Source organism: Oenanthe melanoleuca, chromosome 3, assembly GCF_029582105.1.
Source record: "Oenanthe melanoleuca isolate GR-GAL-2019-014 chromosome 3, OMel1.0, whole genome shotgun sequence".
Taxonomy (NCBI): Eukaryota; Metazoa; Chordata; class Aves; order Passeriformes; family Muscicapidae; genus Oenanthe; species Oenanthe melanoleuca.
In genome coordinates this window covers 16107950-16180038 of record NC_079336.1, presented here as the reverse complement: position 1 = coordinate 16180038, position 72089 = coordinate 16107950, and positions in this window count along the sequence as shown.

Below are 72089 nucleotides of genomic sequence, written 5' to 3'. Positions count from 1 at the left end.
TTGTAGGTGAGTGAATCTCTTTAGGAAAAACAAAGCTAGAACAATTTTTTAATTGGATGTTTTCTCCCCCCCATTAATCAATTTCTTCAGATTTGAAAAAGAGGACAGTGTTCAACTGCAATACCTCCTTATATTTATTTCATTCTTCACTTTGAAGAAAAAAAATCTGTCATTAAATCAGAAAAAAAGACAGCAAAAGCAAATTAAACAGATTAAAGGGGGTATGACACATGGATGACATAGTGACCAAAACACCAGGTCTGAGAGCTGATTAAATGTTTGTCCACCCCACGTTGAGAGGCCACACACTTGAGCTGCAAGAGCCAGGGAACAGGCTACTCCCAGTTTTCACGCTGCAAATCCAAGGAAATTTCATTAGACTCCATAGAATAATTACAGAAAAGATCAGAATTTTCCATCTGGTTCTATCAGTCACATTAACTTGATTTCATTAGGCATTAAGATTTCTAGTACCATATCTTCCAGAAAAACAGAAACATTCTCAGAAAAACATCACCTGTGAAAAGAAGTGTTTAAAATAGCAAGACAAATGACAAGTTTTCTGTAAAACTTTAAGCAGTTCTTTCTTCCAGTGCCAATTTCTGATAATACACACATAAATTAGTCTTTCACCACACTGCAGAAGCTAAAAAAATGATTAAAATATTAGAGAAGTAAATATGGAAATACACAAAATAGTAAACTAGCATTCCCTTGAATTCAAAACAAAAGCCTGAAGAAAATATGTTTTTTTACTAATCAGCTGCAGTCAGAATTCACAAAAAAAAAAAAAAAAAAAAAAAAAAAAAACCACAAAAAAAACCAAAAACAAGCACAGAAAACAAAAACTCAATAGGAAAATGTTGTGGCACGTTTACAAATTATGTGGCCTCTTGGACTGCTTATAAGAAAACAGACTTTAGATGTGATGGTGCTTTTGCTGTTGGCTTACCTCAGACCTGACTGTTGGGGTATTGTCTTTCTGGAACTATGTTGATGTTTCACAATGCTCTCTAATGAAGAAGAAACTGCTGAGTGAGAAAACTACCTGACAAGGATGAAATTCTCAGACCTGTGGTGTGCAGAAGGTCATGTTGGTGGGTCATAATCTATCAAAACAGTAAATGCAATATACATTCTTTAGGCGTTTCAAGGATCAGTGGCAATGTGATTTCCAAAAATTTACAGTGGTACCTTGTGTGCTGAGAAATGACCACAACCCCTCATAATATTGAACTTGTCTTGAGGTGACTGAAATGGGTCAGTAAGTTAAATACTACATCTACAGAAGCTCTGGGAAAAAGAAAAAAAAAAAAAAGAGAATATTTTTTTCTGTTCTTAAAGGCAGCACTGGTAACCTATCTTTGCTCTTTGAATGGTCAGGAAGAGACAAAAGTACCTTCTTGTTTTGGTTAAACCTTCTCAAAGTGTGTTCTAAGTTTAAAACTAGTGAGGTATTCACCAGGATAGCTAATGGTATTGAAATACTCCTGTGTCTGATCCCCTCTATGGCCCTTTGCTGCTGCTAGTGGTGGCATTCAGAGAAAGAAAGCTGAGCCTAAAATAGATGTCCTATCAAAACTGCTTCCCTATCAGTTCAACTGCTTCAGTTAAGAATGTGATTTATTTTTAAACATTATGCACAGACCATTTGAACCTTTGGTGTAGGTAGAAGCATAGCATTTTATATTTGTTGATACCAGTGTAGCATATTCATTTCCCTTCCTGCACTGGAATCAACTACCCTGGTATAATCACTTTATATCAGTATAGCTGGGCTTCAAAAGGGGAAGATGGGATGTGACTTGCAGTTTTACTACTTTAAATGAACCTGAATACTTAAAGCAATACAAACTCTGTTTAGAAAGGGCTTCAGGCCTTGGAGAATTATGAATATGAGTCATTGACTGTCTTTTGCACAAATTGTTCCAAGAACAAACCCCAGTCCTTGCCCAAACCGTTAATTAATGAAAACCAGCTAACCCTGATTATCATGTAGGGCACAGTAAGTGTGTTGAAGGGATTCTACTCAGATTTTAGCTGATGTGGTTGAGCACCTATAACCTTGTTTTCCCCTTGCTGAGCTCAAGCAAAGGTGTTTCATCACAATGGGAATTATTCCCAAGTCAATTTTCACAGGTTTTTGCTCTGTCTCCTTTCAATCCATATGATCACAGTTAGCTTTAACAATGAGGAAGAAAAGAGACTTGGGTTTACTATAAGTACATTTTTTTATCTTCTGATTCAGAAGTGACTGAAAATGTTTTACCCTGCCTTTACAAAAATCAAGTGCTGTACTACACAGAACATGCAGGGAGATGTTAGATTGGAGAGACAGACAGTTCAAAAGTTCTGCACATAACAGAATGCAATTAAAATGAAATAAAAATAATAACAACTCAGCATTTAAATAACAATACATATCCCAAAGCACTTCACAAGTAGGTCAATATCATGATAAGTATTTGATTACTGCTCACTCTAGTGGGAATGGTTTAAGAATGAAAAATATTTAGCCCGCTCTCCCTCTCTTTGTGGCAGTGCCACAAAAGCAACAGTTTCTATAGAATATCCTGCTGCTGAACACCCAGGCAGGAAAAGCCTGGCCAATGCTGAATTGCATCTCCAATTGCACAGAAATATGTGTCATTTTCAGTTTAGTCTTTGTTAGCTTTTAGGGTAATTTTTAGTGATGCAAGCATTGGAAACCAAAAGAAAATTCAGATTAGTTATCAGCATGCAGCTTATTTTTATCATTAAGTGATTTCAAGATCTAGATGCAGCATTCATGTGTCCTTGAAGCTGTGAGATGTGGGGATGGGAGGGGTGGGTATGTGCACTCTGCAGGACTGAAGCATGAATCTAAGAAATCATATAGGGAAAAGAAAACAAATTTTTCATATCACCATCAGTATTCCATTCTACCAAGAGCTTTCATTAGATTATATTTAACTCAGATAATTACCTTTCTAGCTGACACTATTCATAGGAAATCACAATTTCACTATGCCAAAAAGAAGCTAAATGGCTAACTCTATGGCACTTCATACCTTTGAAGTGATTTTTCAACTGATAGTTTAAGGCAAAAAAAGTGTGTATTTCTGCATGGATGAAATTCTTCTTTTGTTTTCATTTGAGTCTCCTGGAAATGGATAAAATTATATCCTTGAACAAGCTGTTTAACAGCAAGTCTTTTGCTTTTATGCGTTCCCCAGGTCTCAAATGGATTAAATTCATAGAACTCATCTTTACCTTGAAGTTACATACTATGAAGTATTTATTTCACTCATATCCCTCTGAAAAGAAAAATACCTATCTGGGACCAACTCTTCCTGCTCTGCTGAAGGACCAGAACACTTTTGGGGGTACAGGTGTTTACTCTGACATGCAGATATTGTAACTTATGACAATGTAGGGACCACAGTCCTTCTCCTCTGCCAATCCCTTCCTGAGAATTTGGGCTCCACAACCTGTTATGTCTATATCTCCAGGTTTTTTCCAGTCCAGTCCTGTATGTCCTCCCATTCAGCACTGCAGCTTCAAGGTTCTAAAGCATGGAATATAATTCCTAGGTGTTCTGAGAACATAAATGAAAACAAGCTTAGTCTTTAGGAAGGTGCGTAGCTGCTCTGTCCCTTGCAAACTCTTTGGGGCAGGAATCAGAACTATTGCATTGCAGTTACACAATGTGGAGCTCTTGTCCATTGCAGAATATCAAAATTCTATAAAAAAGTAAGAACATTGTTTATTCTTCTGTGCTCCTGTGACTAAGCTTAGAGCACTTAGATGTTGGATACGCAAATATTGTTTCTTTCCTGCTCAAACACTGTTATCCCAGAAATACGATCCCATAACCTTCATAACAATAACCAGGCTGATCCCATGTATAGACCAGATTAAGTGTGTGTCTCTTCTTTCCTGGTTGTTACTATGCTGCTTGGGTCTAGGGCATGTTTTAGTGCCACCAGCAAAGAACATTAGATTTTCTTCAGGTTTGAGCAGGTCTCCAAGGGAACTGCTGGTTTGATATGCAGTGGTATGTTTGATATGTGAGTTAGTTTGGTGTACATTCGATGTGCTTGCTACTAAAGCGGTGCTTATGCTAGCAACAACTGGAATAATCCAGGGTTAAGAGCCTAAGGTGTAAACTTTCCTCCATTTGTCCTTTTCCCTTTACATTATCCATTGCCTATCTCAGTTTTAAAAGCATCCTGTTCAAAAAACTCAGTATAAAGAAGAAAATCTGACTTATATCTGATTTTATCCATAAAAAAATGCACACGGAATTTTTTAAACCATAAAAGCCATGAAGATATGTCCCAAGAAACTTAAAATTGGATAAGCACATATATTCAATGAAAGGACAGTATAATAGGTACTTACCAGATTAAAACCTGTATACCGTTTACTTTCAATTGCATGTCTTGATGTGAAAAGAGTATTATTGAACCAGCTGACATTTAGAGTTCCCTTCCTGTTTAGATTTTTCTGTGATTCTGTAATTGGGCTAAAAATCATGAGGAGACAGGGCTTATTTTGAGAAGAATTCCAAGAAGAACAAAAATTATTGTTTTAATCTCCAGGGGCATGTTTTGCTTCATTCAATTTAATATGCTTAAAAGTAGTTTACTTTTCCAAGCTGGTGGTCATTAGAGAGGAAGAAGTGTCTCCAGAACTACTTTTTGTTACCTTAGATACCTAATATGACCTGAAGCAGGCACCTGTTTCTCTCCACTAGCAATATGAGAACTGCATGCAAGCAATTTTCTTATGCTTGAGCCAAGAAAAAGGAAACTTACCTTATCAGAATTACCCATTTTGCATAAAAATACATCCCCTCAATGAGTTATATTTTCCTGGTGATATATTCTTACCTTCAAACTGACTGCATCTTCATCCAAAACTTGAAAGGAACAAGTCAAACATTTGAATTGAGTTATAGTGCAGACATTCTAGCAAGACATAAAGCCAAGTATCACAAACGACAAACCATATTCTTCTGTGTTAACTTTTTTCACTGACAAAACTGGAGGGGAGAAAAAAAAAGGTAAAAAACTTGTGAGTAACAAGCCCCAAAGCCTGTTTATAAAAATGGAAATGTTATTTTATATTTCAAGTCAATAACACTGCATTGTTGACAGATATCTCCCTGCCAAGCCCCTACTTGAATTTATTATGTTTTACAAATGCTGAACAAACCATGCAAGATCATATTAGGACTTAGTGCAGAAGGTTACCATTAATAGCAGGGAATTAACAATGTGATAAGACATTACAAAACTGCTGAAATCAACTTGTGACCTGAGTGCACTCTGGGTTCAATTAGAACATTAAATTCTTCATGCACTTAATAGCCACATGCTATTAATAACAACAAGAAATCATGTCTGAAGAAACTGTTTGATAAAGAGGTTTATTTGGCAATAGCATGTAGGGAAATCATCATTGAAATATTCTACATACACTTGCAGGGCACACGATAGTTCTGAGCCAGAAAATAGCTCTCTAGTCTATATTTGTAATATCAAATATTACGAAGTCTGGCCCAGCAACTACTTTCTCACTCAGTAACTGTCATAGCAAAAATGCACTCAGGGTCTTTAGTTTTAGTATTTTAAATAACTGCCATTGATTTTTTCTCTCTTCTTAAGCATAGAACCACAGAACCACTAAGGTTGGAAAATACCTTCTAGGTCATCAAGTCCAGCCTTTGACCTAATACTACCTTGCAACTAAACCAGTTGTAAGCAGTGCACTCACTGAATCATGGAATAGTTCAGGCTGGAAGGGACCCATGGAGGTTGTCTAGCAGGGTCTGTGGGGCAGCTGGGTTAAGACCATGCCTAGTCTCATTTTCAGTGATTCCAGGAATGGAAACACCACATCTCTGGGCAACTTGGTTTTGTGTTCAGAAGGACTACAATCAAATAAAAAGAAAAAAATGCTAATCTCTGCTTCAAATAGAAATTCAGCCATCACAACTTGAGTTTTATTTTGAATCATGAAGTGTAAAAGACACCTAAAATGTCCTCCCTGAAGCTGAAACTCACTTTGCAACTCATTTATTCAGGGTAATCAGTCAACAGATTTGCAGAAACTATGTGTTGATTACCCCTTTTTTTTAATTTAGTCATTTCTGTTAGCTGCCAAAATTAATTAAATAAGGCACAGCTCTGAGAGCCTTACATACTTCTCAGAAATAGCAGGTGATTTCTCTCAAAAAGCTGTCAGGAGCCCAGTTTCTGGGTCCCCCAAGGTCTGGGAAAGTGACTGTACATCTCTCAGAGGAGACGTGTTGCTTGGGAAATATCTGTGTTTTCTGGGAGACCAGAGAGCACCAGCAGAAGGGAGGGGAGAAAGCCCTCCCCATATCTTGGGAGTTGCATCAGGCCCTGATGGGCACCTGGGATGTCAAGGGGACCTTGAACCAGTGAACCAGCATACATCATGGAGCAGCACCAGCTGCAAACATCTCCCTTCAGCTCACCCTGCAAGGCTGTGTCTCTCCTCCCAGGCCACCACGAGCTCTGCAGATCCCCAAGCTTCTTGACAACTGGGAACAGATTCACAAGGTTTGTTGATTGTGATCCCCTATTTGTTTGGTTGGAGGCTTTTTCCAGTTGAAGCTATTTAAGTGAATTCATGCCAAATAAAAATTGAGATAAGTAATTTCCAGCTGAATTTTCAAATAATTCACTGTTTCCTAAAAAAAGCCAAACCAAAATAAAAACAGTCAAACAAACAAAACCCAAAAACAAACAAACAAAAAAAATCCAAAGAAGAAAGAGACCAACCAAAGACACACCAATAAAAGTCTGGCTCTAGTTAAAGTTTATAGCAACAAGTAGAGCTGACTGAGATTATTTTAATCTTTTCTCTTTTCTTCCAAACACTTTGCAGAAACTCTCTAAATTTTAAAAATATAAAAATAAGTTTATTCAGAACGCTGAAATATGCAACTAACGTTAAAATTACCTGCATTAGCAACAATGTTTGGCCTCCACAATATCCATATAATCTGAAAACTTATTGGTTTTCCATTTTGTCAGAATCTACAGATCTATCTGTGAAGTATGTAATTTAATAATAATCAGCAATGATGAACTGGATCTGTAATTTAAGGATTGGCATGTGAGTATCAAACTGGCAAGTTGTTTATTCTCATTGAATTATCCCAACCTAATGAGGAAAGTGAATTTAGCTTGTACAATACTTAGGAGTCTTTACATGTATTTTTTAAGGTGAACATCTCTCTTCCTGAAGTGAATCCTCTAAAAATAAAAGTAAGAGACTGAAAAACAGTAGTAGTTAAAACAGTTCAAAGGAAAGAATTTTCAAGGCCATCAGTACTGGATATTTAAAAATTACATGAGGCATCAAGGTAATACACACAGCATTCTTCATCCCCTAATAATTTTTTTAAAACATGTTTTCTGTACAAATACCAGTTGTACTAGATTACTTCCATGGAATTTGTCTCCATTAATAACCTTGCCTCACAAAAAAATGTGTCTGGGAGGGAAAACACAAAGGTTGGCATTTCAGAAGTTTCTCTTCACAGCACAAACCTGGGAGCTGATGACTCCCTTAAGCTCTTCACCTGCCTCACACAACAGAACACCAATTGCTGTCCAAATTCTCTTCCTGTCCTCAATCACCAAGGCAACAAAGGGCGTCAGTTTTAGGCCCACAAACTCAATGGCAGACTTCCCACTGGTATCAGTGAAAACAAAATTTTCACTGAAATCTACCCCTTACAAACAAGTGCTCCATTTGTGTATCTGAAAGTGTTTCATACTGATGACTGCATTTCAAAGTGCTTTTGAGATGCAGGTAAATATTATTTAGGATTTTCAGAGCTTGTTAAAACTGTCCTGGGCCATGAGTCCACAGCAGAACCAGCAACAGATTTTCAAACAATGTAATTCCATATTCTCTCATTAAAAGGAAATACGAACTCTTACATGTCAGAAATATTGCCTATTAAGCCTAGCTGTTCTTTTTTTTTCCTCCATTTTTTATTCTTTTAATTTTTTAACAAGGATATTTTTCCAATCAGTTTCACAGAACTTTTCCTTACTAGGTACCACACTGACGTAGGCTGGAATTGGTGAGATTAACAGTGGTTTCTAATTTAGGTTGCTCCTGAGAAGCCCCAGTAATTTTGGGGACAAATATACAGGTGTACATCACCACCAGAATTTAAAGGCATATGTGCATATACTCAGAAATTTGACCTATTTGGAAAGACAGCTTCCCTGAGTATGATGGAATGGGTGTGCCTATGTGTTAGAGTGAGAAGCACAGCAAAGGTATGAGAAAGAAAGATTCAGGCAAAACTTGGACCAGGCTAGGCTATGATTGAAGCAGAGAAAGGGAGAGGGATTCTTCTTCAGATGGCAGAAAGGACATCCTGCACTGCACTGAAGCCTCACGTCCTACCAGGGAGACAAGATTCTGTACTCCTTGTGAGCACAGCTTGTGAGAAAATACTAGGCAGCAAAAAGGACCTGGGATCTTTGCTAGGAGCACAATATGAGAGATTTAAAGCATATAACTATCCTCAGAACCCAGACTGATGTTCTTCCCTCACAAAATAATTTTCAAAATGACATTTAACATCAACCTTTTCAATAAAAGTGCTTGAAACAGTCAAATATCCTATTTTTACAATCATGCTCCATTGAAAAGCTTGCTAGAAGTCAATTAGGTTTTGTTTAGTTTTTCAAAATGTCATCACTACTGCAATCAAAAGATCTTTAAAAGTATTAATTTTAACCACTATACCACCTGATAAATGCCCTAATAACAAGGCCCTTACTAAATATTAAGTAAATCTACATAAGGCTTAACAGATATTTCTGAATTTCAAAAATTGCATTTTTTCACATTTACCCACTGGAGTCAGATCCTGCTTTACAGCAGAAATAATTGTCACCGCTTTTGCTGTAGCTGGGGAAAACAAGAGGATTTTTTGTATATCTTTTTATTACATTGTCAATATATTAATACAAGTTATATGAACAAACCTAAAGAGACAAAGAGCTATTTGTTATGTTATTATCCAGAGGTGAAAGCACAAATCTTAGGAAAATTCCAGTAGGGATCGCAGCTGAACAAAAGGTCTAAGCAAGGCAGGCTTCGACACCTGATTATATGCAAGCCCAGCAGCGCAGCCGTGCAGGGATTCCCTTCTTCTGTTTGCAGACACGGATTGAATGAGAAGTGCTGAGATAACAAGGAAGCGTGCAAGCTTAATGATATGCCTATTTTTTTCTATCAGTTGCTAATCTGTAGCACTGGTGATGATTACTATTTCATCTCCAGAGAGATGCTATTCAGAAGCATCAAAATGACATACAATCGAATGCCTTGTGTTTCTGTAAGTATAGGGGCAGATTGTCAGGGCTGTCAGCCCCAGAAGGGAGAAAGTCTTCCCATCCCACGGCGCTCTTTTCCCCGCCTCGAGTGATGCCTTCCAGCGAATGGCAGGAGGAGGCTGAGCCCAGCCCCTCACCTGATGTGCGGCAGGAGGAGCGGCACAGCCGCGCTCAAGGCGAGCCCTGCGCAGGGCAGGGGCGTGCGGGAAGGCACTGCTGGCTGCTGATGCAGAGGAGCAGAAGGAAAAGTGAAAACCTTGCCTTATTGAGCCTTGCCTTATTTTCTGCTTTGCTCTTGCATTGAAACAGCGCGGGGATGCCTCCCACACGCATCGATTTACAGGGATGTCAGGGCGTTTTTCGCTCTCACTCACCAGGAGCCGGGCTGCTGTCTTTGCGGACCCGCTGGAGTGAATTCCCAATTCCCTGCTGTGCACAAGAGCTGCTCTCTGTACAAGCTGCAGCATCCATTGGTAATCACACCCTTACTGGCACGGCTGCAGCTTCAAGAACGAGTCTCAGTGCAGCCTTCTCTCCAGTCTAGTAAACATTCTGGCTGTCCTAGATGAGTAGGATGCTTTTTCAACTACCACTGGTGCTGGATCTAGTTTGCCTCCAGATTCTGAATGTTTCCATGAGCAGCAATTGCTGCTCAGTCTGCTGAAGTCTGGACTTCAGAGCATACAGCCCAGTGTATCCTTTAGTTGTCACATCAGGTTCTCCATGTGCAGAAGCTCAGATCTCCGACTTGGGTACCAGTCACTGGAATTGCTAAAACTTCCAGCAAACATCTGATTTAGAGAAAATTTATAATAATCATTTTGATGTGGAACAGTTTATATAGATGACCCAATAAGGTCTGCAAATTTAAAATACCTTCTTCCAAGAAGAAGATAGAAATTAACACAGATCTATAGATTTTGTGTGGGTTCCTGGTAGAGCCATGAATCCTTCCTGCTGATACATAAATGTTTGTGCCAAAGACACTTTTGAAATCAAGTCTGATGTCAGCTCCTTCTTTGTGAAAGTACTCATAACTCGGGCATGTTAATTTTTTATTTTTTTTCCCCCTAGATGTCACTTTGGGGCTAGAACTCTTCCCTGTTCTGAAGAGCAACACATCCCATATTCAAGTGACATCCCTACACATGAACATTTTGCACAATTGCTGCACATGAAGGCAGAGACTTTAGCGGTGAGGATGAAACAGGCAATGCCTTAATAACATATACAGGAAAATTATTTATTCTCTGTACTAATTAAAAGGTAAGTTATCAATGGTACAGGAATCACCACTAATTTTCCTGGGCTAAATTTTGGTAAACTGCATGAAGACCTCATGTCTTCCTCTGAGACTATTTCCTGGGGGTGCAGAGGTCTGTGTCCCTGCAGCTGAGCAAACCAAAACTCCTTTAAAGCTCAGTGTTACATTAATGCTGTGTTGGGTGCCTGCTAGTATAAAATCAGAATGATGTGTCACTTTGGTGTGAATGGCACATGAAGCATGGATGCTATTTGTATGTTAATAACTGTGTGGCCTTTTGCTTTCCGTGTTCATGCCCTGTGCTTTGTCCAGATGTGAGCAGGTAAAGTGACCCACATTCTCCTCTGACACATCACCCATGGCATTGCCCAAGCTCAAAGTGTGCAATCAATTTTTCTCTGCTGCATAGCAAACACAAACACACAGACAGCCCTAATCACAGCGGCTGGTGCAGGAGCAGCCTCCTCCCTCCTCCCTCCTCCCCCTGGCAGATGGCACAGCAGCAGCACAGCTCCACTGCTCCAGGACCAAAGGAACAGATGTTGGATTACCACACACTTTCTAGAGCTTTCATCTTCGAAGAAATTCGGGATCTTACCTGGCTTCTCCTTTCCTCCTGTCATTCACAGAGGCAGCAGAAGCCTCTGAAAACAAGATTATGCAGGCCCTTAGCACAGCCTGAAGCCACAATGTCAGCAGGGATAACGACAGTGTGGTTAATAATGGCTGAAATATGTGTAAGGGTGCAATCCTTCAGAATGAGGATTTTTGAAGATAATTACAGGGGATGGGAAATTGGGTTGAGAAAGATTTTAATAGCAAAAATATTTTTTTTTTTGTTAAAATGCTACCTTGAAAAATGTTACAGGGCGAGTTGGCCATATCTTATGTGGAAACTTAAAATGCAGAGAGCTATTTGAAAGATAATGAGATAACTATATAGAAAGAAGCATGTTAAAACTTAAGGATCATTTCATCTCTTTCTTCTTCCCTATAGGTGACTGCCACCTTTGAAATAGATTTGCCTTTAGATTGATGGGTTCTGGACAAAAACAATTTTTTGTTTAACAAACCCCAGATCTAGAATATAATTTCAGTGGACAGACATGGTAGAGCAGCACCTACAATCAAATCCACAGCTGAGACTTGCTTCATTTTTTTTTGTAAGTCAAATTTTAATGTTGAGGCCGAACTCTCATGAGTGGTATATTCACAGCATTATATTATAAATTGAATTTACATTATCAATGGATTTTATGATTAGAGATCTTGATCTCATTTTATCTGAAATAAATTCACAGTAGCTTAAAAGAGTTTAAGAAAAATATTCCAACACTGCATTTTAGCAGATTTACTCACGGTCATGACTCAACTTTAAACTAAAGTGTTTTAACCAAGGACAGATTAAATAAATATAATCCAAAAGAAATAATTAGTTTGGCAGCTGGTAATATTTTGTTCTGTAAGACCTAAAAAAGACCTAGTTGCTTAAATATTTCTAATTTTATAATTTATTATCCAAGTCCTAAAAAAAGGGGGAAGCACTCCACTTTATTTGATTCACATTTTACTTTTCTCTTACACACTTCTTAATTGAAAGGGAAATGTTGAGCTTTCTTTTTGGTTACAAATTACTTCAAATGATTATTGAGTTGTAGTTTAAATGAATTATTCAAAGTTTAATATAAAAGGTCTCATCCTAATATTCAGAGACTGATCGTTTTTTTCTGAAGTGTACAAGTGTACTCCAAAAACATGCTGCTTTCAATCACTTGGTCTTACAGATTATTTTTGTAGGGCTGAACTTCAGCAAATGCATCCTTTCTTGTCCTGTCTTTTTAAAGCTAGTGATAGATACCTGAAAACCAAGAAACTTTTAAAGCAGTCAAAAAGAATGTGTTAAAGGTCCAGCCACACATTCTGAATCATGGTTTCACCCATGGACTAAAAATCACATTTAACAAGTCTCTCTAAGAAAGTATTTTAACATATGAGAAGCCCTGAGAGTACTGCAGGCAGATGTGATGCCTGCCCCTGTTTCCCCAAATTGGAGGAGGCTGCTAACAGAATTGAATTTCCTTTTCATTAGGCAGCTGCCGGCTGGCTGAGCTGGCTGATGCAGAGAGGATACGGGCAGAGATGTCTCTGTGGGCTCTGGGGAGAGTGCTAACAGGATTTATACATTATCAGAAGTCCACTGAAGTTCAAGAATAAGGGAGGGACACTTGTGCACTTGCTAATACAGGTGTTGTCACTGGTATCAAAGACAATTGGCCATATCTGTAGTTGGATCTTGTGTCATTTCCCTAGTTTTCTTATTTGAAAATAGAGACATTAACTATTGCTAGACATAGATGAAGACTGGACAAATGTTTGTGAAAAGAGTACTCCCATTTGAAATAATAAACTCCTTGAACTTGCAGGATGTTTTAATTTTGATGTGCATTTTCTCTCTTCATGAAAGTTCCACGGCTTGTTGGCATCTACAGTTGTGATATTCTGTGATGCAGCTTTGTATTCATTCAGGAGAAAGTGTCTGCCCACTTTATTTAAAGACTCTGCTCTCTGCTGCATTTGGCAATTGTTGGAAAGATAATTGGAGATGCTTTCCTTTAGTTTGCCATGCTTCCCCAACAAGAGTCTTCTGCAACCTCTGGGACACTCAAGTCACAGATTTCCTCATGGTGTTGTCCATGGCTCCTTCCCTGTGTCAGAAGAATTTCCATTGCACAATAGCTTTTTAGTTTTCTTAACACGTTTTTCAACAGAAAACTTCCCCCATTTGAAACCATGGTTCAGATATCTTCTCTGAAAGAAAAGAAGAAAGCAGTTGATAGAAACATTGATCTGGAATAGCTTAAATCATTGATCTAGAGGCTTGTAAACATAGAAGGTATGAAATAAATGTTTAATACCAAAAGCACAGTTCTCACACATGGTATCCACATAACATTTCCCAACACTCCAGGAACAAAATAAAGGTTGTATAAAGCTCCAAAGTTAGAAGCAATGTTCAAATACACAACTTCTAGACCCAGCTTTACCCCATTTTCAACCCTGTAAAGCAAATGTTAGATAAGTAGCCTCTATTTCAGCTTTCAATGACAAGGTTGTTCCCAAAGTTAAATCCCTGCCTTTTCTTTGCATTGTTTGTCAAGGATATCTGAGAAAGGAGTAATACAAAATCATCTTAGTTTGGCACACACAGAGAGGTCACTGGGAACTATGGACATATTATTGTTGGCCTGATGCCAACTCTGCTGAAATAATGCTTGTCACATTTCTTTTCCTTGTGGAAGCTGAGATCTTGCAGCATCCACGGGATGGTCACTTTTTTTAAAGGAAATGTCTAATTTATCTCCATGGGAAGAAAAAGAGCTCAGAATTTTTATCTTCCAGGAACTTCCCCAGAGAAAAGGAGGGAAATATAAAGATGAGGGAAGACAAGATTTAGACAGTTGTCAGACAACATTTAGACAGTTGCCAGAAAAAGACCAAAATGTTATACCTCAGTTATACCTCATAGCTGTTGGAGTAAGAAGAGTGCAATTAATATAATGCAATTGTCTGTATGTGACCACCAACCCTGGACTGCATCTAGAAGACCAAAGGAGCAGGAGGCCATAAAATCTCTGACCTCCTGCTTTCAGTGATGCAGAAATACTTTGCAGGCTGCAAAGCTGAGAGGCAAGAATATTGTAATCAGGGAAGAACAATGCAGTGACCATGGAAGCCTCACACAACAGCTGGCATCATTTGGTGTGACACAAAGTCAGGGCTTTATAGAGAAGCTTACCAGCCTTCCAGCTACCCTTACCCCTGGGCTACACTCAGGTCTTTACCTTCAGTGTATTGTAAAATAGCACTGTGAGTATTCCTCCAAATCCAAGCAGCTTCTCAAAATGAGTTGTAGCCTCAGAAGTAACTTTCACCTTGACAAGGAAGTCCAACGGCTTGGATTTAATTGAGTCTGCAGCTTCAATGCTTCCTTTTCCTGAAAAATTGGCATTGTTATCTAGGAAGAGGAGACCCCATGAGAGTTGATTTTTTTTTTTTGGTGGGGGGGAGGGGTTTGTTGTTGTTTGTTGTTTTTTGGGGGAGTTTGTTTTGGGGGGGGTTGGTTTTGTTTGTGGTTTTTTTGTTTTCCTTTGAACATGCTGAGAATTGCAATGCTGAGACCTCAGCAATTAAAGTTACCGATTTGTAGTTATTTAATAGTGGATGGATTATGAGGGTATGTGTATCAAGACAAATTAGCACTCAGTAGTGTAGAGAGGGATCTGCCTTAAGTGTTGGATAAACATTCCTCCCCTGCAGGAGGAGGAAAGCAGTGTGCTCACTGCAAATGCATGGCTTTCAAAGTGGAACAGATCATTTTTCCTTTGCTTCACAGTACCAGCTCACCTAGGAGTTGGTATTCAGTTCCTGAGATACTATAAACCCATACAGTCTTTTAGCCTGCTCCTTTGGGACACAGTGGCTTCAAGCCACTCCAGCCACTGGAGCCATTTATTCTTGACTCCTAACTGCATTTTGCCACAATCCCCCTCTCAATGTAAGTAATAAAATGCTTTTCATTTGTAAACCAAACAAGTAAAGTGATTCTACTCAAAAATTAATCTTCAAATAAAAAGTAGTACTTTTTTTTTTAAGTGGGGTCTGCTGAAAAGCAGGTTTTCTGTGGTTTTTTTTTCCCCTGGGATCAAGGCAAGCCCTGGACAGGTGTGATTCAGCATCAGACAAGGGTAACACCATGGCCTTAATGTACCATACTAGCTAATAACTTAATCAATTTAAAATAAAATGAAAATTAGGTCTAATCCTAAGTAAATAAAACACCTGTCTACTTAAATGTCCCCAGTATATTTTGACCTTTTTACTCTGTGCTTTTCTTTTAATTGCCTAGAACCTTCTACAATATCCTAGAAACCATGGGTGCATCCAGGATACTAGCCAGGTATCCAGAGCAAAGATCAGATTAGTCCAACATCTCTCAAGAATAGTTTAAAAATAATTGATTTTCCTTTGGGACCAGGGAATGGAAAAGAAGCTCTCTCAAGCTCTCTTTGATCTTGTTACCTTGTTCATTGTATTATCTTGTAGTCAGTTCAGATGTAGCACAAAAGAAAGCAGACTCTGTCACATATTACTTCTTTTGCTGCTTCTCTCAACTTGCACTCAGATAAAAGCAGCTAAGACTACAATTCTTTGATTTCACTCTAGAAGAGAGATTCTTTAGGGGCAAACTAAGAATCAGAGATTCTTGTTGTTAAGTATTAGTTTCATAGGCCATATTTCACAATCATAGACCTCTGGTGACCAAAATGACTGGGTGACTCAATGTGACAGCTTATACTCTCCTCTTTACAGCTGGGCTCAATATGGGAATTTTCCCTTTTCTTCATCCAGTGTTTTTCTCCAGGTCAACTCAACCCATAAGGGGAAGAGAGTCCTGAATTATGCTGTGTTCAAAAAGGAGTCTGAAAAAGAGGTCTGCAGGGTGAGAGAAATTGCTTAGTTATGCAAATGGATAGAGAGATAAATGGATGTTCTTGCCCTGAAAACAAGAACTTCATGAGGAAGGGATGCAGCAAAACCTGTGCAGAGACTACTCTGTTCCTGACTAAATATGGAGAACTGAAATGGTAGGGTCAGATTAAGTGTTCTGGAAGGAAAGATAAAAATATTGTCATTCTGGTTTTAGGGAGGTTTCACAGTACTTTTGTCATTGTTGTTCTCATTGCTAACACATTGCTCATGGAAGGAAACATGAGTGAGTTTTCAGCCTGTGCTCCTGGGGACAGATGTGGCAACAGAAGAAAAGAGAAGTCCAAAAAAATGTCTGTATGTCTGTAGAGGAACTCAAACCCCCCAAACTCCTTGTTGCTGCCATGGTAACTACATTTAGAGTAAAATAAAATACGAGGTAACATTTCCTCTGCTTTTGACCTATTTGATTTTCCTATGGCATGTCTCATCTCAGCAAGGTCAGATTTGCCTGTGAGCACCTTCAGCCCAGATGCTTTGCTTTCTCTGCATCTTCTCAAGTGCCTGCCCTCCAGCCCAGAAATCTCCTCAAGGGAGTTTCCCAGCTGTCTGGAAGCATTTCCACCTAGGTACTTTAATTTTGCTGCAATGAAATCATCACACTGTGGCATGCACCTTCTTGGCATGGATATTTCATGGCAATGCTTCCACCAAGACTGTCCTTTCCTTTCAAACAGCCCAGGTTTGGAGTTTTAAAAAGCTGAAAGGAGTAAAGGAGAGGATTTTGAGGCTTTATATTTTTGCATTTGTGTTTCTGAATGTTTATGTGCAGGAAGTTAGCTGAATCCAAAGACACCAAGAGTTCACTTTTTCTTAGAGATTTAAGTTGAGGTGCATCTTTACTATCAGACCTTCAAGTGTGCTGAGTGCAGGAATGGACAGGGTCAGGTAGGTGAGAATCAGGTGGGAAGAGAGAAGGAGCATAGCTGTCCAGAGCTCAGGCTGAGTATATATCTCCACAGTCTATTTTTTTTTCCTCAGCTTAAAAACTGGAACCTTAATGGGAAATGGGTTGTCAGCGTGTGATGCAACACAGGGATGTGATCCACGGTGAGGGAAGGAAGCAACATTACTCCTTTCCACCAGGGCTGTGTGCCAGCAATGACTGCACAATATCCCAGCAGCACTGCCTGCTCCTGGCACAGCCAAAGGCCCCCAGGAGGGAAGGACACGGGGCAGGACAGACCTTCCTGTCTCTGAGCCTTGCACTGGGGAGCTCTAAGGCTGCTCTCAAACCTGCCTGCCCTTCCTGAGCCCTTCCCCAGATTTCAACATCAGCTGCAATTAATCTTTTTCTGCACACCACTTTGATCTAGCAATTGATCTTGCAGGCTACAGAAGACTAAGGCAACTGGTTTACAATTAAAATATCACTGAAAATCAGCGTAATTACTGTCTGTGGGCCGGCCTCTCATCTCGTTTGGACCTTAAAACCTCAGTTTTTACCTAGCAGGCTATTTTCTGCTAAGGTTGGGTTTGTTCAGTTTTTTTTTGTTATTTTGTTTTTTGTTTTTAGTGTTTTTTGAAATCTATATCTAAATTATTAAGTGGTGCTCACTTTCCATTTCCAAGCTGGTACAAGGGATTATGGCAGGATAGCAGGCAGGGCAGCCCTGTTTCTTTAATCTAGGTATTTTCCTAATCAGTTTAACAATTTAACCAGATCAAAGAAAGGTAGCTAGTTAATTTGCACCTTGATCAATTTTACTCCAAGTATCAGAAAAAAAAATGTCTCTCAATTTACCTAACTTACACATTTAATGTTTTCAGAAACATGTACAAAAGATACAATGAGAAAAACTATGGTGACATTCAATGAAAGAGTTGTTCAGAATTGGAGGAAAATTAATTTATTGCATAGTTTTAAATAAAAGCAAATAGAATGACTCCTGAAAATGCTGAAACTTCATTTTGATAACTTTTTAAATAATTTTTTTTTTTTTCAAAGCTGCCTGATATCTTTTATTGGGGAAGCAGGGATGATTTTTCTCCTAGCTATAAGTAAAACTTGAAGGAAAGTTCTCAGGCACAATTTTAAATTAGGCAATGTCATCAGAGAGCTCAAACGCTTGCAAGTGCAAATTCAAGCTACAAATACAGCAACAAGAAAAACAAAAACAAGCATGTGTTTGCAGTCCCATTATGAAGACATTAATGCAATGGTTTGCTGTTATTTTAGGAAAGGAATATAAACGCACGGGTGAAAATTCTGGGGGACAGAGTGACAGGCAAGAGCCGCTCGCAGAGAGCGGTAGCGCTCCTGGATGCTGGGGCGGGACGCTGCCTCCTGCGTGTTCGCAGAGATGCAGCTGTGCAACATCTGCTCCCGCACGGCTCTGCTGCCAGGTGCTGCGGGTCGTGGATCTGCAGGCACGCTGTCTGTCTTGGCTTGGAGCAAAAGGGCAGCCCCGGCTCGCAAGAGTCTGTCTGATGGCAGCGCTTTTCCGCAGACTTCCCAGCTGTGGGCTGCCCTGCCCTGCTTTGGCTGTTTTCTCACCCGGATCCGCCTTCTGCCTGGCTGGGTCCGTGGCATTTCCTGACACACACCGCAGCCTCCACCGGGCTTCCTTTTGGCTTGGGATGCGTCCCCACAACCTTCACAAAAGCCGTGCCTGTCTCTCCCAAATGCTGAATCTTTGCTGACTGCTTTCCTTGCGCAAGGGAAGTCGTTCCCAAGACATTATTGGCACTCTTAATGAGTAAACTGATGTTGTCTGGAAATTCCACTCTCAAGCCTGCGTGGCTGGTTGTGCACATCCCAAACATCTGTCCTTCAGCTACAAATCACCCATCTTCTCTGCATGGGCATTTCTACTTCTCATTGATTTTTGATACTGTTCCCAGTTTTTATCCTAGTTTTCCTAAAAAGACATTTAGCCTTTTTCTGGTCTGTGAGAATAAGCTATTTTAGTTATATCTATACAGTACAGCAGTTTTCATATGACGATTTTTTCTTCCACAAGAGGGGAGCATGCAGAAGACAGCATTAAAGAGGCTTCTCTGCCCACAGATCACACAGCAGTGAATTTCCGTGTCTCTGCTCTTAGACTGGCCAAATGTACATTAATGTAATTTAACCTCTTTCTCTGAAGTTTAGATTAAGGCTAGTTACATCACAAATAAAGCAGACCAAAACTGATAGAGACATTTATAAGCAGTTATGGTTATCATCCAACGTCTGACAACCTGTTTTACATCCTTAACTCAATTTTGTGTCCATACTCTAGAGGAGGAGGGAATGTAACATTTTACTTGTAGCACTAAGGGTAGTTTAATGCAATTTCTGTCAGCAAAGTAAGATCTTACACACTATTTCATTCACCTTATCTGGAAATGCACAAATTGTCAGGGAGTCCAGGAACCTCTGGTATAAGTCATTTGTAGCTAAACTTATACTTTTCCCACTGAAGCAATTCTCTAGCTTTGCTTCTATTTGTGTGGTTTTCTGGTTTTGGAAGATGTTTCGTTCATTTTGTTGACTTTGGCAAACGTTTACCTAATTGCTTGCCCATGTTCTGAGACATTTCCATTAAACAGTTCTTCTCTTTAAAAATTTAAGCTGATGCTCTCACTCAGAGACTTAAAACCACTAGTTGAATATTGATTATTAATACCACTCTGTTCAGTTTTGTTGTTGGAATCTTTTGTAAGATTCAGAAACAGAGAGTCTAACACACACACACAAAAATACACCAGCAGTAGAGTAATTTACTTTTTTCCTATTACTTCATTCCATGTGATTTGGGATCATATCTAAATTATCGTCAGTCCTCAATACCTACAGTTCAACCCAATTATATTAATGCAAACCTGAAAAAACTAAACATTGGCAAAGTGTTCCTTTTTCCCCTATTCTCAAATTCTGTTACAAGCTCAAGCTGCTCACTACTAAAGCTCACCACTTCAATCATTTTGCTCTCCTTCACTTCCAGAGTGCATTTCTGAAGCAAACCACCTGCATTTACTGTACACTGGCATATTTTGAGAAAAAGCACAAAACTGGTTTCTTTTCTACATAAAGTTTTTGTTCAACCTGATTAAAGCTAGTTCAAAGAAATCATCCCAAAATGTATCTGGGACAGATGCAGGGTCCTTGCACCATCTTTTGTGCTCTGCAAATAGTGATCTGCTTGGCTGCAACATTTGGTAAAGACTGAAGAAATCAATATTTGATGTGTTTTGCTGTCCAAATTTAGACACCAAAACAGGATAGTATATATGTATATATGTATATATGTATATATGTATATATGTATATATGTATATATGTATATATGTATATATGTATATATGTATATATGTATATATGTATGCACCAACCTGGCTTTGGTGATGTGGCATGAAAAAAAATAAAGTATGAAAACTATGTTTTCCAGGAAAGAAGCCCCTTATAATTTTTAATGCATAGGAAATATAACTTTATAACTTTACAATCCTTTTGGTCTTGGGGCAGTTATGAATTAATTTAAAATATCACTTCTCATTATATTGTTAATGCATGTGTGATGGAGGTGCCACAGGTGGACCAAAAGTATGGTAGGGTGAATAATAAACATTTCCAGAGAACAGTTAAAACTACTCTGATGTCATCAGAAATGTGTTATCAGGTGGTGGTACAGCTCTGACACTGTCTGGGTATTTAGGAAGCATTATGACATTACCTAATGTTATCAGTGGGGCTACTTAGGAGAAATAAAAATGCTTTGGCCAGACCTTCATTAGGGCAGAGCCCCCCAAATGCACAGTCCCTCTTCCAAAGAGCTTTCAAATTAAGAAATAGATGTGATGAGAATGGAAAGGGCCATGGTAGATATTTCAACAGCTGTCCAGAACGCTACAAATCTTTGGAGAAAAATCTTTCAGGATTTTTTTTTTTTTATTAGTCTTTACTTCAGGCCTCCTCTGTAACCTATTAATCCTTCCTTCTTAAAGGATTTGAGGAGGGATGGGATATCAAGAAGAAAATTAAAATACATTGCATTTATCTGCACACTAGTATCTCTAATTATGTAGCATTTGGTATTCATTCTTCATTGGCATCTTGCTAAAAATGGTTCTAACTATCTCAGAAGCAGGGCCATGAAACCTAGGGAACTGAGCAAGTGAAAAGATTAACCAATATGAACAAATTCTAACACACTCCTCACTAATTTGGGTAATATTCTATCCATCAAATAATTTCTTTGATCAATAAGACTCTGGGATTTTTTTGTAATGAATAATGGGCCAGTATGGAAAGTGAAAGCGTTAAAGACCCCAGACTCTTCCCTGTGAGGTTATCTACGGATCAAACAGTTTTCATCAGGGCTAACAGTGACAGAATGCATCTTGAAGTGACTACTTAAAGTAATGACTGTTACTCAGAAAATTATTCTCCAAAAAGTAGGATGGACAAAAGATTTTTTGATTTTCATTTCATATTTTAATGAAGTGTGTTTTAGCCATCTCTTCTCTGCCAGGTGAGCCTCTGTCTTCTTTCTATGAAAGTGGTGATATCATGTAGCAGCTATTACAGAATAGTTGTTACTTTTCACAATCCAAGCTGTTTCATTTTATGAATAAAAAGATATTGGATACCTGCCAATTAAGTAAATGGAATTGTCATTTTCATTTATTGCAATAGCCAGTTTTACTTGTATTCATAATGTTTTCTGTTAATGTGGGTAAAATGACAGCACTGGCAAGAGAGAGTATTTTTATGAGCAGAATATGTGTGTTAAAATATTCAGTCTTTTCAGAGGATTCACAGCTGTTTTGGTTTCAAAATGCAAGTTTTAGATGATCACTAATGTTCTGGTGTCTCCTACCTGTCCACTGACGCCAGATCCCCCTCCCCTCTGCTCATCTTCTGGTGTTTGGTGCAGAATGATCAATAAGACGGAGGGCTACATGGGCATATTTTCCCACCTACTTCCTATTCCTGCTTTCCAGTTAAAATGCTGAATAGAATTATAAACCCATTAAGCAGTGTTAAAATGCACTAATATCAGAGTGCTCTTTTTGAAAACTGGATCACTTTACAGCAGAGCCACATCTTCCTTTAGCGCACGTCAGGAAGGGTTATGGAAAGCAGATATAATCAGCTAGAGAATTTTTTTTTAAGTACTTCCTGTAGAGAATTAAATGCTTCACAGTTTCTATTACACAGGATGCCCCTCACAAAAAAAAAAAAAAAAAAAAAACAAAAAGAAAAAAAAAAAAAAATTAAAAATTATTTTTAATTTGTTGGACTTGCTATCAAAATCTGATGCTATCTCAAAAATGCCATAAATGGCCATTGCCAAGCTTGGAGACACCACATATGGAGGCCCCTTTTTGGGACAGAGGGATAGGTTTGTGACAGAAGATATATTTGGAGTGTAAGGCAACAAAGTTTGTGAAGAGGCAGATGGGTCTTGAAGGAAGAAGAAGGATTCAAGCATGGAGTTGTGCACTGCTCAGTCATGTTCTAAATGTTCAGGTTAAGGAAGGCATTTAAAGAAATGGTTATATTCACCTGAAGAAACTGCAGAGCCTTCCAAAAACAAAAGCCCTTTCAGCAGAGCAACCTTATATGTCCTGTTACCTTTGAATGCATACTCTTTTGAGAAAGATAAGTAACAACCAGGAAGGGGCAAGAGGGACAATGGGTGTCTGAACATCCTCCTTCTCAATCTGGAGCTAAGCAGTGGAAGAGTTCTCCACCCCACTGTGTCATCTGGTATTTGGGGTGCTCTGCTTGGCATATTCCAAGACATTTTCCTGAATAAGTGGCCAAGATGAGTTCAGCTAAAATAAAGTCTATCTGAACTGGCTATTTGAACTCTGAATTAGATTTTTCCCAGGAAAAAAAGTACTGTGCTTCTGAGAATAGTCAGTGCAAGCGCTAGGCTTCAAATGCTGAGCCACAATCAGAAAACTCAGCTTCTCATTAATTAGAAACATATCCCTTCAGCAAAACTACAGACAAAGGCAAGAAGCAGACACACAAAAAGGTAAAATCTAAAGCAAAGCAGAAAGTAATCAATTAATGCACTTTAGCTTTGTATTGTTCTGTTTACCTCCCTCTGAAATGTTTATACAGATTCCTTGTTCTAATATCCAAATATCCTTGAATGCACATTTCCTCAGAGCATCTCATGACAGGTAGAGAGAAAATGGTTATGCCCATTTCACAGGGGGAGAACTGAGGCAGGAAAAGCCTGTGATCAAAATGTGTTCCCTGGAGAGAAAGTCTCCAAAAAAGCAACTGGCTTTCCTATGCTTCATGGATATCAGGTAGAGATAAAATAAATTCTACTTAAATACTGAATTGCTTTAAAGTCACAGAATTTGGGCTCATTTTGCAAATGATACAGATTTTTTTATTTGTCCTCTCACTTTTATAGCCCTCAAAATGCACTACTTTTCAATTTTCAATGTTTTCTATGCAAATCTGAAAAAAGGAGAGAGATAATGCATATGCTATATATAATCTATATCATACATATTTGATGAAAGATTATATTTTTAAGCAAGATTGCAATTCAGGCAACTGGAGATTAGAATGATTTAATTATACATCTATATATAAATAGTACAAGTAGAAATTAACAAAATTTTATCTATTTCTCTATGTATTTATGTATTTATGTATTTATGCAGATGCATTTTATGACCTTGAAAAAAGAAATCTATAAAAGTTGGCAGCAGTCTTTTGGATATAGGTGAATGAAATTACATTTGAAGTAATTACAGAAATAAATGCTAACTAATCAGCAATTTATCACAAAGTAATTTCTTGTTAATGTAAAGATAATATAAAAATGAGGAAAAATAAAATTAATGTAAAAAAAATATATTAAAACTTTTAGAAGCAGTTTCTTGTCGATGAAGTCACCTTGGCTCTCTCTGTCCTTCCAGATCTCTATGCCAATGCCCCATTAGCAGGTGCCTGCTGTGCCCTTGCCCAGCCTGGGCAGGTAGGAGGTGACGATGCTCCAGCTCTGTCCCATTGCTCCAGCTCTGTCCCATTTCATTGCTCCAGCTCTGTCCCATTTCATTGCTCCAGCTCTGTTCCCATTGCTCCAGCTCTGTCCCATTTCATTGCTCCAGCTCTGTTCCCATTGCTCCAGCTCTGTCCCAGTGCTCCAGCTCTGTCCCATTGCTCCAGCTCTGTTCCCATTGCTCCAGCTCTGTCCCATTGCTCCAGCTCTGTTCCCATTGCTCCACCTCTGTCCCATTTCATTGCTCCAGCTCTGTCCCATTGCTCCAGCTCTGTCCCAGTGCTCCAGCTCTGTCCCATTGCTCCAGCTCTGTCCCATTGCTCCAGCTCTGTTCCCATTGCTCCAGCTCTGTCCCAGTGCTCCAGCTCTGTCCCATTGCTCCAGCTCTGTTCCCATTGCTCCACCTCTGTCCCATTTCATTGCTCCAGCTCTGTCCCACTGCTCCAGCTCTGTTCCCATTGCTCCACCTCTGTCCCATTTCATTGCTCCAGCTCTGTCCCACTGCTCCAGCTCTGTCCCATTGCTCCAGCTCTGTTCCCATTGCTCCAGCTCTGTCCCATTTCATTTCTCCAGCTCTGTCCCAGTGCTCCAGCTCTCTCCCATTGCTCCAGCTCTGTTCCCATTGCTCCAGCTCTGTCCCATTGCTCCAGCTCTGTCCCATTTCATTGCTCCAGCTCTGTCCCATTGCTCCACCTCTGTCCCATTTCATTGCTCCAGCTCTCTCCCATTGCTCCAGCTCTGTCCCATTGCTCCAGCTCTGTCCCATTGCTCCAGCTCTGTCCCATTTCATTGCTCCAGCTCTGTTCCCATTGCTCCAGCTCTGTCCCAGTGCTCCAGCTCTCTCCCATTGCTCCAGCTCTCTCCCATTTCATTGCTCCAGCTCTGTCCCAGTGCTCCAGCTCTGTCCCAGTGCTCCAGCTCTGTCCCAGTGCTCCAGCTCTCTCCCATTGCTCCAGCTCTGTTCCCATTGCTCCAGCTCTGTCCCATTGCTCCAGCTCTGTCCCATTTCATTGCTCCAGCTCTGTCCCATTGCTCCACCTCTGTCCCATTTCATTGCTCCAGCTCTCTCCCATTGCTCCAGCTCTGTCCCATTGCTCCAGCTCTGTCCCATTTCATTGCTCCAGCTCTGTTCCCATTGCTCCAGCTCTGTCCCAGTGCTCCAGCTCTCTCCCATTGCTCCAGCTCTCTCCCATTTCATTGCTCCAGCTCTGTCCCAGTGCTCCAGCTCTGTCCCAGTGCTCCAGCTCTCTCCCAGTGCTCCAGCTCTGTCCCAGGGCTCCAGCTCTGTCCCATTGCATTGCTCCAGCTCTGTCCCATTTCATTTCTCCAGCTCTCTCCCAGTGCTCCAGCTCTGTCCCAGTGCTCCAGCTCTGTCCCATTTCATTTCTCCAGCTCTCTCCCAGTGCTCCAGCTCTGTCCCAGTGCTCCAGCTCTGTCCCATTTCATTGCTCCAGCTCTGTCCCAGTGCTCCAGCTCTGTCCCACTGCAGCACAGCCGGTGCCTCCCCCGTGCTGCCCAGGAGCTGGAAGTTGCCTCTTGCAGGCTCAGGGAGGCATTGGAAGGGGCAGAAGGGTCTTCTCTGCTCTCCAGACCCTCTGGCCAATCCTTCTACAAGAGACCCTTACTTCAAACGGGTTTAAATCTCTGCTTTCCAGGTGTCTCCCAGCTGGCTTGTAACCCAATATCCTGAGGGTTCATGTACCTACTTTTCCTAAATTTCCCCAACTTCCCTTTCCTCTGCATCAACATCTGGCATCAACCTAACCACCAGCTTGAATATCCCTTCAAATGCATTCAGGACTATTTTTCATTAGCAGTCAGGCTCTTTTTGAAATCACAGTCACTGTATGCATATTTTCATAGCCTTCAAATTTCACAGGCCTTGCTGAAGGCAGGATTTTATTAGTCTTTCTACATGATTCTGATTTCTTATGTCATTCATGGATCACCAGAAGAAAATATCAGAACTCTGCATCTCTGTTAGTTTCAGTAGACTTAAACTGAGATAAATACAGCCCGTTATGCTGTGTCCTCAGAGAAGTGCACTCCTTTCAAGCACCGTGTATAGTGAATTGATGAGGCACAAATGTCATCCAGAAGCAGTAACCTAACTGCAGTTTCCTTTCTTGCATTTCAGCATGGCTTTGACAGCACAAACTTTTGCTAACTAATGTAATGTTTCTTGATGGCAGATGATAGCAAAATACCTTAGCAAATACTTAGCTTAATTGTTTGATTTTTTTTAAGACAACTTTGACAGTTTTCAAACTATAAACAATAGGTTTAAGCACACTATTTAAAAGCCTGGGGCAATATACAACTTTTGTGGTATGAAGATATAAAGAAGAAAAATATCCTGGTAGTTGATAACAAAAATTCTAATATAACGAGATAGGTGCAAAGGATCTCAGTTAATTCCACCACAGTTATCCTGATGTTAAAATGTGTTTGTCCTCTTTAGGGAGGTTGAGGTACTCCCCTACTGAAGGGAAACATACAGTGACTGTCTCAGAATTAAATAGAAGTATATTAACATAGACACAGCGTGACATCATTGGTGTAAATTGTTAAAACAAATGCCTTTGCCAGGAATTTAAAAAGTGATTAATGGTTCTGGATGACTTCTAAGTGCTTTGCTTTAAAACCTTTTAGAAGGACTATCTTCCTTAGGGTGAGAACTCAGTGTGAGAGTAATTCCCTTTTACATATCTGAAGCAGAGCTCTGTGCTAGAGATGAGTTTCCCTGAGTCACTACCTGTGAAAATGTAGATCCTACTCCTGAATGTTCCTGAAAAGTACTATACAAGTGCTTGGTGTTATTTAGTTACAGAGATTCAAACTTACTGTATGCAAATAAGAAGTAACTCAAGTTTTCCGATTTACTCAAAGAACTTAAAAGCAATGAAGTTATCATCAATAAAATCTAGGGATGCCTTCAAGATATATTTTAGGGCTGCTGATCTTATGTGCTAAAGCCAGACATTTATTTCTTTCCTATGAATCTGAGAGTCTGCTTCTGCTCCTCTTTGAAGTCAAGGAGAGTTTTATCACTGTCTTCAAGGACGGGCAAATTAGAGCCCAAATTAGCATCTGGAACTATGTACAGTAGGGTGTTCAAGTGGTGTACAACTTGTCACCACAATTATAGTAATTTTAATCAACCTCATTTGCTGTTTGCTTCCCTGAGATTTCCAGGGAAATTTTCTCATCTGCACTTCAGTGTTAATATCTCCCTACCCTTTCTGTTTTACAAGTCATGCTTTTATTCTGTCACTCCTGCTGCAGCTGAACCGGAGCATTTTAATAAACCTCTTGTTACCCACATCTTCTATCCATATGTCATTGACTTAAGCAGAGCCGTTTGTCAGGTTAATATTTTATACATTTTGTATTTAGACTATTACTTAGCTGATCCATAACAGGGGATTATAGTCAGGGGTAGGAATATTGAGTGGCTTCTTTTTTTCCCACGTGCTTGTCTCCAAGACAACTAGATGGCTGTATTTAAAAGAGCACAAAGACCAGAACGAGCAGCTCATCCAAGTCTTTTAGCAAGTGAATGCTCTGCGGTTTTGCATTTTCAGGCAGGCCTTTCACTCCATCCCCCTGACATTTTTCACCTCGGGCTCTGATGGGTGGTAACTCCAACTGGGAGCCCGGCTGATAATTGCAGCTATTAAGCTGCTGCTAGTGTAACTCCAGTTCCCTTTTGTTTCTGGTTTTATCTGGTTTAGCTGGAGAGTTTCACTCCTGAAAGTCATATTTAAAAGCCACAATGATATTCTTCCTTTTTCCCCTTTCAGTCAGGGCTGGTGATTATTAGGTACATCCTCTCTCCAGTTTAGCCTGCTTGCAGCGATTTTTCAAAGCACACACTTGTGCTTCCTGGATTTTACAAACAAAAAACCCCAAAAACCAAACAAACAATCCCGCAACGCGTGGCCATAACAAAAGGTCCCTGGCAATCATAAATTAGGAATAGAAATTGCCGTCAGCCCTGCTGAAAACCCTCGTGTTGTAGCCTCAGACGGACCAGCAGCCAAGCAGAGGTTGGATATTTACCAACTATTACTCACTATTTACCAACCATGATCTGCCATCAACCTGAATCTGCTTCTGAAATTCAGCTCAGCACTCCCTGAATTTCCTCTCCCTCCTTGGCTCTGTCAGGAATAACACCGTGCACTGGAAATGCAATGTTTCAGTGGTCAAGCTTCATTGCTCCCCTGTATATTTTTTGGCCTGATAATTGCATTAGGGATGTAAAATACGTAACGTAAGTTTCCTGTGAGAATTTGCTGCTGAGCTAAGTGCTATCACATGTCATGGGGGTTTCAATACAAAACCCCAAATCTGTCCAAACAACATATTTAGACGGGCACTGCAAGAAAGATTGTGCTTTTCAGCTGCAGCCGAGGCTCCTTGCTGCTCCCGTGGATAGCTGGTTGTGACGCCTGTGAGGTGCCAGTTTTTATTAGAACTTTTCATTCCTTTGAACATGAGAGGCACGAACTTTTATGATTCAGATAACCTTTCAGGGGTTTCATATTCCAGGGGGATAGTATCTTTGTATAAACTCAAAAAAATCCAGCAAGCCGTTTCCATCCTCTCCCTACGATGATTTATCTTGCTTCGTTTCAAACAACTCCTTCTGCACTTAACCCTCTTTGTGAGAACAGAGTACTCCAGTCAAAATTCAAACTAGATTTCATGTGCTGGCACTTCTGAAATTTCACATCTTCTTCCTATCAGTTAATCAAGTAGTGAAGATAAACTTCTGCTGTTGGATACACACTGCAGACACCTTACTGATATGAATACTGACTGTAAATATTCCTATAAAAGGGTTTGTTGTCCTAATGTGATTGAAATGAAGCATTGGCAATCCTCAGTCCAGAATTTTTGTGCAGTCAGTGAGAGCCTGAGTCCTTCATAAGGCTCAGCTGATGTTGAGAAGCTGTAAAAAGCAAAAATGCATTAATTAAATTGCCAGTAAAATAAAATAAATAAAACACATATAAATGTATGAAAAGTGCCCCCCAGCCATTCTCCCAATCTTTCCCTTCTCTTCACAGCTAACTGCAGTAGAAATAAATCAGCAGTATTTGAGTACACATGCAGAAATAAAACAGTTTTGGAGGGTCAGATGTAACAATGAAGTGCTCCCATCAAAATCTGGTTTTGACAGAAAATATGTTTTATAAATAGGTATCTTCCTTCCTGTTTTCCATAGAACATGTTGTTTTTTCTCACATATATCCAGTAAAATCTGCACATCAAAAAGTTTTCTTCAAACAAAATCTTTCGATCTCACTTTAAAGGGAAATAAAGATTTTAAGGAAATCTGGGGGAATAGTAAACAAGCATAAAAAAATTCTAAATCCCTCTCCTGAACGCTGACATCATTCTGTTTGGGAATAAACATGTTCTCAATGTCTAGGCTGGGTCACTAAAAAAAAAAAAAAAACTACATAAAAGCAGGCCAGTTCTCATTTCCACCAACTTCAGTTTCAGTCTTGTCCAAGGGAGCACAGTTCTCTTCTGGTTCATCACATAAATAGGAAAACTGAAACCAAACCAGGAAGTAATTTGAGGCAGGGAAAAATAAGATAAAACTGGTGAAGAAAATTAATTTAAATAAAGATTAAATAGATAGGAAAAGATGGTGCCTTCCTTTTCTCACGTATTTTCTCTGGTGATGTCCTAAGGAGCTGACTGAAATTGTCAGGTACCAAAGGATTGCCAGCATGACAGACTGCTAGGTGAGTCTTGAAGGAAACTTTCTCTGCACTGCTTATTATTTTCCAAATTCCAAGCATCTGAAGGGATGTGGTCTTCATCTTCTGCACAAGTGAGCATTTTGAAGTACTGCCCCTGTTTTATGTGGAGTTCTGAACATCTATGTCATTAAAATTTGGACCAGCTATAGTCAGTTGCCAAAAATCCCTTGGGTTTCACAATGGTTGGGATAAAAATGTATATTCATACACACACATATTTTTTTCTTCTAAATCAGCAGTAAGAAAATACTTTTTTTTTTTTAGAAAACATCGTCATTTTCATTACCCTCTTCAGATTATTCTCACATTTACAAAGAAGTAGAAGGATTGTTTTGTTTGTTGGAAGGTTTTACAGCTTGGATTGTGCTGAGTAAGGGAAAATTCAGACTGAACACTGAATAAAACTTCCTGAAAGTAGATGCTATTAGGCTTTGTGATAATATCCTAAGGGAAAGGAACAACTCCATCAGTTGTGACATTTAAAACCAGACTGGACAATATAGCAATAAATATTCTATGTAGGCTGTTCTGCATTGTCATGGGGGTGGATCAGGAGAACTATAAGGTCTTTTTAAAATCGAATTTCTCCAGTAAATATTGGAAACACAAATGCAAAGGAATGTCTGTTTTTGTAAAGATATTTAATTATCTTAACTATTGTTGGAAGAATGGAATGGGAAAAGATCCTGGTAATTCCTCTGTAAATTAGTTTCTGTCCTAAATCCCCCAGGTTTTGAATAGCCAGGTAGGCCTGTTTAAGTAATTTATTAATACAGAAAAGGGTTTTATTCTTATTCCTATTTAGGTGTAATAAATCTAAACTGTAAGGAAGAGAGATTGAGAAATTGATTGATTTTGCTATATTTATCAAAACAATCAATCTGGTACTGCAAGCACAGAGTATTAATCTTATACAGAGCTATAATCCCAACCTTGTCTGGTCTGAGCAGGCTGAAGCAGGGACATCACTATTCCCAGTCCCTCCAGTGTAACAAAGGTCACCCTGCAAAACTTGATTCTTGCTATCTCTTTGCTAGGGATGTGCTTCCCCAGTACCTTGGAACTAATCTCTCACCAGTTTTAAGAAGTATCCCAAAGAGAGGATGACTTACAAAGTATGATGGCAGAGCTTCTTTCCTTTCTAAGCCATTTTTTAGAGAGGTCTACCTGGACTTGAAATGTATTAATTTGCTGTAACAAAGGCTGCTCAGGTCAGACTTTTGGAAAGTCAAGTTCTCCACCACCAGGTCCAAATATCTATGAAGGACCTGACTCTGCTGTCATGTAATCTTCCCTCTCTGCTTTTTTAAAATGACCAACATTCTCACTATGTTTTCTCCCAAACGTATGCAAAAGCTTCTGAAGCACCTACAAAGAGCTCTATCAGAATGTAGGAAAAACAAACAAACAAACAGACAGACAAACAAACAAAGGTATTCCAGCCTTTAGGACCCTACTGAAGAATATTTCTCATTTAAACTAAGGGATGTAATTTATTGGTGAGAATACTAGTGATGGAATTATTTCATATTGTTAGGACTGAATACAACAGACTGAATACAACTGTCATCCTAAACTCTGTCCAAAAATCAACTTGATGTCAGTGCATATTATGGAGTACAGGTAAAACACATTTTTCCTGTAGAACCTGCTATTATAAGAAAGGAGCCTTATTCAACGAGAATTCCATTCACAAACTTTCTTACACTAAGCACCAAGGCAGCATATTATAGTAATCCATATCTGAGGCAATAAAAACATGCAACAAACTCCACAAATTATAGGAAAACCTCCAGTTTTCATGAAGCTTTTAAAGCTACTTTTAAAAATACCAAAAAAACCCCACATAATTTAAAAGATACAAGCTTGTCAACATTTGCTACCTGAATAGCCATGAACCTGATAAAGGAGGTGGACAGACTGTATTTTTCCTTCAAGAAAACTTAATTGTAGTTGTACTCTTACTGATTTGGGAAAAAAAGATGTCATTTCATATTCAAGTTCAGCTGTTCAGTATAACTGGTGGCAGTAGTAGTAATATAATAGGAACTGAAGAATAATAATGTATAGAAAAAATAAATTAATCTCACACAGAATTAGGGAGAGGGAGAAATACAGCTTTTTAAAATAGTATGTAATTAATTATCAAATATTTTTCTCACTATTTTACAGTACAAATAGCTGAAAAGGTTTATATAATCATACCATCAATGCTAATAAGCTTGTAAACTTGAGCACAGTAAAAGATGGATTTGAATACATTAAATTCTACTTACATGTTTGACAGGATGCTAAAATCTGACTGTACTACAGCGTGTTTTGAATTCACACATTACTGTCGGTCAGAAAACCCTGACACTAACTTCCATTGCTAATGGTAATGGGTATGGGAGATTTTAATAATAAAGTGTGCATGCTCGTTATTTTTCAGAGACAGTCTGTGGAAAGCAATTCCAAATCAAGAAATATGACAACAAATGAATACATTTGCATTAGGAAAATATAACATCCCTGAAGGCTGAAGGAAACAGTTTCACAAGCATCTGAAATGAATAGTATGTGTAACTTCCACAACTGTAAATGTGAACAGAAATACAAAAGATCAAAGATTTCAGTGCTGTGTATTATGCACAGCTACACTGAACTTCCACCTAGTAGCTGAATGACAAAAAATTTGTTTTGAAGTCAGGTGCTCTTCCCAGAGCTTTCAAACCAAAAGTTGCACTGAGTCAAAGATGCCTGATAGCTGAATTATCAAGTGAAGGTTTCAAGGCTCCTTTCCCAAAGAGGAGAGCAAAGTGGAGAATTATTTTTAGCCTAGTTTGTTTATGAGATACAGAAGCTAACAGATCAGGACTGTTGTCATGATGAGAACATCCTGGAAATTGTTACCCATGTGCTAAGGATTTTCATTCTCTAGCCCTTGTGGCTTTCATTGCCAGTGATGCTGCACAAATATTGGCACCTTTCTGTGATGGTGCTTTGGGCTGCAGCTGCTGCACTTGAGAGAGGGGTCAGTAAACTTTGGTTATGGTAGGCTTAAGGAAAAGAATCAAGGAAAGAGACAATCATATGAAGTGATTCTCAATGGAGAAGACATTTAGCCAATTCACCTGTCCCAAGGCAGGATGTCATTCTCCTGATATTTCTAGCCTTCACTTGCCTAACACAATCTTACAAACTGCTGCTGGGTGTGTATTCTTCAATCTCTCCAGACTATCACTTTTAATGCTGCAATGTTCCTAGAAAGCTTTCCTGAATCTTTGCCCTTTAACTTGTGTCCCTTTTACTGTATTTGCCAAGGACACAAATAAATTTATTTTTCTCTTTCTTTTCATAGCAACCTATTACACATTTAAAAATTCTTAACAGGTCTTTTTTTTTTTTTTTTTTTTTTTTTTTTGTTTTTTTTTTTTTTTTTTTTTGTTTTTTAGATTAAGCAATCCCATTTATATAATGCAATAGTTAAATATCATGCAACATGGATATAACTCTCATAATTTCTGCTGTTCTCACCTGTGTTGGTATTTGTATTCCTTGCAGTCTTGTGGTTAACACTGAACAGTTGCTTGATTGAAGACTTAGCTGTTCTGCAGAGTACTAAGAGGATTTCATCTGTCTTACAGACTATGCCTGCCTCTGTTAGTGCAGCCTGGTATGACACTAGTTTTGTCCACAACATTGTGCTGTTTAAATTTTCCTGACTAACTGTCCTCATCTTTCCCTGGAATATAACAGCTGAGGTATTTGTATTCCCATGTTTTAACCCAGACAAAATAGACATCTTATGTTTTACATTCCCATATGGGAAATCACTCCAAGGTGTTATGAGTTCAGAGACCAAATCACATTACTAAAATATTAGCTGACCTTGTCTGTGTTATATTTGTTTGCACTTGCTCCCACACTGCAAAGCTATGACCACTGCACCTGCCTACAGCCTGCAGTAACAATGAGTTCAGCTGTTGCAGTAACATTCTAAGGTAATATGGATGATTTCTGGCTTTTGTGAATAACTTCTGAGAGTCCTGAATCTTTTAAAAAGTATTTGCTATTCAGAAATATGAAGTGATGAGTTTAAACTAACAATCAGCAAATTATTAATTATCTTCAAATTCTTTTTTTCTTTCATTAATTCGCAGATCAGGCTCATTTACTTGTCCTAAGGCAGCACTTAAACATTTTTTGTCATATCCCATCCTTTTAATTTTTTAAATTTAATCCTTCAAAGGCATATGGTCTTCAGTTTCAGTCACATGCATTATACTTCTTAAATGGATAACAAAACATTTAAAATAGAGTGATTATAAATAAATAGTAAATAGTATAGGGCACAAATAAACAAGATTCCCCAAAAAGTAATACACAAAAGTAATTTTGCCAATATAGTTCTTAATGACTATAGGAAATAAGACACTACACAGGGATTTTGACACTGAACATTTTCTATTAATGAATGTGAACTTTTGCTCAAGATGATAGGTTAGTAGTGTAATAGAAATTTTAAAAAGACAGAAGTTTTTTTAAAGCCTTTTATCTGAACTTAGCCAGAATCTGGATCTGATTTATCTCAGTGGATAACACTGTCATTAGGAGAAGGACCATTTTTATTCATCTGACATGCAGGAAAAAATAAATGACACTATAGGTTATAAAAATCATTTTTATTTTTCAAGAGGTGGAACTCTCTGTTACACTTTATGAATTAGCTTTGAAGGACTGACAGATAACAACTGATTAAATTTGCCAAACCTGGAGATTTTATGCTCAGACTGAGTTTCAATAGTCTAAGATTTTATCTGTGTTTGTAATACTCTAAGAATTCATCCATATTTGTATGCAATTCAGCACAATGAAAGCAGACCAGTGGATCAAAGCCCTCCCTGCTGAAACCCTGTATCTGCCCCACATGTGGTCCAGGGGCTTTTATTTGCACTGAAGGCTGAATATCAGCAGGACACATATGGTTTGAAGCTGCCTTTGGGCAGTCACTACTTTGGACCCATCTCAGTGCACCTTTAACTGTGCTCCTTGTGTCCTTTTGTCCCCAAGGAATCCCATGGGATCGTCCTGGAAACAGAACTGGTGTGTACACCTTGGAGCTGATCAGGGCTTCCACACCAAAACCTCACTGCTGCTGCACAGCTTGTGACTGGGCATGCAGAGCAGCTGAATCTGCAGTTAGGCAATTTCAATGTGCTTATTTTAAGTAATCTGAAAAAAAGGAAAATTAACATCCAAATTTTGAAAGATGCTATTTGTTCTGAGGGTATGCATGCTGCTGAAACCTTTCTGCAGATTGCATTTCTAATTTTGCTGCTACTAAAGGGTAGGATCAGCTAGTCTTGGAGTCTGCCAGCCCTGTGATACCCACTGAGGGGGAATCTTCCTGCCAGATTTACCCTGGACCTGTAAACTTGGGAAGCCTGACACAGGAGTTCCAAATGTTGGAGGGAGAATGAAGATCACTGACAGAAGCTGACTTTACAAACTTCTGACTATGTAAGAGAGATTATAAACTCCTCACAGCCTGGGCTCACCCTGGGGGCTCCTGGCAGATCTAAGCTTCTTGCTAAAGGTCCAGGAGCCACAGTCAGCTCAGATCTGGGGCTCATGAATTATTGAGCTTGCAGTGCATGTTGCCTCGAGGTCCTGGGTGCAGAGAGGATTTACCAGTGACCCAGCTGCAAGTCCATGTCACAGCACTGCAGATCTTAGAGTGAAGGAGTCCTTTGTGGGAAGGAAATATGGAAAAGCCCTTTTACTACAAGTTCTAAAGCTTCAGGAAAATCACGTTGGATGTAGGAAGTGTTAGTGAAGAGTCCCAGGTTACCATGCTCTAACAAAAATCACATTTTTGATTCTTATTTTTCATTAATTTAGAAATTTTTATGTGCTTCTAGAATTATGACAATGGTGGAAAAAAAATTAAACAAAAATCCCAGCCAGGCTCTACATCTGAAACTGTTAGGCTGGAATGTTCCTAAAAGGACCCAAATTGTATATTCATACCATCCCTTTGCTACTTTAACTCCCCACCCTCATACAGTATGCCAAGCTGTTTCTGTGCAGTGATGTGTCCCTGCCTGTGCTCTGTATGTCTATATTAATACACATATATATGTGATGGTTGGAGCCAGGGAAGGGAATATTTGTGCCTCCACACAGCTCTGTGGGGAGGGACTGCTGAGAAATGGTCCAGAAGGTTCTTTATGACACTCAAGTTCAGGAACTGAAATTAGTAAACTTCCATTTATGTAGTAGCAGAATGAATTATTCAATCTGCTGTGTGGACTGAAAGTCTAATTTTAAAAGTCTAGCTTGCCTGAAGAGGCCCATGCAAAACACTCATTAAATGTAAGGCAGAACCAAGTGTTACTGCCTGGCTGGATGTCTTGGGAGGGGTTCTGGTATGAACCACCATGGCTAATCTGTTCCATAAACTGTGGGTAACAGCAGAACAAGGATCTGTTTCCCTGTTTTATGAATATTTTGGAAAAGCTATGGGTCCCCTCCTTGTGCCACATTCAGGACATTTTTGCATGGGTACCACTGGGCTCCCAGCAGGGTCAGTGTGTGGGGTGCAGGAGGTGGCTCGTCCATTCCTGGGGTGAAATCCCTGGATGGACCCTGCAGACCCATGGAGGAGCTAGAGCCCTGCTCTGTCCTGGAGCTGTGTTCCCAGAGGCCAGGGCAGACACAAGGGCTTGCAAGGTGTCAGCCTGTGGCCTGAGGGTGGGAGATGGGGAAGTGACAAAGCTTCTCTCTTAATGTTTAAATTTGATAAGACAGCTGAGTGCATCTGAGCATCCCTTCTCATGGAAACTTCTGTCTATCTCAGCATTTCCCTGTAAGAGGATCCACCTCAGTGCATCAGCACTTTTCTGACACAAAAATATTTCTCTGAAAAATGTCTGACTGGCCAGTTACTAGCATGAACATCAGTAATGATCTTCTCCAAAGCAGCTGCCAGAAGATTATGTCTGTGTGTGTCAGCCAGAGAAAGGTGTAATTTGTCCACTGCATGGCAGTTTGTCCTCTAGACATTGAATATATGAAGCAGGACTTTATTAGTTAGCAAATCACCCCAGCTTGAAATTAATGAAAGGTGACTTTTCTTAATGTACCTCTGTGATGTAGGGACCTTCTCTGCTGCCTTCATATCGTGACTCAGGTTTTTGTCCTGTGGGAAATGCTGTGCAGGTCACCCTTGAGCTCCTTCCCAGGATCAGATTCTGCTCTGTAAGGAAGAAGTGACAGAAAACAATAAAATTCTGCACAGTACTTTCTGTTACCTTTGGCTGTATTGTAATATGTAATGCCAATCTGAAATAACTAAAACCAAAATATTGTCATATGTACAGAGAATAAAAATACATACAGTAGTACCATCTATCAATTATTTTCTTAGTACATATGTGTAAATGTAAATAAACATTTAGATTATCCAGATGAGTAGCAGGCTCTGAAAGAATTAAGAAAACCTTAACTGAAAAACTGCTAAGAATATGCTGAAGTAAAAGCTACCAATGCATGTGTGAGTTGCCCCAGTGAGATCAGGTTTAACCATCTTTAGTCTATTTGCTCATGAATAACAAAGTAAGGAGATTTAAATCTCCATTGTTACTTCAAAAAAGCCTAATTAACTTCCCTGCTTCCTCCGAGAAAAACAACTACCCTCAGACAAACACACTCGGATAACATCACCCAATATCCTGAAGAGCTTCAGGGATTTTCAATTATTTCAAAAGTGGGGTTGTTTCTCTCTTTCTCTGCTCTCATCCTGCATCATATATCTTAGGTAAACACTACAGGGAAAAAAAAAAAAACAAAAAAAAACCCCAAAAAACAAGCAAGATGCCATTCAGAGATGCTTGCATGGCTTACCCTGATGAAGCACAGGAGATGGTTGTCAGAGATACACAATGCTGCCTCTGGCTCTTAAGGTGGACCTTCCATCTCTTCCATGAAGTTCTGCTTGCTCTGCTAAATAGAAAACTCCTGATTTCATTTCTGGCTATCACTTACTGCCTTGTGCCAGCATCTTTCATGCCAATTGCAAGTCCATCTCCATTTGAAGTGAACCAAACTTGGACCTGAAAATACTTGCCTGAAAGTACAGTTTGGCACATTTAACAGTGCAGCTCAACACAAAGGCCAAGCTCCTCAAATCTGTTTTCATTCTAACCTACTTTTTGTGCCAGAAAGTATCCACCTGGAAGGCAGCATACATGGAAACATTCAAATCAGTCTGCTGCAAGGCATTTATAGCCTGTGTTTAGCACAGTGTAACTCACCAGAGAACGTGACTTCAGGCATTGCTGTTGCAGCTCCTCTTTCCCACTTTCTGTTCCTTCTTGTGCCCCAAAATGATAAGCAGCTTTTTTGAGTTTTCAGTAAGGAAAGCCTCACATATGGTCTTATATTTCACTGCTGTTAAGATCTTTGGCTGCCATAGGAAGGGTAGAACTATGTTAATGAGCCTAATTTTTAAAATATAATTTTTTTTTTATTCCAGATATAAAAAATAGTGATTCTGTTTTGTTATGGTTTAATTCCAGCCAGCAGCCAAGCACAAAGCAACTGCTCACTCACTCTTCCACCAGCAGGATGGAGGAAAAAATTGCAAAGGAAAAAGTTAGCTAACCCATGTGAGATAAAGACAGTTTGATAGGGAAAGCAAAAGCCACAGACATAAGCAAAACAAATCAATTCACTGCTTCCCATGGGCAGGCAGGTGTTCAGCCCTCTCCAGGAAAGCAGGGCTCACCATCTAAATAGGGACTTGGGAAGACAAACACTACACACATCCCCTCCTTCTCCATCCTCCCCCCACTTTATACACTGAGCAGGATGTCTTCCAGTATGAAATATCCCTCTGGTCAGTTTGTGTCATCTGTCCCAGCTCCTGCCAGCATCCCAGGCACCCCCAGCCTCCTCAGCAGAGTGGCAGCATGAAAAGCAGAAATGGCTTTGGCTTTATGAAAGCCCTGCTCAGCAATAACAAAACCACCTCTACATTATCAACCCTGTGTTCAGCACTAGCCCACTACATAACCTCACACAAGACACTGTGATGAAAATTAACTCAGACAAAATCAGCACTTGCTCTTAGTCTTGACTTAAATTTTACCATAAAAGTAGTTCTGCAAGGCCAAAAGAGCTCAGGAAGCAGCATTTGCTTTATGATAATTTGCAGAGGTAAAACTCAGGGCTTTAAAAAAATTAAAATTACACCATCAAATTATCTTTGCAGTTCCAGCAGTTTCATTGTTATTCCCCTTTCAGACTGCACAGACGTTACTAGAAAACAGAAGCAACTAAATTTTCAGTTCAACAAGTTGGACATGACCTTGCACCTGCTTATTCTGGTATTTTACAACATATATGTCTTAAGTCCCACCATGCCAGGCAAGGCCTAAAGCCCACAAACCTGTTGTCTGCAGAATCAATGCTCATGACTATTGCTCAAAGAGTGGGTTGGGTGGAAACCCACAGCACTGAGAGCAGGAATTTGGCATGCTGGGGGTACAGCTGTGAGCTGTGTCCCTCAGGGACCTGTGCTGTCACCCCCTCCAAAACCTGTTGACCACGTTTGCCTCCCTCTTGCCACTGTGTTTCTGCTTTAACATCAGAGACTTTTTCCTGCTCCAATTTTCTGATGTCATTCCACATGGAGCAAAGCTGTAAACCAGAACACAAGAGTGAGCTATACTGAAACACTTATTTTTTAATTTTAATTTTTTTTCCAAAGAGGGGTCATTGTAAAAGTCCCACTTACAGTGAAACCCACAGACAGTCACAAGAGAGCAACTGAAAACAAATTGCAGTGCTGGGGTAGGAATGACAGATGGGGGAGGAATTTCCTCAGCCATCTGCACCACCAAATTAAACAAAAAACTACACAAAGCTGCAGCCTCAGGCACTTCTCAACTTGAACTTTTCATCACAGTTGAGATGAAAACTGGCCCTAAAGTAGGAATCAGTGCCAAATCCCCAGCCAGGTGCTCCTGAAAACATGTAGGGACACAAGCTGAGAAACCTTGGGAATTTTCAGGTTGATCAGGAAGATTCCAATAAGTTTCAAAAGTCTACATGGTTAGGCAATATCACAGAGAATCTTTTGGTTTCTGTGGCATTACCTGGAGATTGGTGCTGTAATTCCATGGGTGGAATGGTGGAGGTCTGGACCTTGATTTTTACTAGGCTGCACTGAAATAAATGCCAAATCTTTTAATGGTATCTCTGGAGCAGGATTGCACCCTCCTTGCACTGGAAGATGACATTCCAGATGCCATATCACACCCTTCTGGTACATCAAGCACACTCTTGACAGGTTTAAAGATTCCAGCTGTGACTCCTAATACCTCCTGGCATCATGGTTTGTTCCTTCTTTCCTTTAATTTTTTTGATGAGTTTTTGTTTTGTTTTGATTTGGTTTGCTTGTGTTGGTTTGTAGGGTTTCTTTTTTCTCCTGAGAGTGGCAATTCTATACTTTTCTAGAGGAAGAAGATTTTATGATGTGGACTGATATCTTGAAAAAAAATTATAGTAGACCCATTTTTTCCCCTGAATTTTTTTCAAGAGATTCTTCATGCCAATGTTTCTATTTGATTTCATTCTTTTCTATTATTTTTTTTTCCTATTTTCTATTAAAACATCTCTTGCAAGGGGCTATTTCTGCTGAAGCATGTATTGAAAACTCTGATCACTGACATCCTTCCTTGCTACTGAAATCTACCTAAACTTCATCAATATCTTCAATGGAAACCATTGATTTCCATTTCTGACTGCATGAGTTGACCAGCCTTTCTCTGTAACTTACATTTTTCACCTGTAACAGTGATGCCAAACCTGGCTTTGACATACCAGACAAGTCTGGAAAATGCCTCTGAAGAGCTGCTTTTTTTTTTTTTTTTTTTTTTTTTTTCCCAGAAAAATGAGTCCCAAACAAATGCTTATGCTCACAGCAGCCTCTGCAAGGCTCAGCAGAGCAATCTTGTGCATTTCACACCTCCCAGTTTCTGTGTTTCAGTCTGGTAATGGGTGGTTTCCCTGCAGAACTTTCTTCCTCCCCTACCTTCAAAAATCATTATTTCTTCTTACTGGCATTTCGTCTATGCTTTTAATTCCTGTCTTTCTAATCCTTTTACCCTTGCTGGACTCAAAGGACAGACATGTGTATAAAGATAAGATTTTTATAACATGAGTTATGCAAAGAGAACATTTTTGAAAGTCTAACTCTCGTGTTTCATGATTAAATGAGTTCTGAACTCCTTTGAGTACATGGGTAATTACACTGGTGGGTAAACACTGAGTCCCTTTCAGAACTTGGAGAAAGATTGGAATGGAGGAAAAGAAATAAGAATTTCTACATGAAAAAAAATTTCTATTAGTGGATTCTGGTCTCTACTTTTCATCAGTTGAGGTAAAAAAAAAAAAAGGATAAAAACAACTAAAAAAGAGAAGACCAGTCAGAAAAATTATCATCCAGCTCATGAACATGAATCCCATGCAACACATTGACTCACATTTTTCTTGATATCCTCAATTTTCCTAACTTTATGAAGGAGTAACTTTTGTAAGTATAGACTAGCATGTGTAAAGAAAATCTGACACAATTAATCACAAAATTATTGTGTACCGTGTATAATACTTGATGCCAGTAGAGACAGATTTTTAAGGCCAAAGGTGTCATTATAATGATGCAGTCTGACCTGCTTGACTCAGTCAATAATTCACCCAATAATTCCTCTTTCAGCAGCAATGCCTGCTTGAGCTGCAGTCTGTCTTTCAGAGCAGCCTCCAAACTGAACAGGGATCTTCATCTGATGGGCAGTCTACCTCACCCCAGTAAAAATACCTTACAGTCTCAGAAGGTTAGGACAAATGAAAAAGAAATTTGTGTTGAAAAATGGAATTACAATGGATTTCCTTTTAAAACAATGCTGAACACTAAACTTTTAACTTGTGAAACTTTTAAAATTAGTCTCGCTGGATTTTATTCACCAACCCTGAATTATTTCCTACATATCATTTAGAAAAAAAATAATAGAAAACTATTCTGTCCTTTTTGTCAGAGCTTTTAAGATGAGGTTGTTTTATTTTTTTATTATTTTTTTTTATTTTTAATTTAATTTTGCCCTCACCAGAGAGAAAATATTTTTGAGAACTCTAATTCTAGCCATAATTAATAGAAACATAGAATCATAGAATAACATCTTTTAGTAGGGACCTCAGGAAATTGTCTAAATTGACCGATGTGATTAAAGAAAAAAAGTAACAAACAAATTCCTTTCCTCCTTAGAAAACAAATATACTTCCTCACTGAAGACTTATTTCTTTTTATGTTTGTCTGCTATTGTGCCCTCAAATTCAGAAAGCCAAATTGGGTGTGGGATTAATTATGGAAAAACAGTTTTTGAATCACTACATTAAAATTTGTGCCTTTCAGTGAGGTGAATTATGGGAAACAATGAGAAATGGCCAGCTCATTCTCTCAGCCTCATATCTGAAAATAAAGGCTCTTGCAGAGGGCTGTGCAGAAAAACAACAGACCTGTGGGTTAGATAGCTGCCCTTGTAGCACAGGTACCTGTGGTCCCCCTTTTGATGGGAGGAATCTAATCTACATCCATAGCTTTTCTCCTGGATCTGCAATAATCTCACCAATTTGTGATCCAAGTGAAAGTTTGAGGAGCAAGTGGAGGAGACCCATGAGAATTTCCCCAGGTGGGAAAATTTCCTGATGGCCAGGGAAATTCAGTTTTTAAATCTCATATTTGAAACCTCATTTTTAAGATTTCTTTCAACTTCCCAGTCAAGCATCAGCTGAAATATCTCTTGGACCATGTTAGATCTGAACAATCAGTTCAAAGGTAAGTTTCCCTCTAAAGTGTTATGATTCTGCGTGCACAGTACAGTCAAATACTTAAATTGGAGACATCTATCTTCAATTCAGTACAGTTTTTGCAAAGGATTATGTCATTGCATGTGTGAGCATTGGTGTGGCTTCCCAGCTGCATTGTGGGCAGCTTCTTTTGGTTGGCAGTGATTGTTGTAACATTGGCTTTATTAAAAAATGATATTCATTCTCTACTCAGAGAAGTGTATATACATGTAATACCTTCTATTCAAGTATTTGTTAAACATAAATTGATAATCTTTGATTTTCTTCTTGAGATCAATATCCCTGCTCCAGAAAGGGGTAAATAAAGCACATTGAGGTTAACTACAAAAGTTAAGCAGTGTCTCAAAAGGACTGACAGAACATCAGAGATACAACACCTCTTGGTGTTGAGCCATCATGTCCTCCTCCCAATACAAATATACAAATTAAATAAAATTGTACGTAATTTAAAAATATATTTTTCCATAGTTAAGATATAAAACTCGGATAATTTTATGTATATTTCAATGTTCAGTCAAATAAAAGACAGAATTTAAGTTTTCTGGGTTCTTGAAAAATGCAATACCCACTGTGTCATTCTACATTTTAGAGTCAAACATTTCCTGATGGTTACTTACAGGCTTTTAAAAATTCACCCAGATCATTTCCAGATGCCCTGGCACTCCTCCCCTCTGTGCTTCCTATGCATACCATGCAGAAGGCTTTAAGGCTTTCAGCTGTTTTCTAAATTTCTGCCAGCGCTGCTTGAAATACCATTTGCATTTTTTTTTTATTATTCCTTTAATGTGCTGTCTTCATGTGTGAGGAAGATGACATTTACTCTGCTCTGCAGCTGCTCTCTGGGCAGCTCCTCAATCAGGTGCCAGTCATCTCAGAGCACTGCAAACCCCACTCTTCCCCTCTTGCTGATGCTTCTGTCCTGCTGCTGAAATGACTTCAGGCCTGGCAAAAACCTGAGTCTCCAATATATAATTGTGCATTAGTACAGAGGTAAAAAAAAAATCTCTAGAATGCTGCTTACACATTTCAAAATTGATGTTATTTACTATTGCCTTTTTCCATCCTTCTGCTTCTGATATACTGAATTTCATTATAAGATTGAAATTAGCCTTTCAGAAACAGTGTGTACCTTATTGGCTGCATCTGAAAAGCAGGTGTTCTCAAGCCAATCTGAATATTTTGACCAAATCCCTGCTTTGAAGTGCAGATGAATTTGCAATGCCTGCATAGCTTGAGATAAAGCAGTTAACAATGAATTAATCCTTGCTTTATGCAGCTCGTTATCAAGAGACTATGACCAGGCCAACAATGTATTTGGAATATAATAGAGTCTTGCCAAACAGGTAGAGACTCTATTCAGACTGAGCACTTACAGTAGCAGTGACTCTCACTTTTTAGGACAGCATAAAATAACACAATAAGCCTGATATAAATTTTTGTTTGCCCCAGAAGCTGGTGCCTAGGTACAGTCTAGCCTTATCCCAGAACCAAAGTCTCCTGGATGGTACTAAAACATTGTCATATGTGGAATTTCATGTAAACATTGTCTTAAATGATAAAAGGCTGCATTTCAGGGGAGGTGGCATTTTAAATTTAGAAGATTGTTCCAACACCATGCTATTTTCACGAGAAATGCATGTGCTCTGAAAATCCAAATCACTGATGATAAATTTATTATGGTTTGAATCTTTCTTTGCACCAGGCAGTGTAGTTGGTGCAGGTTTAGATTTGGGTGCCTGATGGAACAAGGGTGATATAGTGACAGCAATGGAGCTCCCATGGCAGTCAGTGTGAACATGACCTCTCTCCTAGCCCTAAGCCTTCCTGAGGACTAGGCTGAGCCTTAGCCATACATCCCCACTCTGTTGCAGGTGAAAGAGATCTGAGAGAAGAATTTAACTGCAGGATAGAACTTCCCCTGGCTGAAATTTAAAATAGAATTGCACTTCTTCTCCCATTCATATATGTCATGGTTCAATTAAGAGAGAACAGTCTCAACAGATAGATGAGGGGAAATAGCTTGCTGGAAATGAAACTGTTCTTGACCTATTTGTTTATTTTGTTAGGTTTTTTTTGTTTTTGTTGTTGTTTTGTTTTTGTTTTGTTTTGTTTTTAAACGATAGAGTGCTGTTATACCTCCCCATAACTCTGTCACAACTTTATAAGGCACTGTGATAAAATGAGGAGTTTGTTCATTAGATTCCTTTTTTTATATTCTAGAGTTACATACTCAGTGGTAATATGCTGTATAATTATTTACTTGAATATAGTAGTTTCTTCTTATTACTGCAGGTTCTTTTGCTCAGTATGTTTTGATGGCTTATGTTATGATCTGCAAACTGTTGAAATGGAGGGCTTCAGTTTTGCCTGTCTCTAACCACTGTAGTACACAATAACAGATGGTGTCATTCCTAAACTGCCTTCTAAACAATTGGTATGAGATAGATATTTCAATGATTTCATCATCCTGATTAATAATAATTATTATTATCAAGAATTGAGAATGAATATTCAACTTCATATGACATAAAACTCTTGACCTACATTTCTGGGATTCCTAGGAATTCTGATTACCTTCATTTTTGAGCCTACAGAGGACAGACTATAAAGACTCCTGAGTTTCAGAGCAAACTGAGCAACATGTATTTGAAAATGAGGCTGCTTTAAGGGGTATTGTGTTAATCCAGAAAAATAACTAATTACTTTTTCACATATTGGCTCTCCTTAAAGTTTGCTTTTTGTTCAGTTCAGGTATTGGTGCTTATTGGTGCTTTTTTCCTTATAGTTAATAAAGATGAAATATAAAATAAAAATTTGCATTGTGTTTCAAAAGGGCAAATTTGTCCATGCTCTTACCATGACATATCTGAACTAGTTAAGTTTAAAATGGAGGGGCTCATTTCCCCACTCTCTGAAGACCAACCAAGCAGAGCAGCAGTGACAGACTATAGGGAACATTTCCTCTCTGTGCTGACTCTTTTATTTTACTACAGTAATATACTGTATTGCTGACCTGAAGAGACTTTGGGGGTCCAAAGGTTATTGGGCTGCAATCAGTATTGGATTTGAGGCCTTCTTCCAGCTAAAAAATCAGGATTCAATGAAAGTTGAGCTTGAGGTCTCTACTACAGCCTCATGGTGTGGCAGTGCAATTATTCTAGTTTAAATTACAAAGCACCCTCCTATTCTAATATTGATACATTTTGTGAAAGACAGAGTTTGCACATTTTCTTTGTTCAGAATAACCTTTGAAATATAAACCAAAGGAATTACTTTAAAAATATTCTCATTCATGAGCTACTTCTCAAATCATTATCTTGCTGCCTAACAGTACTAATGGGACCCAACATTCAATTTTTTTCAAGGTCTTGAAGACAATGTCCTCCTGTATCCCAGAAGGAAATAATATATTGTTTAAAAATTAATGAAGAAAAATTATCTTAACTGCTACAGGTACTGTGTCAAAGTCCTTATCTAGCTTTCAAGAATTTCAAAGCCAAAGTTTTTAAATTTTATTTTAACAAGTTTTCACCACTGATGATAGTAGAAGGAAAACAGTTATACCAATGTAAGGAAAAAAGAGCTCAACAATGCTTCAAAAGCATTTTAACCAAGGTTTCTATCAATATTTCTTAAAGATTCTGTATCCTTATGTAACAGGCTAAGACAAGTAAAAACAGGTTAAAGGGTGGCATAGCTGGTTGCAAACAACTGTTTGTGACTGAAAAGCTTAAAGACATTGATCATGCTGAATGTAAAAATTGAGTAAGTTGCTGAAAAAGCTTCAGGCATAATTCATTTCCTGAAGACTTATAATTAAGACAGTCTACCAAATTAAGGAGGTCATGGAGCTGCCACAAATGCTTCATTAGGAATCATTCATGTTGATTCTCTTACATATAAACAAAAGGAACAGGACTACCCAAATCAAATTTTCTTGTGGATTTTTGTAATGTAAATTTGCTTGTCTTAAAATGAGCTATCATTAATTTTTGTTCCACTCTTTTTCCCCTGGTTAAACTGAGAAATGTGCTGATATTTCTTCATTGATACTCCTGACAATTTTTCCTTCAATTTCAAGCTATTTAAACTCACTTTCTCTTTCCTGAATCCTTAGCTGAAATCTATTCAGCTATACAAACCAAAATGTAGTAACAAAATGTTATAACAAATGTGGCATAAAAGCCACAAGAACTTGCAAACACTGCTTGACTTGCCAAGCAAAACACAAAGTGTAAAGGTTGACCCTTATTGCCAAGCAAACACTAAAAAAACTATTGGCAACACATTCCTACTTTTCTCACTTTGTAATGAAATCCCCAAAGAGGTCAATTTTGTACTGTCTGGCTTCATTGCAATGCTTCACATAACCCTACTGTTAATTCTCTACATCTTATATCCACACTGCAAAGGATTTTCCAGGTTGTACAGATGGTGACCTCCATCAAACCTCCAATTCTGAAAACAGGAAATCCATTTAGATCTGGCCTACATGAAGATATTTGCTATTACAGTAGCTTTATTCAAGGATAATTGTTAAGTTCACAATGCAGAGCAGAATAAAAAAGATTTTTATTCCAGTAGAGAGTCCTGTCCAAGAGTAGTAGGGCTGGGACTTCCCTAGAAGAGCAGAGGCACCAGGAGCCTGGCAGGAGAGTGAGGTTAGCTGGGCTGACTGAGACCCTAAAACAAGGTGACCAGAACAGGGCTGTGACAGCAACCCTGGTCAGCTGAGAGCCCAGTGATGGTCAGGCACATCTGTAGTGGCAGAATTTAGTACTAGCAGACATTCTTGTAGCACTTCTGCCATGCTTTTCATGAAGATGTCTCAGTGGAGAAGAAGATCCTGTAGGTCAGTGTCTGTAGCTGTCGAGTGCAAGAAGGATTTAAAGTGCTATTCTAACTTCTGCTTGTGTGATGTGTGGCCTTGATTCACCAGATTCTAGCGAAGCAACAAACCCTGTACCAGAGTCCTGAGCACCTTGCCTTGTAGTTTGCTGTAACTGATGTTATGAGGGAAGGTCTTGGTTTGGGCTTTTACCCAAATTTTACCTTATTTTTAAAATCTGTTTTTTTAAGCATTCTCAGGAGCTCTACTTTCAGGTGAAACAGAAAAAGCAATACTTGGCATCCTTCCATCAACAGATAGAAAGATCTTCCTTCTTTTTCACTGGATGAAGATTAAAATTTCAGGAACATAAATATTTGCTGAAAAAAAGTGTAAATTTGTAGCAGAAAAGGATCTGTTAGAGACATAACCATTGTGAGTAATCCAGTTGCAAGAATTCAGCTACTACTTGTCAACCAAGATGCTAAAATGGCTCATCTGCATGTTTCACCTTCTTGTAAATACGAGGTGAAACCAAAGAGGAGGTTTATGCTAATAGATTTTATTTTACAACTGCAGCAGACACAAGGCAAACAGCTCACACAGACTCATACACTGTGGATGTCTGATAAGCAATAATTTGCCAACTGTGATAACTGAATTGTTTGTATTTGTAAGAATATATCCTATTATAGTATTTTTAATTTTGTCAGTATATTGTAGTAGTATACTTATTTCAGACTCAGGAGAAAATCTAATTATTCAAAAGCTTTGAAATATGAGGCTGCAAAAGTGGTTCAATGTTGCTCCTTGATTCACATTTTACTGTGGTTCAAGTTCTCACAAGCAGGTAGTTCACTTACTTAAGATTCAGAGACATATAAAGATTTATGGTCCCAAACTCAGACGACTTCTCGAAAAAGTGGTGTTTTCCTGTGTCAATAATAAATATTTTGAAGAAGTAAAGTAGCTTCAGCTCCATCTACCTTGGTTTATCAGGTTCAATGGCAGTGGCTTTCTAAATGTTTTTAGTAAGAAGATACACAAGCACCTATTGAAATCTTTCAAAAGCTCTAAATGCATATGATTTGTGCATTGGACTTTTCCATGGTCCTGTGTTTTTGCTTAAAAGGACTAGATATGGGCTTGTTTGTTTATTTAGAGATGTGCCAAAATCAAATTTGAGTCTTTCAAGGTGAGACCTTCTAAATACCAATGAAGCAGCTTTGCAGCACGTTGCTTTCCCAGTTCTTGCAGCTCCATGCAAGAGGAGCAGGACACTTCAGCAGCATGCTGATCAGAAACTGGTTTTGGAAAACAAACATTTTACACTTGTTTGTACTGGGACACTAAGGGTCAATAGCTTTGTTTTCTCATTCCACTGAGAATTCAGGTACAGTCTGTCATGTCTTAAAAATGTCATACAGTTTGTCAAACCTAAACAGCATTCATTTGCATCTGCCTTTTTTCTCTCCTTTTATTTTCAAACTTGGAAAATCTAAAGCTATTATAATACAATAATAATTTTCCTAATTATATTGTTCCTGGCTATAATAGATAAGTGGTGAGCTAACCACTTTAAAACAGCTGTGCTGTATCACTGACACTGTCAATTCTGATTCTTACAGCTTAAATATATTTGTCTTTCTTGTTGTATGTGTATATATACACACCACAAGCATATATAAGTCAACATATAGGGAGTCACCATGCTCTGTATCTCTTTATCAAACATACATTAAATGGGCACACAAACTGAAAGATATGTGCAATGAACAGGTATGTTACTTCTACACACATAGAGCTTACTGGTAGAGCAATAAAGTTAATAAGATCTTACCTCAACAGCAGTACAAACTCACAAATAAATAATCACTTAAAACATTCACAGCTAATTCATTCTCTGCTTATCCTTTTTTCTCTTCCCTTTCACTGCCATTATGTTGCCAATCTGTATGTGGCTTGAACCCACCTCAAAAGTTTTACCCTCATGACTGTGGAAGACAGAAGGATGATTTTCATATCCTTAACATTTTTTACCAGTATAAGCCATAGGCAATTCTAAATTTTCAATATCTGTGCCTCTTTTCCAGTGAAGATAGTAAGAGCTAAGTAGTTTGTAAGAGCTGAATGGTCTGACTTTGTTTAATATGATTCTTCCACTAGGATGTCTATTAGCAGCACCATCTTCAATTGTACAAATAGGGATGAAAGAGGACACATCTCCATAGCCAAAGATACACCTGCAAAACTGTAACAAAGTTGTGATTATAACTCCCTATGTCACATCACACTAGTTTTCTATTTTGAGGTTTATGTTTTTTTCTTTTTTGTTTTGGGACTTTTTTGCTGGTTTGTTTTTTGGTTGTTTGGGGTTTGGGTTTTTTTGCTTTTTGGTTTTTTTTTGGGGGGGTGGGTTGTGGGGTTTTTTGGGATTTTTTTTTTTTGTTGTTTCGTTTTTTTGTTTGTTTTGTTGTTGGGGTTGTTTTTTTGTTTGGTTGAGTTTTGGTGATTTAGGGTTTTTTGGTTGGTTGGTTGCTTGGTTGGCTTTTTTGGTTTTTGGGGTTTTTTGGGATTTTTGGTTTTGGGGTTTTGTTTGTTTGTTTGTGGGGTGATTTGGCTATGTAAGAATTAATAGCTGTATAAATCCCTCTATGTCAACGGAGTAAAACAAAAAGAAGGTGTCAGTAAAACATTAGGTCTTCATACATCTGCCAATAAATTGTTCACATAAAACCAAACATAGTATCAGAATCTGGCTGTTTTCTTTGACAAGGGAACATAGTTTTTACTTGAATATGGATTTTAAATTTGTTTGAGAATTCCTGGAGTCTAACACAGCCTGGAAAGCATTCTCATAGCAGAGGAACCTGGGTTCTTTGGGAATATAGCTTCTCCCTCAGCATTTAGCACTAATTCAGCTAAGAAACCAGAGGGTACTACTGCCTAATCTTTGCTGAATCTCATTTCTAAGATTACTTCATAAAATAACACTATTTTAAAATCCCTGACATAGATAATATTTTCAGGTTTTTTTCTTTTCCTGTATTAAATAAATACACTGATATAGAGCACTATGCTCTATTCCAAGCAGTAATTTGTGAAAGCAATTGCATCTATATTATTATTAACAAGCCCTATGGTTTCTAATCATTATGGATTTGGAGTGATTGAATATGACTGTTGGGAGGAAGGCATAATACAAGTTAATATCCATAGAAAACAAGTCTGATGAATCCAAGGGATAGAGCCTGTATATGCAACAGGACTCAGAACAAGCAGACAGCAGTTTATTCCCTCAGTGTTTGCATCTTGCTCTGATGAACAGAACCTACGAGTTAGCTGAGTTTTCTTATAAGTACTGTGCTAGGTAACAGACACATGCAAGCTAATGGAAGGCAGACTAGACCTACTGGTCTCATTCTTCAAGGAAGATGAAGCAGTTACATCAGCCAAAGGTTTTCATGCACAAAATAGTAAATCCACACAGACATTGTAGGCTACTCAGAACTCCAGTGAAACACCCACTTGAGAGTACACACCACACTGAGGGAAAAGAAACCTTAAGTAGAGATGTAAATATTTTTTTAATCTAACCAAAATATTTCCTAAGCAAGAGACTTCTTGAGTTAATACTTTACTATAAATATTCTGTCTCTGAAATCTTTGTTTTCCTTCGTGTATCATCTCCCTCCAGCCCTGCTCCTGAAACAGTCAGAAGCACAGGCTAGAGCACAGCTGAACTTCTGCACTTCCTTTTAATAAGGACAGATATGCAGGGAACCAGAAACTAAACCAGAGTAATCAGTTTACCCAGCTAGAGACAGGCACTCTTCTCATCTGAGAAAAGAATGTTATTTGCTGAGGAAGATATGGTATATTGTTCTAATGATTATTTTAGGCACAATTTTTCTACTTCTCCAATATTTCTATTTCTAAGCTAGCTCACATAACAAAACATTTACCATTGTAAGCATTACACCTTACTTTGAAATATTTTTTACACATTGTACTTCTTGATATTTTAAAATCATGTGGTCTGACTTAAGTGTAAAAATCAGCAACGCTGAGTCACTTTGACTTGGAAGTATCATTTGAAATAATTATCCAAGCCCAATAATGAAACAAATATACAAATATTGCATTACTTCCAGTAAAGATTTCATAATAGCTACTTCCATGAAAAAGTGATTAAGGCAATTTGAGTTCACTAGCTCTATTTATATTGTCTATTTCTCTAATATTGAAAGAAAAATGCATGGTGTAGGTGTCTATCTTTACACCAAGAGTCAAGCCCCAGGCATTCCTTAGAGACTTTTTCTGGTATCTTGAGAAGACAGCACAGAAGGGTGTATCTGTGGCAGCAATTTGAAATTTGCACCCTCTGGCAGATCTCTTTCCATCCACCCACACTGGAATCATCATTTCCCAAAGTAGACATGCCATCATACAAAGTATGATAAAGACACAGCAGCAAGACCAACAGGGGGGTGGAGAGTGGGAGAAGACAAGGAGAGAGAGAAAACCACACAACATCCTCTGCCAGTCACCATAAGAAATGTCTGGGAAATCAATTGCTCAAATGCCACAAATGTTCATTGCTTGGTATTAAGGTGTGGCCTGAACTATTTCTTATAAAAAGAACAGCAGCATAGTTTGCTCTCAGATAAGCTCATGCATATTTTTTGGTGGGAGGAAATTTGGGCTTAGATTTCTCTTGGTTTATATTGACAGAGGCCAAGCTTATAGAAGCAGGAAATTACATATGAGGACTTTATACTTCTGTTTTCACATCTTGCCAAAGACTGAAAAGTCAAACTTTGTCTAAGTTTCTGGAGCTCAGTTTATCATTCTGTGAAATGTCACCATTTCAACTTATTTCTACACCATAAAATGGACAAAGCTTGAGATGCCCAGATGGAGAATGCTGCAGAACTGAGAAGTTATTTTCTGACATTCCATTGGCAGCTGTAAAAAGAAAAAGTGCTCAGAGTTTCCAATCTGAAAGTTATCAACCATTCTAGCTTAATTTTAATTTACTCTTTTTTAGCTATACTTTATATATGGTCAAATGATCCAAAGGTGGCCATCTTCCTCTATGAACTTATTTATGTGTCCAGATTCGGTTGTTCAACAAGTATTAAAGAGTAATACAGAGGTTTTATCTGCCAAATGGTATCCCCTCACAGGCAATACCTCTGCTCATGGTACTTTCACCACACTGCCATGGAACCAGCAAAGTTTGCAAGTTGAGATACTGGCAAAAAGAGCAGAGATTGTGCTCTTTTAGATCATTCTAAACACACAAGGTTCATTGAGATTCTAGAACTAGTAAAATAGACTAAAATTAGAAGAGTTTTTCTTTTGTGAGAATCTGAATAAAAAAGTTTGAAATTACTTCCATGCTGAATTCTCATTATCTATTTCCACTTGTTTAATTTAACAGAATTTATTTTCATCACATGTACTAAAAAAAGCCCTCTTAGGCCTGCTTATGTGCTTATTCATTACTGAGACATGACTTTATTATGAATTTTTAGAATATTTTGCTTTGTTCTATCTAATGTCCTACTGAGATCAGTCAGTTATATACCATACCCTTAAAAAGAAGCACAGATATAATCCTAGTTGTCTGATAACTCATTACTGTGGGTGTCCACGCTTATAATCAGGGAAAGAAATAATGATTTGTCATGGGCACAGAGGCCACATAGCCCTTCAAGAGGCTTCCAGTGACTGCAGCTTGCAACTATTGCTGTAAATATAGCACACTAATTTAAGCAGTATGTGTGCTGCTCTGTTGACCCTGACTCTGACATAGCCTATTAATACCTTTTCTGGAGTTTCCTATAGGCTGCTGCAATGCAGTGGGTGGACAGCAGGTGGGAAGGGGTTGGGCATGTGGGAATGCAGCCTACTTCCCCAAAGCCCACAGCAGCCCAGCCCAGCCCAGCCCAGCCCAGCCCAGCCCAGCCCAGCCCAGCCCAGCACAGCACAGCACAGCCCAGCACAGCCTGCCAGGTCAAAGCCAAGTAGGAGGCACCAGGGCAGACCAGGCAGCAGCACAGAGATGGGAAATCCCCTTCCCACACTGCAGATGCAGCTGCCCTCGTTGCTGCTAGGAAGCAGGGCTCATTTCTGTAGGTGTATCAAGCATGGTTTGGTACTAAATTTGTGAGAGCACAGGAGCTAGGAAGCTATGAAATTAATATGTTAGCACAGGCTGAAAAGTTTACATCCTTAAACTTCCCTCTTCTGTCCCAGAGAAAGGTGGTTGTACAGATCAAATCCCAGCTGGATTTTGTGTGGTTATGGAGGGTCCTTGCTGCAGCTGAAAAGTAGAGTTTGCCTCTGGAAAGCAAAGGAAATGACTGTCCTTATGGCTGGAGTGCCTGACAAGACTGTATACCAGAATGCACATGGTTTAAGTTAAAGTTGTCTTTCTGGTTCTCCAAAATGAGGCTTTTGAAAATAATGAGAGAAGAGACAATGAGACAGTGTCATGTTCCCTGTTATTCTAGCCAAATCACCAAGCTTTTTTACTTAAAAGTAATATTTTCACAATACCTTGAGTTAGTGTGTCACCATGCTAAAGAGTGGCTGGTAGCATTTCTTGTTCCAGCTCCCTCTTTGGCTCAGCATAGCTGTGAAGATGAAATCTCACTTTTCCAGGGAGCTGCAGCCCATTGCAGCACCCTGGGAATGGCTGCCAGTCGCTCCCCTTGGCTACAGGCATGTGTTACAAATGTTCGTGTATGTGACTTACAGCAGGATGTGCAGAGGAGGAGTGTAGGGAGGGGTACAGAGGTTCACTGAGCCTCTCTGTTGGATTCTGCTTTTGTTGGTATTGCCTTTTCTCCCAATGTTTTCATTAACAAGGGAGGAAGAAGAACAAGGATGTCCTGATCAGACATCTGGTGGCTTGCTTTATGCTCCCACCCAATAAACAGGGTATAAGCTTTAGATGACACAACCAATTATTTACACTAAGAATCAAACAAAAGGCACCAGAGAGAGGGAAGGCAAAATTTTAATATGAACAAATACTATAATTCATTTTCCTGTATTTAGGTCATCACTGCACCATTACTGAAAATTAGTAATGGTCAGGATGTCTTTCCTGAGGTCTCTAATACTTGCTTTATGCAGATATGGAAACCAGCTGATGCAAATGATGACATTTTCTCCTTGCTACTTCTGTTTGCAAGAGTCAAAACTATAAATATATTTCAACTCAGTGGCTTGCACCAGAAATGCTGGAGGATTCATAGGCTCCGGATGGGCTCCCAGCTGGCCAGCTGTGTGATCTTGTGAAAGGCACTTCACATCTGTTTTTTTCCCTCATTTCCTTTGCTTATCTAAGCACTGGTCTCACTGCATGTAATTGGGTGCCTCCCTTTTGCCCTCCAGTTGTTGAAACAGAACAAACTTCAGCTTCCTCTCCCGAGTCCCTTGCTTTCATTTTTATCTTTGTTTTCATCTCTCAGAAAATGTGCCTCCTGGATCCCCAAGGGTGTTTCTGACTGGAACACCCATGTGAAGCTTGTCACAGAATGGTTGGTCTCCTGATGACACATAAACCTGGTACAAACCCAGGCAGCCCAGAACACAGCTGCACCTGGACACCAGTGACACTGCCAGAGGTGGGCCAGCTGGAGCTGTGTGCCCCTGGTTTGTGCAAAGGTTCAGCCATACAGGGACTCCTTGTAAACCTGCTGCAGGTCTCTCACATCCATCATGTCACTGCTTGCAAGTCCAGGGGGACGTGCTCTAACCTCAACGCTCTGAAGCCACTGAGTTTCATCCTCTTATCCCTATCTACTCACGCCAGAGAACTTGAGTAAGGTGAAAGCACTTCAGAGGAACACGACAGACTAAAGTTTCCATTAATGCCTTGTATCCTTGTAATAACAAGGAATCCATTAGAGAGCCTGTAGCAAATACCCTTCAGTCCTCTCTCTTCAGCATTTCCCACAGGCTGCACATTTTCTTTCAGAAGCTGGATTGATGTGTCCCTGTTTTACAACTGCATTTAAACTAATGATGAATTCACCATCTTCATGTGAAGCAAAACCAGGTTCTGATCTTTAGTTACTTTCTTTGAAATAACTTCTTATTTTGAGATGGAATTTGTTTAATTTCAGCTTCCAATCACTGCACAGTTTTCTTTTAACATAAGGAACAGCTTCCAGACACTGGCTGAAAGTTGAGGTTGGATAAATATACATTTGTCAGGGAGGCTGAAATGCCCTTGCCTAATTATTTTCAGCTTCCAAATCTAACTGTGTATGTACTGTGACCAAGTTACTTTTCATCCTTATTTTATCTAGCCAAACAGGTTTGGTTTATTTATCCATTTATTTTCTAATCTCTAATTTATTTGTCCATCTATTATGGAATTCACTATATTATTTCCAGTGGACACCATATTTGAGTACTGATGCAATGCAATAGCTACAACCCTAAGTATAATGACCTATTTACACAAAATAATGTTGCATTATTGTAACAGCTTATATCTGGATAACTTCAAGGTCAATTATTAGCCTTAAAATGTTTAAAACATATTCCCTATGCCTTATCATGCACTTCCTTGTTCTCTCAAAAAGGGACAGGATTGAGTTTGGAGAAATAATTTCAGTTCCTGAGCCTGGAAAATCTACCAAGGATTCACCTTTTTTTTCACTTATATTTTTAAGGTGATGGTGTTTTGGTTTTTTGTTTGTTTGTTTGTTTGTGGCTTTTGTTTTTGTTTTTGTTTGTGTTTTTGTGTTTTTGTTTTTGTTTTTGTTTTGTTTTTTGTGTGTGAGTGAGTCTGGTTTTATGAAGAATCCTACTACTGAAGTAGGACATATTTTGACATTTTCATGGCAGTTGGTTTAATGTGCCCAATGTAACTCTGATAAACTGCTGAAAATGGTTCCTTTATATAGTCTTATAAACAGCTCCAGGTTCTCTTTCTCCTTTTGTTTTGTAATGGAAGATTAAATCAATTATAGTAGATTCCTAGAAGTGGCATCAGCTACACAGTGAGTTTTTGTAACAGATTTCCATTTCTAAAACATTTGGGGCTTTTTTTGTTTTCTATTTTATAGTAGAAATGTTGTAAATGAAGACTTTTGCCAGTTAAAGTATCAATATCAGTATCTTCAATTCATTAGAAGTGAAAGTAAATGCAGACATTAAAAGAAAAGTGGAAATGCAGTCCCAAATGTATTATAAATTCTATAAACTGAGCATGAGAGATTAATTTGGCAAAGCTCAGTGAATATTTTCAGTGAACACTGCATTTACTGCCTTTCTACACCTTATTCTAATTAGTTAGTGCATGCAACAATTCTGCTAAAACAATATAGGAGAAACAATACCAGTCACTCTATAGGTGGCAAAAAATCCAGGTGGCCTCTGTTGCTTTAATTCCACACTTTTTTCTGAATCTCACATCATGGAATATTTGACTATGTGATTGAGTCCTGAAGGATCTAAAAATATTTAGGTGCACTGGCTTAAAAGGAGAACCAGACCCTAGTTCAGAGCTCCACCTACAGAACTGGGCTACTTTTCTTATCTCCTCAGTAATTTACTGTTTATTAGTGGAATATTTTTTTTAATGAACTAAAGGTTCTGTTCAGCACAGACTATACTGAGTGTAAACCAGGCTGATGACTCACTTTATGGTTAGATTTTTCTGTAAATTCTCTCTGTATTCTTTGTCCAGTGTAATTTCTCCTTTTAAACAGGCACCTGTCTTTTGGGTTGGATTCACTGCACCTATATTTAGTCATCTAAAAATTAGTCCCCTAGTCTAAGCTTGAGGTTTAGCTTTTTTTGGCACATTATTTTTAAATTCTTAAAATTAATTTTCAGCGAGGTGAGCACCTCAAAGCCACCAGCAGAATCTTTTCAAATCAAGGAGTAACTTCAAGGAGCCTTTTGTCTTGTCTCAGTCTCCATGACTGAGATGACTCTCTAAGAGTCAAGTTAGATCCCTGCACACACTAAAAATTTCAGACTTGAGAACTGGAAACATCAATATCTATTAAGAAATAATAAAAGAAAAAATCAGTAGCAAGAAAGCAAGCTTGTAATGCAAACACTCAACAGTCCTGCACAGCTCAAAATACAAGTTTCTGATGGCATATGAGCATGTCTTTGAACAGCCAATTCTCCAGCATGTGCTCTCTCAACTGTTTGCTGTGCATTTGCTGTGTAAAGTAAAGATGAATCATGGCAGGGAGTGAATTTATGTATGTTGCTGTTTAAGAGACAGGGCACTGCAAATGTGTTTCTATGTACAAAGTTGGTTCATCAAGCAGTTAAATCATTTTCTTCCCCTTATTTAGTGCCTCTTACACACAAGAGAGCTCTTGCTCCTTCACCTTATCCCCATACAGAACTTATTATGCAAGCACAGGCCCCTCATTCACTCCATATGCTCCATAGTGCTTTCCAAGAGAATTATAATAATGTGGTTCCAACTATCATGCCAGTATAATTAACCCCTGGTCTTTTTACTGTATTTTGATACACTTGAAATATTACCTACATTTTAAAATCTCTGCACATTAAACAGGCCCTTTCTACAATAATTTTTCCTTTCAATTTCTCTAGTTCATTTCAAAATAATCACCAACGTATCAATATGCTCAATTTGCAGAGTTAATGGAATCTCCAAGGACTCTTGAGAATCATCCCTTTCATTATTTTTCATCAAATAAATAAATCAAGGGGAGACATCAGAATGTCCTAGCACCTGCCCAGTGTGCCCATGCTGGGGAAGAGGGAGGGAATCAGCTTCTCCTAACACAGCTCTGCACTTCAAGAGGCTCCTCACTGGGTTTCTGGACACCTCTGCTCATAAATCTCCTGAAACTGAATTTCCTGCTGCTGCTTGCAGTCTGCTCTTTTCTCCTCTAATGCACTTCCAGAGTGCCATGATACCTGTCCCCTCCCCAGGTGGATCCGGGGATCATCCCCACCTTTAACTGCAAGGACTTTAGCAGTGCAAAAGGTCAGTGTTGATTTCTCTTATTTTGATCAGCTTTTGCTTTCATTGTCACCTCATTCAGCCCTGTACTCTGATAAATTACTCATCTGCTGGAAGGGCAGTCAATGGTGTGTGCTGTTGGCACCTCTGCAAGTGGCAGCTTGATGCCACCACCAAGCAGTGATAAGAAAAACGATGGCTCTTTTAATTGCAGTAAATAAAGCTCTGCTAAGTGCAGATTTACTGTGTTAGGATCTCATTCTCTCCTACTGCTTTTTCAGAAAGACTCTATGCTGATAAAATTGTGTTGTGTAACAGAAGGATTCCCACATAGTGATTAGCAAAAATATAATAATAAATTGATTTTAAAAAAGAGAAATCAACATATTTCACTAGCGAAAATAAAACAGCAAAAAATAAGGAAAATCCAGTTTAATAACTCCACTGATTAATTAAAGTAATAAATATTTCATTTCTTTAAGTGAACTAAAATTATGCCAGTTTTCTTTGTTCCAGTTGAAACAGCATTTAAAAGCACCAGTGAAAAAGAGAATTTTGATAAACTGACATACAAGTAACACACTTCCTGCCCTCAATTTCTCCATTTAATTTAAAACATCATACAATGGGTGTATGTGACAAACAGGACAAGGGAAAGAGGAAATACATTCAACTTATTAAATGAGTTATGACTTGATCTCCCTCAGCCATTAAATAATTCTCACTGGAATAAATGGCATTGATTATTGACTTAGGATAATTCTGCATAATTAGAAAATATATCTAGAGTAGAGAACAAGCATTTTGTTATTGCTTTTCTGAGATTGGCATTTGGATATCATCTCATTACATTTAGGTGCCATCCAGGAAAATAAAAGTTACCTTGCCCTTAGAGCTCTGGAAGAAGAATGAGGTTGCCCTTTTGGTCTGACGACACTCTTAAAGAAGGAGATAAAAGGTTTCCTTATATCATTCATTATTGTGTTTTGCAAGGTTGATTTGTTGGCTTTTCATAACAACACAGTGAAAAAAAAAGCATTTTTGAACATAGAATAATTTCTAGGAAAAGTTCTTTAGGTTTTTGGTTTTGGAGGTTTTACTAGTTTGTTTGCTTGTTTGCTTACTTTTTTTTTTTGCTTGTTTGTTTGCTTGTTTGTTTTTAAAGACAAAACTGCAAAACAAAATGTTTTGCTTTTGAAGGCTTTCATTTTTAGAAGTTATCTTCTTTTCTCCTTTTGTGGTGTGTTATTTGTCTTCCACCATTTTTGAAGCCAAATGGAAAAGATGAAAAAAGGAAGAAAAAATTAATTAGAAAAGTACTTTTAGAAAGACAAAATTTGAAAGCCAAACATGTAAACAGAAATATCTTTACAGCAAGTAGGTGGAAGATATTTCTTTTTACACTCTGTACCGGTTGTTGGTGCCTAGGAAGAGGGAGAGCTCTATGGCAGGTATTTCCCTACAGTTGGTAGCAAATATCCACACTATGGATCAGAGGATCTTGTGCCTCAAAGAAAGCTGCAGCCCATGGAAAACCCACACGGGAGTAGGTCTTTCCTGAAGGACTGCAGCCCACTAGGAACCTGCACAGGAAAGGTGGGAATGTGAAGGATCTGCAGAGAGGAAGAGCTCTGTCCAGACTGTAATCTCCTCCACCCACCCTGTGCCTTTGGGAAAGTGAGAGGGGTCTGGACCTGAACCTGAGAAAGTGAAGAGGAAAGGTTTTGGTTACTGCTTTCCCTTGTTTCTCACTACTCAAATCTATATTAACTGGCAATAAATTGTTTTTCCCTTCATTAAGTCTGTTTTACCCACGATGGCAATTGTTAAGTGATACTTCTGTCTTTTTCTTGACTGAGGGGTTTTCTCTCCTGCTTTCTCCTCTTGTCCTGTTGCAGAGGGGGAGTGATTGGGTGGTTGGATGGGTGTGTGGCTCTTGGCCAAGGTTAACTCATACACCATTTTTAAAGAGGTTTCCTTTACTGAGTTTGTATGTCAGAACACTGTATGTGGCAGGCATGTGCCTGGTGCATCAGCATGAACACACATTTTTTAAGCCTCTTTTTGTATCCAGTCTTTTGAATTGCTCTAAGACTGCCCAGATCTTGTCCATTTGGTATTTAGAGATAAATGCACAAAAGGGCATAGATATCTCAGGGCACAGTGCTGCCATGAGAGTCCCAGCCCCAAGTAAAATGCTGGTTTTCCTACAGTGTAAGGAGAGACTTAGCTATTGGTGAACAGGAGTCACTGCAGTGATGTGATGAATGGGGACACACCTAACCTACATAACAAATCATGCCAAGAGGGAGATGCCTTAAAATATCAAACACAGTGGGACTGACCCACCCAGCCTTTAACCAAACAAACACTAATAACATCTGCACTGAGAAGGCAATTATACTCTCTTTCTATACCCAAAGGAGGGCAATAGGCATCTGTCAATGACAATTCACGGCACCTATTTCAATCATGTTTTATTCTCTCAATTAGCTATTGAGAATGTCCAGATGCTTAGATTTGATGCCTAGCATTTAGACTGTAAAAATAATTTCAGATGAATCCCAGCCCCACAGGTTTTAATATGCTTAAATATGCAATAGGCTGCTTAGGAAAGACAGAGAGTCTTGGATGATATGTCAAAAATCAGAAATATTGGTGCGGGGATGGGGACCTCTAAGTGTAAAGTACTCGGAAACTACTGACACAGATGATCAAAGGAAGTAAGGGAAGTGAACACTGGATTCTTCCCTAAGTGCTGATGGTCAGGGCACAGTGTCTGTCAAATGTGTGGCTGGCTGTCTTCCCACCAGTGCCAAGCCAAGAGACTTTCTTTCAAAGTGTCTCTTGTCTCACAAGCATCTCAGTTTCATTACCCATGACATAGTTTATTAAAGTCTGTGTCTGCTGGAAGCCCAGAGGTCACAAAATGCAGCTATATCCCCATGCAGAGCACTCCCTTTATATGTCTCCTTGCTCTTCTGGTCAATCTTTAGGTGCAGTCAAAACTGTTGGCTTTTAATTTGTAATCTTCATAAAGTTTGAATCCTGATTTTGTGTCCCTATAGCACTGCAACTGAAAGTAAGGGACCCTTGCCAAAATAATGCAATGCAACTGGATCCAGCGTTTAGCAAATGAGATAATGGCCTCAAGTATAAGCTTGTTTTTGGAAAGTGTCAGTGGTTCCTCTGAACAAGAAATCGCACTAAGTTCCTGCTATTTTGTAGTGTAAACAGGCCTTTAAAAACTTCAGGCCAAGTCCTTGGCTGGCAACATCAGCAAAGCATGGCTGAGCTCTTCTTTCAAGGCAGATGAGATCCTCTACTAATGTCTCTCAAATTTAATTTTTTTTTCTCCCTTGAAATTTCTGTCATGACTCCAACAACAACACGTTCACTGAAACTTACAGTTCTGCAGCATCTGATACCAGCTGTCAGGCTGTGTTTCATCAGACTGAACTCTTTGTCCAAGTGCTACCAGCTGGCGTTGCTTCAGCCATCTGGGATCGCAGCGCTCTAACCTACGGACTAGCGCAGCTCCAGCAGAGCCTCGGCTCCCTCTCCTTTCCCACCGCAGAATTTGCTAGCAAAGTGAAGAAAAAAAAGCCACTGCCCCTAATCAAAGCTCAAATCCTCTGAGTGCTCAAAAATCTCCACATGTCCACCTCCATAAAGGGAACTCAGTGCTTTGCAGCTTTCAGCTGTTGGCTGCTAGCTGTTGGCATAATTTTGATTCCCAGATTCTGTTGTTGGAAAACACACTATAATGTACTCTGAGGACAGTGCAACAAGACTTCCTCTATTTCCTGCCTCTCCATTTGAGGTTACTTGTGTAATTCAGTGTTGTTTGTCACTTTCCAACCTGCACACTTATACTCTGCAAAATTTTACACACTTTCTACTCCTTCCTCACACTTTTCTTTCATATCCGTAAATTGTATATCATGCCCCTTCCAAGTTTCTTTTTATGCAACCACTAATATTACTTTTGAAGGCTCCAAAAGTGGATTCTTGAAAATCTGTATTTAAAATTATCATGGGGAAAAAAGCCTCCTTCCATTCAATATGTTTTGGACATCTGGATTTATGATGAACCTTCCCCACCTCACCAAATTTTGATTCTTTATCTGATCTCATTAGTTAAATTCCTCCCAGTAATCTTATTATTGTTATTGAATGCCAGTAATATTATTGGCACTGTCAAAGAGCCTGGGAATTGCCATACTGGATCAAAGCAGTGATCCATCTCTCCTAGTACCCTATCTCCAAGAGTGGTCAGTACCAGCTGCTTCAGACAAAGAAACATTACAGCTGGCAGTTTGGAGATAATCTGCCTGCAAGCTAAGTTTCCCTTGTTTAGCATTACAGGCTGGCTTCTGCCCCAAAGCCTGGAGATTTATATCCCTCCCAGAACACTTGCTTATGAAGTCAGGTACTGTCCTTGCCTTGTAAATTTGCAGATTGGGATAAAAACTGAAAAAGGAGGAAAATACAAATGCTGAGGTCAATGAGGCTGCAGCTCAGTTATCCCCCATGCTGCAAACTTCCCAAGGTTACACAGTGGACTGGTAGCAGGGGTTGGAATAAAACTTTGGACCTGCTCACCCTGAGGTGATGTTAGAGATGCTACATCTTAAAGCACTTAAGGTGTGATAAATGTTAATTTTGTAGGACTGACTACATACTCCCTTCTCCCCCTTTTTTTTCCTCTCAAGTACTCTGCAGAGGTTAGTATATTTGACTGCTTTCATCCAAAAATACTAAACTTCCAAAAAATGATAGATGGTAATTTTGGTACTAAAAATCCAACCGGTATTACTGTGTTAACTTTGGGCTAGGACAGTATGGGAGACCAGACCTCCCAATAAAAATTGCTTTGGATATACAGGGGAAACTTTAGATTTCCACAGAATTATCATAAGGCTATAAATAACAGACCTATACATCTTGCACCACACAAGAAAAGATTTTTTGTGGGTTTTTTTTTCTTAAATACTCTAAGAAGCATTTTTAAGTTATAAGTTTTTGACTGAAAAAAGATCTATTAAAATAGAGTTAGCAAAATTACCTTTTTCCTGCTAGCACAATGAAATGTATTTGAGCTTCAGCAGATTAATTTGAAAACTAGTGATCTTATTGTCAAAACAATTTCCAGTGTCACTGGTGTCTGATCATGGGAAGAACAGGGCCTTATTCTTATTCACCGTACATTGGAAGCAAATCCCTTTTCAAAACCTCCCCCCACACTAGATTCCATTTATTTTTCAGAATCAAATGCTACTTCATCTGTGCTTCTGTTACATACATTTAATGGTTTATGCATTGCTTTTTAGTAAATAACTCATATTAAATAACCATTCATTTCTAATATATAAAAGACCTCATCATTGCTACGTATATAAATAGAGGATGCATTTGTTGCATTAGTTGCCTTTCTCAGCCTTTTCTGCACCAGCATGTCTTGTAAATTAAGGGAATGTTCAATTAAAAACATTTTCTAGTTTTCCTGAGGTTGAAGATGTAGAAATCAATTCAATAGCTAGCTGGCTGATTCAGCAAGAAATCAGCCAGCCTCCAGGAGTCCCTTTATAAATGTTTTCCTCTCTAATAAGGTAACAAACCAGAGAAACATGACACACAGACTGGGAGATAGGGAGAGCTTATGCAGATCAGCTGCTCTGTTCCTTCAAGCTGCAACCCCTGATTTGATGCAATTTTTATCCTGCCTCTACTGCTGTTAATTTGTCATTAACATATCCTGTGTGCCCAGAACTATTCATATATTGCAGCAGGGCCTTTAAATTTTCTATGTTCCACAATAGAAAGTGCATTTGATTTCATACAATTCTTTTCATTTTACAGTTTCATTTGCATGAGGCTTCATTATTTACATTTCAGTCACCACCCTGAAAAATAGGCACTTTAAAATTTTAAGAAGTGATATAAATAATCCAAACAAATGAAGTCATGGACATGAAAACACAGAAAAATTAGCTCCAGAAATAATTCTGCCAGTTGAAGAATACAGTGTATTATCTCTCTTTTCCTCTTTTCATCCTACATATACGTTATATCCAGAAAAGGTTTCCTACAAACAATAAAAAATATTTAGACTGAAGGAGAATAAAGATGGGACCATGTCACTGAAATAATGACGATTTGAGGCTTTTAGTTAACACAGTCTTGTTTTCACAAATATGCTTTACAAGTTAAAGGGAATTATTTATTCCTTTTTTAAAACACTTGTATCCTTACTCAGTAAACTGAGCTCCTGGCATCAACCTTATCCTGCTTTTCATTATAGTATCTTCTTATTTTATTTAATATAAAAATCCAACAACAGTTAAACATATTAGATAAAATTTAGTCAATTTTTGTGTGTTCCTTTTGATTTAGTGAAGCAGGGGTGTCTGTATTACATCTGGCACTGCCATTAAAATTTAACAGAGCCTCAAATGAAAGAGAACCATTTTCTGGCTTTTGATTAATTTCTCATTTGCCTAAAAAGTTACAAGCCTTTGTAGAAGCTGTAAATCTGGCTAGAAGTGGGACTTGATTTTTTTCCCTTTTAGTCCATGCAGGAAAAAAAAAAAAAAGCTGTGCCTCCTTTAACCTAAGTGTGTGCTTCAGCCATTGTGTTTCCTGGATTTGGAGCCATTTGGTACAGTGCTAATTTATTTTACTGACTGAGCACATGAATCCTGCTTCAGAGGAGCACGGATGGTGCTTTGGCTCAGAGGGGAGCTTGCATAGCAAGTGGAAAAGGGGCATCACTCTGAATGATTAATTGTAGTCCTCAGAAGGGTCTTAGAATATGATCATTCTTTATAGAAAATTGGATTAAAATTTGACACTTCTACAATTTTTTTTCTTTGTAGTGAAATTTTCATTTTTCATCTGTTGGCCAAATAATTCCATGTGCAGTCTTCCCTAAATTAATCTTGAATTAATTTTTAAATCCACTGTCCTCTAATATATAATTCAACATAAGAAAACCCAGAGCAGTCAATCTTTCATTAGACATGGGGTGAGAAAGGGTCAGCAGACACTCCTGCAGTACTAAAAATAAAGGCACCACATCTGGTATGGAATGATGTCTGGAATTGTAATGCATATGCATCCACTTACTCCTTCTGCTGAAAACACAAACTACGGAGTGGCTGCATGTTGAAACATGAACCAGTGTAATAGGAGCTTAAACCCTGGAACAGACTGTTTGTATATGTAGTTAGTTTATTAGCAAATGTGCAGGCCTGTAGAGTACAAGGACCATCGTTTCAAGCCGATCTGTCACACATTTAACAAGCTGTTTGTAATACAGTCCATTTCAGATATATGAAAAAAATCTTTCCCATAGGTACAAGAAATATACAATACTTTTAGCATATGGTGAGCTCTGGTTTTGCAGGTATCCTACATCAGAAACTGCTGTAACACATTGGGTTAACTTTTTGTTTGTTCCCAAAAATCCTCCTTTCCTTTGTTGAACACTTTACTACAAAGTATGTTATAGCGGATGTTAAAAATGAGATTCTGTGCAGCTTGTGTTCCTAATGTCAGGCACAGCCATGCTCACCGAGAATAAATCTAACCCTGGTGCAAACAGCTCACACTAAACCTACTTTATATACCACAGCAGGGCTGAATGGACAGGAATCAATAGCAGAGGGGCCTCCACTACCCGAGCACAGCTGTGCCTCTGTGCCTTTCCATCAAGGAGGAGCAAGATGTGGTACCTCTCCAAAATGATACACGCTGTCAGCAACCAGCAGGGAGGTGGTGGGGAATAAACACCCTGCAGTGGCTGCACCATGCCCCAGCTTCTAGCTGGATTTGCCAATGCTGCGATTTTGCTTAGATGGAGCTGCCAGTGCACCAGTGCTTCTTGATCTCATCTCCCTGCTGGCGGGTCCAGCCAGGCTCTGCCACACCCAGAGGCCATGAATGCCCATCCCACTGCCGTGTCTGACCTGCTCCCAGGAGACAAAGCACACAGTCCCAGGGGAGAGGAAGAGGAGGGGAAGCTGCTTCCTCCATGGTGCTCAGCCTTGCTGGTGGCCAGCAGAGCCAGCCCCTGTGCAGGAGCAGCAGCCTCTGTCCTGCAGTGGTATGGGCACCCATGTGTGCCTTCCTCCTGCTGGAGGACTCCATGTGCTGCCCCATGGAAGCACAGGGTGAGAAGGATGCTTCCCCCAGCAAAGTCTCCATCTGACTCCTGCCTCGCCCCCTTTGTGAGGAGGCAAGAGCTGGGCTCCACACTGTCCCTACCCCAGCATTTTCCCAGCTGCTGTCAGGCTGGCTTCAATGTATAAACTTTATTTAAGCCTTTCTGTCTGCTGAGGACAAATGCTGAGCAAGGAGGCTGTAGTTTGCAGGCTGTACCCAAGCTGGGTTATAATTCGAAACAGATTCAGTAATTGCCTGTGTTTCACCTCCAAGCCAGGAATTAAATCTCATGCATGTCAGGTGTTAGTGGTTATGAGGCGACTTTCCAACCCCTGGAGGGAGCGTGGGGACCACAGATGCTGCACAACACCCTGGGGGCTTTGCTCCCCCAGGAGCAAAGAGAAACTCCTCATCCCAACTGGCAGGGCTCAAAGCTGTTTCCAGCACCAGCTGTACCCTGTTCTCTGCCTCTCTCCCTAGCAAAATCACTGAAAGGATTTCATCTTGAGCCACATATTCCACAGTAACTACTGCCCCTTGTCAACAGTCTTAGAGAAGTAGCCAAAGGCTGCTCAGCATGACTGTGTTAGTGGGAATATTTCCCTACATTTGAATGGGTATTGTCTCAGACCAGGAATGAACAAGCCTGTTCTGCTTCAAGTCCATCCATCTGAGGACAGCGGGCCAGCTCTGAAAAGCTGCTGCTCCCAACACTGTGGAGCTGCTCCTCTTGCCCAGAGTCATTCTATTTGTTGGCAGACCTCCTCCAGGTCCAGCCATGCAAGGGAATGAGATTTCTTTTCCCCAGTATCTCCCAGTTACTCTTTAAACCTGCCAGAGTTATTACCCCCATGGTTTTGCTGGCAGAGCAGTTGGTTTTAACTTTCCTTAATCTATTTCAGACAAAATCAAAGGAGTTTAGTTCCCACAGCTTCCACAGATGAGCTGAGCAAGCCCAGGGTAAATTCTCTGATTTCATGTCTAGATCCTGAAGAGGATGTCTGTTCCAACTGCAAACTCTGAGAAGGATGCAAGTTTTGCTTCTTTGCTACATTAATTCCAACTAAGTGAAAATAGGCAGGTACCCCACTGAAAACTGACAAATGAGTGGAAATATTTAGAGATATGTGTTTGCATGCAATATCAACTCAGATCATGTGAACTGACCCACTAATCTGTTGCCATCCACATGTCATAGAAACTTGAAGGCTTCATACAGCTTTGATTACAAAAATGTGCATTTTCTCTCATCATGGTGATTGAATGCAGAGGGAATGGTTTGTCTTTAGGTTTGTTTATTTTTCTTTTTCAGGCATAATGGAGTTTTGAACAGTAAAATTGCTTTCTGCCCTTTCATAGCTCTTTGACTATTTGAGTGAAAAAAAAAGACATACCGGAGAGTGCAGCACTGCTAAAAGGGAGAGGTATAAACACAGTAAAAAGCAACTTTAATGAGCATTCTTTATTATTAAAGGAAAAATGTGTTTTCACTTAAACTACCTGAAAATCCACAATGAATCCATTCAAGTAAGTGGCATTATTTACCATATGTTAAAGGTGAAGAACCTACTGTAGAAATGCCCTTCTAATTTAGCACTTTAATAATAAGCAAATAGCTACACTGTCCTGTGCCTCTCTAAATTTTTCAATATATCCTTCATTGCTTGAAGATAGCTGATTATGAAAATGATAATTTCCCTTAAAACTGAAATCACACAGTGAGTGTGATATATTTGATGCACCCTCTGAGCAATTTTTGGTGTTGATGAACTTTTCTGCATAGTTTTTAATATTTCCTTTGGGTATACAAATTCAACAAAATGAATTGAAGCAACCATGAAAGGAGAGCAACTGAGGCAGAGATTATAAACAAAGCTGCTTCTTCAGGAGGGTTGCCAAGGCATAGGGAGGAGTCTGTATTCTTCAATTTGTTTATTTATATTAGTAAATACAATTTGACACTTGAGAATTTTTCTGTGCAAGTTGACAGCTATGACAATATGGGACTATCATTCACAATGGCCAAGCAAAACCAGCCATATGTTTCTGAGACCCAAATACAGAAAAGGGGAAAAGTACTAATGCTAGCAATTGAAAAGAACAGCTCATGAGAGGTCTTGATCTTGTGCTGAGAGCTCAGTAAACTTTGAGGGCCCATGAGAGAGGACGGGCAGAAGGTTGGAGCCATAACAAAAACTAAACTTTTTCATGGTGTCGTCAGAAGGTCTTTCCTTTTTTATATACACATAAGTAAACAGTGGCTTTTTTTCCCTTTTTTAATTGCAGAGCTGTTTGGGGATGATGAGGAAAAACACTCTGACAAGGCAATTCATCTTATCTGCCTGTATGTTTAACTTGCCCATGCCATCTTTCATTTCAGCTCTAAGTGTCAAGCAACCATTATGTAGAAGTAATAAAAAGGTCCTAGAAGGCATAACACTGCCCTTTTCTAGTCTTGTTTTTAGTTTCTGGGGTTTTTTTGTCCTTAAAATGCTTAAAATTGCATTACCTTACGTAAATACCTGAAAGTTTTGGCTCTTAAAACAACCGTGATTTCCATGGCATTTACCATTTTCAGCAAAGTTGGTATTTTTTTTGTGACTTTCTCCCAAACTGCCACAACAAAACTGAATTCCTTTAAATCCCAGTCAAGTCAATCAGAGATCTGAGAGTGAGGGAAAATAAAGCAGCAGCCAAACAACACGTTGGTTCTTGCTTTTGCTAGTCTGACCAAACTAGCTTTTGCTAGTCTGACCAGAAACAGACAGCAGGGGATAGGCTAAAGACTCCAGGTCTGGTTGAAACAATGATCATCTTGTTTTGCTTTGCCATGGCCCCATAACTGCACGGCAAATAAACAACAATGTGAGTACAGCCAATTCATATGCTGTCTAGTTTTGATTTATGAAAGCAATAACTGAGCGAACAAGGGGATTCAAACCCTTCGGTTGCTTTTTAATTTTAGTTCCTTTCTGTTCTATTTTAAGCTTAATTTGAAATAGTTTTGAGGGGTAAAAGCAGCATGGGGACCCTCTTACCTCTTCATAAGAAGTGCAATACATAGGTTTTAGTTTTTGCCTTGTGTGAGGGCAAGTTTTTTGCTTCTCCCTATTCCTTGATAAAGACATTTTCCACAATATTATGTTAATACTATAATTTGGATCTTTACCTTTTAGATATTCAGCTAAGGGACTGACTTTTCAAACTAAGAACCCATGGCTCCAATTAGAGCTTATAGGAGCTATCTGTTCTCAGTGCTTCTGTAAATCAGCCTTATGACAGATCTGTGAAGCTAATTGCAGCTCTAAAATTCAAAACTACTTTGCCATTTTTCAAAGGAGCTTTGGTAAACCCTCAATCCCTCAAGGAACTGCTTATGCTATTTTACTCTTAATGAAAAGACCTACCAAAAATAAAGTAAAATTATTAATATTGTCCAGTCAAACTAATATCTGTGAACATAGCTGATGTGCATTGAAAAAGCACAGACTAGATTTGTCATAACTCTCAATTTTGTGCACTCATTTAAATTACTGAAGATTTTACTTGCTATTAAAAGATAAAGCAGAGCATTCCTCATCCACCCTGTGCTGCTGTAAGCCTTACACAAGATGTAAAGCAGCAGAAAACCCAACTCCATATGTGTACATGCAGCGCTCCAAATAATATGGAATGATGCTGATCTCAGCAAGAATCAGGCTGCCCAAGAACTGAGATTGGCAGAGGAGAGGCATAGCTGCCCTTCCCCACAAAAAGATCTGCTGTCTGTAGTTGGTACAAGGCTTTATTAACTCCTGAGTAGCCACAAATTCCAATTTTATGTCAGATATTGGAGATCAGTGTGAGTTCCTGCAGAGATGCCCGCAGTCAGCTGAGCAGCCTTATCTTCAGCTGGGCACAGTCACCAGTGGGGCTCAGTTCCCTCCCAGCCCAGCAGCTGTATCTGCATGGGGGCCAGATGACCCTGGCACGGGGAGACTGCCCCCAGTACAAGGGGTGTCTCAGCTCCTGCTGATTCAGGAGCTCTGACTCTTATAGAAGCAGAGTACAACCAGCCAGCCTTGGTTTTCAGCTCTGAGGAGCCACATGTAAGACAAGCTTGCCTGTTTCCAAACACTAGAGAAACTGGCAGCAATTGTGGTGGACTGGTAGTGTGCCCACCTTGTCAAAAAAACCTGCCTCCAAAACTGCATCTCTTCACAGCAGTGCATCCTGTCATGCTAGCTACAGAAGGCCACCCGCAGACAAGCCCCTTGCAAATAATTACTGGATAATTTCTTAAGCAAGTATTTTAATAGTTCTTTAAGCATAAAAATTATTTTCCTCAAATCACAGCTGTGGGATGGGTAAAAAATATATGTGGGTTTTAGTTACAAAGGGAAATATGCCAGAAGGACTGTACAACAGTAAGTGACCCTGAAATCAACAGAGTTAAATAAGGGTAGAATGTGCCAAATCATTGCACATCAATCCTCTTTCCATGGAGGCAATTGATACAATTGATACCTCATTGTATATTGAAGGATGTGAACCAGCATTTTGTGGAGAGCACTTTGAGGACTCCAGCTCTTAAGTGAAACAGAATATAAAGTTCAAACTCTGTATATACCTCTTTTAAGAATACATTAAAATATTAAAATATGTACATACTCAGCAGTTTTTAACTGATCACATGGCATGTCAATGTTGCAATTTCAAACATTCAAAAATTACTAATTGGGTCTCCAACATTTCTGAGACTGCTTTAAATATTTTTTCTTTTTCAGGTTTCATCACTTTGTAACATTTGATACCCTAGAACATGGTGGTACCGGTTTTTCTTTTGGACTTTGGTAACAAAACATCTTTTTTTTTTATTAATGTTCACTGTAAGAGTCTTATGTAGATCTCAAGTGGAAGACCTACTTCTGAATATCACAAGACTTAGAATAAAGTAATGAAATTTGGCAATACTATTTTATGATCAAGATATAGAGGTATACTCATTTCTGACTGTGAATAGTATAATAAAATCAGTTTTGTGCATGCTCAAAATAGCTAGATTTTCATGAGGCCCCAGCTGAGGACCCATCAAGTCAGGCTGCACAGATGATTCCTGGAAAGCCTCATTTAGGCAGTCTTAGCACAGACTCCTTCTTCATCTGTTTCAGGGGCTCAGATCCTTGCTCAACATAGACCATCAATTTGCAGTCTAGCCTAGCATTGCCATTAAAGTCACTATCTATTAACAGTTATCACTTCACCACAGTAACAGTTATTTTCTG